This window comes from Megalops cyprinoides, chromosome 1 (assembly GCF_013368585.1).
Source record: "Megalops cyprinoides isolate fMegCyp1 chromosome 1, fMegCyp1.pri, whole genome shotgun sequence".
NCBI lineage: Eukaryota > Metazoa > Chordata > Actinopteri > Elopiformes > Megalopidae > Megalops > Megalops cyprinoides.
In genome coordinates, this window is record NC_050583.1 from 26,925,989 (window position 1) to 26,998,077 (window position 72,089).

General features: G+C 38.2%; 1 protein-coding gene across 1 annotated transcript; it reads left to right on the plus strand.

Moving 5' to 3' along the window:
* Window positions 1-13,606: 13,606 nt before the first annotated feature.
* Window positions 13,607-39,382, plus strand: LOC118785443 (germ cell-specific gene 1-like protein). The gene is made up of 5 exons (XM_036540075.1): window positions 13,607-14,155; window positions 20,386-20,433; window positions 29,824-29,976; window positions 37,225-37,336; window positions 38,775-39,382. Exons 1-5 carry the CDS (start codon window positions 13,867-13,869, stop codon window positions 39,073-39,075), a joined length of 903 nt encoding a protein of 300 aa, XP_036395968.1. The 5' UTR covers window positions 13,607-13,866; the 3' UTR covers window positions 39,076-39,382.
* Window positions 39,383-72,089: the final 32,707 nt, after the last annotated feature.

Genomic DNA, 72,089 nt, shown 5'->3' on the forward strand with positions numbered 1-72,089 from the left:
ATGTATATATATATATATAGTTTTCTGTGTGAATGCTAGCTTGAAAATTGAAAACATTGAAACTGACTGCAACAATGTGATGGGTATTTTGTCTTTATTAATTACTGCTGCCATACTCTAATTCTTGCCAGTTTTACTTACGGTGGCAGCAATGAAATGATATGTAAGGTAACCAGCATATGAGCTCATCTTAACAAATAACAAGTTCATCTGAAATTAGTTTAAATGTACTCATCTGAGGAAATCAAGGGTTTCATTTAGGATATCAACCACAATTAGCTTCATCAGTGGTTTCATAAAAGAGGTTTACCAAAGGTGTGTGAGATACATCACCCTATTCAGTGTTCAACAGCACTGTGTATCTCTAGCTCAGTTTTCATATGCAGACTATAGGGATGCACACCTGTAGAAAAGCTAATTAAAATGATACCTTCACATATTAAAATTAAGCTAGCTATTAAGGACATCTTTTCATTTTATATAAATATACAGTCATTTTTATCACATTTTTTCATGTATATTGATCATTTTCAACACTTAATGCATATCCCCTTTATTATTTCTTTATATTATTGAGACATGGACAGTATGATTTGGGTAAACCTGAGACCATATGAGACCTTTTATGGCTAGTCTTGTAATTATTTGCCTTAAATTACATGTTTGATCATTATTTATGGTTGACCATTATCAGTAATTTATAAAGATGTTATTGGTAGTTCTTTGGATTCCTTTGTTAAAGTTCCCTGCTGGTCAGTCCATCAGAGTGTTGTCACCAGCACTCAGCAAGGTTTTCAGGGGTAGGTGGCGATCTCTCTTTCTGTCTGCGGTAACAGCAATCCTGGCCAGCACCCTCATCAAAGTCTGATTTGACTTGTGCTGGGTGCATGCTCTGACACAGAGAGTTTTGACCCAGTCTGCCACAATCTCGGTCTTCAATGCCCGGTGACCCTGCTGCAGACCTACGTAATTCTCTGCACAAAGACAAACGCCTACCTTCTCATGATTGTCAAGAGTGTTCTCTTCACTGTAACAGCCTGTCAGCTCTGTGAAAGCAAAAGTAACCTGTTGATTGCTGCACACAGAGAAGCAGGTTGTATCTGTTGCGGAAATGCACAACAATGGGGCTGTTGTGGTAGGAGAGAGTCAGACTGTGGTTTCAGCCACTGCTTTACTCCAACATAATGCTGACACTACCCCGCTACAATGTGTTCATGTAAAGAGTTTAAATTTTGTTTGAACATGGCTACAATGTAAGTTTGAAGCCAGAACCTGAAATTGTTTTCTTTATACAAGGGAGAATTTAAAGAGTTACTTTACTTTTGTTCTGCAGAACATGTGAGATCGTTAGCCCCTTCATTCACCTGCAGCTTTTTAGAACTGCTCACTGAGCATTTCCATTTTGTGAGTGCCCCTGCTAGTCCTTGATGCAGATTTTGATTTGCACTCCTTCTTATATCTGGATACTTTCATGCCAGTCTAGATCAAAATATACTCTTTCATTTCATATTTTATGTATCTAGTCTGAGAATATCAATGCTGTGAGAGCTACCACTAATGCAAGCTGTTGTAAAACAGACAAATTGTTGGATGACTCAGATTGTTGTTCATTTTGCTTTAAAACCTTCACTTCCTGAGGGTGGAATTAAAAAAAAAAGTGAGTGGCATAAAAGAGCTTCCTGACCTTTAAGAATCTGTGAATTTTTTACCCGCTTTGGAAGCAGTTTGAACCCCTACATACCAAACAGCGTCTTACATACAATACACAGAGGCAATGCTATGAATTATTGCAGGCAAGCAAAATGAGAATGATGAGAATGTTCAGGTAATGACAATGAGTTCTCTTTTTGTTTTGTATACCCAGTTCTGGAGGGATTGCAGGGCAGAGCAGGGAAGATTTCAGTAGTGAAACTACCAAAGAATGGTTAAATAAAGGTCAGGGTATAAAAGCACAGTTAGTGTATGAAAGCTAGTCCAATTTTACATCAAGAAGTGAGGGATTTATTTTTAGTGTAGATCCTGGAAAACAGCAACAGCCAAATTCCATGCTGATTTCGGAAGGCTCTGTAGTTAAAAGTTTTTGGGAGCATCAGCTAACAAGACTCTTGCCAAAGAAACAGCAAATGTCAATTGTGAGGGGTGAGAATATCATTTAAATTTTGGTGGGCTTGTCCATTGAAAGCTTGGGAAATCGGTAGTAAAACCTTGGATAGGATCTTGAATGCAACAATGAGGGGGGCAAGTGGCATTTATCTGATCTGAATGTATTTTATGCAGTGGCATAATGTATACAATGCCAAATTGCAAACAAAACAATTTCCTGAACATTGATACATATGCAATTTGTGTTTAATGTGAGCTTTTTTCTTTTCTTTCTTGGATCATACCACAAATGGAATTACTCTTTTAATCAATGTTTAAATTTAAAACAAAGAGTGAGGGTGTAGCAGGGCTAGTATTGTTCTCACACTATTACCCATATTGCATATCACTTCAAGAGATATATGCCAATTTAGCAGAGTGTCTGGGGCTGAACCAAAGTTTCTTTTTTACAAATGTTGAACATTACTTGATTGCATTAATGCCAGTAGCTCATTAGTATTTCATCAGTTATACAGCATCACTATGCAGACTGGTTGCTCACCTTGATTGAGTATTTGTGGTTTTCTATGGAAATCAGCCCAAGTTGTACAAGGTCTACCTTTTTACTCATATTGCATCAGTCTGAAGTTGATTGAAATCATACTGCACAATTTCTTTACAATCCTCTCCTCCTTTAATCTAGTGGTGAAGTGATACATCTCATAGAACTGTTGTCTAATAATACCAAGGTTCAGTCTGTCTTCATATTACAAAAATTAATAATTTTACTCGATTTGATTTTGAAAGCAGAGATACACATATCAAATGGGTCCAAATGGGTACATCAATTGGGTCCAATTTATTTTAAGTTTAGTTAATTTATTGAGGACTTGTTACTTTTTGTTATATGAGCAACAAATTTTCTTTTGTTATGTTAAATTGTGATAACTAAGTTTTCAGAATGTCATACTATTAAAAAGCCCATAGCGATAACTATACTAATTACAAATGAAACAGGGTAAGATATTGAATATGGTACTGTTGTATAAATATGGTTGAATGCTGCTAGCGTTTCTGTTTTTTACCACCACGTACAGGAACTGTACGTGGTGTATAGAGCATGGCAGTTAGAGACTAATTGCTAGCTGAATGCTCTTCTGTACCATGTAGCATGCCACAATTACTATTTTATGATTTTCATTTTTAACTAGATGTATTATCAATGCTGTATATGTAGCAATTAATTGTCAATTCAAATGTGATTCCAGTTTACTACATATATCGAGAGTGTTACTGTTATTTTACTGTTTAACAGGTGGATGCAGTGGATATTCGTGAGGGAGTGTGTGTTTCATATTTCCTGTCACTCTGTGCAGGCATGGTCATTTATATGCATATTTATGTTATGGGTTTATTTTTTGTGTCAATGCAGACATGTTACATTGCAGACATTCATATGTAAATTTGTAAACTTCACATATAATGGTGGGTTTTGGCCCCAGTGTAGCTGCCCACATGCTCAGCGTACACCCAGATAGCAACAGGCCAAGCTTTTCCTCCTTGAATCCTACAGAGGAGGTGGATGCAATGGGTATTCATAAGGGCCTGCGTGTGTCATACTTTATGTCATTCTCTATGCAGAAATCCTCTCTCTCTAGACAATAAAGAAGCTGCAAGATCCCAGAAAAATTGTTGAGACAAGTCACTTAATAACACAACACAGCACAGAGACCAACAAAGCAGGGCAGGAAGAATAAACCTTGGGTAGTGCTTTGTTTTTCTGTCAATATATAGTGGTTCTGACCACCGTTTATGAAGAAATGATTCAGGAGGGCTGTAAAGAGTACACTACAGGGGCTGTTGTTTCCACTATTTGGATTGTACTTAACTTTGCCCAATTATATTTATGACAAATGTTTATTATTGTGATTTATTTTAAGCCTCACAACCTGAACTCATGTAGTACATGGATAGGTAAGGAAACCTTCTCATCATTTTTAGTGTATTAATTATGTTTACACATGAGGCAGTACCATTATAATGGCATTAAATGTTGAATTATTTCCATCTTGTGCCTTAAACTAAGTGTCTGCCAGCATGCTTATGGCCATTTTGAATCACGTGCATAACTGCATTAGGGGAGTCGTTCATTCACACATATTGTGTGTAAAGTCAGGTAACAATAACAATGACACAACTCCGTGCTCAAAGTTACAACTATATCCTACGACAGACAGCATTGTTCTGTCCTACCGAAAAAGCCAATCAAATAAGATGAAAATGGCAAACCAGTACAGCCATTTCGAAGCATTTATACTTTTGAATCTCTGTGGTGTGCAGATATTTGAAAACAAGTGTGATGTATGTGATAATAATGACATTTATCTTGAAGATGAACAACAAAGTAAAATTACGACAAAAATGACGTCATAGTACCCAAGACACATTTTATTTAATAATAATTGTACAATTACATATTCATTACTTCATATTTGGGCTGTGGAAAATACTACTTAGGCTAATAAATGAACACACATGGATTTGTTTTGTGTTGAGCCACCACCATTTTAATAAAAACCTAAATGCATATACTGTTGTAGTCATATTATGTCATTGCAGAACTGTATATTATATAAAATCATACATTGTTTAGATTGGCATAGCTAAACTGCCTCACCTAAAGGTGTTCCACTGGGAGAACAGCCATGCAGACACAATGTATTGTATAGACACTGAAAAGCAGTAGTGTGGACATAATGGGTCCTGACCCACTGACCCAACTAACCAGGCTTATGAATTCCTATGAATCTCAGATCAGGTCTTACAGTGGATTCGGATTGCATGGATGGATTACATGTTGTCAAAATCAAGCTGATACTTCATGCCCAATCAAAGCTACATCAAAGGTATTTGGAAACAAAGGAAACAAGTTCCATATCATTCAGCAGATCTCCTGAGGCAAACATTATAATGGACAGCTGTTTAATGTCACCTCTTACAACCTCTTCTGACAGAAATCGAAAGGTACTGACAGTTATGTGCCACAGTTTCTCTTAGTTTTTGATGTGTATGCCCATCCAAAAGTTTTTGAAACATATTATAAAAGTAAAGCCAATGTGCTACAGTGGAAGAGCTTTTGTTTAGTTTTTTTCTGTATGATTACAGCAATGGAGTTTTTTCCTATTCTGATTCGCATTCTCATTTATCATTCAGTGCATTGCTGCTTGAAATACAGAAGAAAAGTCAATTTTGTTGTGCAATGATAGGGAAGTCTGTTGAACTGGATATTAAACAGAAGCTTTCCTTGATTTTTAACCACTTGCGCTCCACACCATATGATAGACACAGTCTGAAAATCACAGCCCCCTGAAACAAGAAGTGCCGCATGGAAAAGCATTGAAAATATCAATTTTTCACTTCAATTTAAGGCTAGGTTTTTAAGTTGGTGGTTTTGGATCTGCACTTTCAAGCTATGCAGTTATGTCAAGGAGCTGCTTTATGACCATCTGTATGATCAACCAACTAATTATCCCTTCTCTAGAAATACAAACAAAAGCATGGAGAGAAGCTGATAATGCAATGGCACATTCAAGCTGAAGTATGTATGCAAGCTACAGTAGCTAGCAAGAAAGCAAGCAGACAAACATGGAAGTAGTCTAATATAGTTGGTTTGCTTGCTAGTTACAGCTGCATGAGTTACTGGTGGATCATGAGCATCTTGGTGAGACCATACAGATCACTTTCGGTGCCATGAATGGCCAACAACATAAACTTTCCTGTCTAAGATATCCATATCCATCTGCCACTCTGTTAAAGTTGAACAAGAGGGCTCATTGTGTAGCCCTGGGTCTGCTGAAAACAATGATATGCAGTATTAGTGTATGAGTTGGACACATGGGGTTGTACAGGCACACAAGTAAAAGTTGCAAGAATGGGGCAAAATACCCCCGGGACCCAAAGGGTTAATCAAGTTCACTTCTCATTCAAAATCACAACCAAAAGTTTGCTTTTCATTTTCAAGAGGTGAACAGTGGAAATAACAGAGCCTTATCAGGAGCACTGTAATTTGTAATCCATTTTGAGGCCCTGCGAAATTCAGAATTGCAAGTGACTTTGTTTTTCTTTCTTACAATGTAAATATAATTGTGTATGGATTTTTTTAAATTCGTTATTAGCTATTCATTATTAAGTATTTGTGCTATTCAACATCCTATATTTTTCTGTACATGTATTCATATGTATTTACAGCAGCTATATGCTGATACATACTCTGGGAAAGGACATACAGCATGCTAAATGACTTCACAATAATCAATGATGTAGAATCTAGCACCTATTTAAGTATACATTTTATGTAAATTATTTGAATACTCTTTCTGTTTAACTTCTGTTTTTGAACAAGACTGTGACAAGGGAATGAAGTCAAGGCAGGGTAGACAGGACTAACACAATTTTATGTATCCTTAAACACTTGGACCACTTACTGCAATGATTATTCTTTGTGGACCTGTTCAGCAAATGCTTAGCCATTACTAGCGCATAAGGAAATATTTTTGAGGTCCATGTCCATATTTTATGATATGCATGGGATTGTATGGACTGTACTTTACATGAAAATCAAATAACACTTTCTTTATTCTAGGATTTGTACATAAGAGATTTGCTTCTGGATTTGTTCACAATTGATGATTTTCATAAGCTTTTCAATTTTGTGCCATATGCTACAGATTATTATAGAAATAATTACAGGTTCAAATGTGTTCTCTATTTTTGAAAATGCTGACAATATGTGCATATAAAGACACATTGTTTTTAAATGCAACAAAAACCAATATACGTTCTTCACAGCCATATCTAGCTGTGCCCTGGTCTGTCTCATTACATTTTATCTCCAGGAGGAATCTCGGTATTTTTCATTAAATAATTTTTTTCTTAGCAATGCTGGAATGTATTGCTACCAAGTTCAGGTCTCTTAACCAATATCATCACATCAGTATTGTTAGCAGTTAGCTCAGATTCAACATGACAATAAAGCAATATATTTACTTGTAGGTCAACAAAAAGATTCATTGTAAATTTCAACTGTGCATGAATATAAAACATACCATGCTATGGATGTTTATTTAGTAATTTCCTGAAATGTTTATATAATGGTTGGAACTCTCAATATGTAATTATATGTACATTATTCTTATTCTATAATATGCATGCAACATACAGTAAAATACTATATCTTTTTTATCATGGATATTATTCAAAAGTGTTTCTTTTACAGGCAGGTGTTATTGTATCTCCTTCATTCTAATAATTTTTGCACTTTATTAACCATGAATTATTCCATTTTAAGAGGTTAATGCAAATTAGTTGAGAGGGGAATAATTATATATGTATGAAAACTGAGAAATGGCCAAGAATCACAGCCTAATATCAATAAAGAGGGTTTGGGAGGAATGTTTTCCTGTTGCAACTTACAACTTAGCTTTCAGCCATCACCATACATATAAAGGTGAACCCCATATACCATACATACCATAACAACCAATGTGGTTTAACAAAGTGAACTTGTGGTTGTCATGTTCATGTGGAGAAACTGAAATATTTCTGTTATATATCATTGTAACGAAGGCAGCGTTATAAAAATATATCAAGAGTATTCTTGTTTTCTGTCTTGCAGATTGCAACATCCACAGCTGAAATACAGAAAAAAGAAACAAAAACAACTGTACACTGCTTTCACTCCTTGTATCGCACTTGTAGTATCTCCACACTTACATTGTCTTAGCTCATTACACATTTAAGCCCCCTCTATCTTTACTGTTTTTTTTTTTTTCTTCACCAATGAGTTCTATGTAGGGCCTCAGCTTTTGTTTGTTTTGTGTACATGAGCCACCAACAGAAGATGGCATATGTTTTCTACAAGGGACTGCCATACACTCCCTGGATTTCCTTACACTGTTCATTTTAAGAGTCACTGTTTTTCCATGCCTTTTCCCGGTAACATTAAAAAGTAAAGGAATCAAAAACCTGTGTATGACATCAACAGTATGCAACAACATGTAAAATGTTCACCATACATAAAACAGTCTACTCAAAGTGCACATTGCACTTCAGGTCTTAATAGTATCAGCGGAGTGAGATTAAGGTAGTGCTGAGGAAAAGTAATTTGCCATATACTGCCAAGGAAACAGATGCTTCAGATGATCCAAATTCCAGGTTATTTGATTGAAGAGTAATTATCTTGATGGCATTAGCCAGTAAGAATAACCACAGTATTCTCACTGGGAAGTCTTCAGTATTTCTGCGAGATGTGCAGGTTAAGGGAGTGTGATCTTACTCAAAGTGACAGCCACAACGGTGACATTGCCCACCTACCTGTGTCAGTAAGTCGAGTCTAATTTGCCATGGATTATAAATAACAATACCCTGTCTTGTTTTCCTGTTGCCAGGGCTAGAGTGGCTGGGAGGCATTGGTATTTTGAGTTGTTTTCCCTTGAAAACAGGATCAAGGTCTTTTCTTCACTCAAGATGACAGATATGTCCAGGATGTTTACAGACGCTGTAAGTGCACAGTCACAGATGCCACAGCTAAAACCTTGCCCTCCACCCTGACACAGGGGAGTCACCACCTGTCTGATTGGATGCTGTGGGGAACAGTCGGGTCCCAGTTACTATGAGATTGACACTGGTTATGAGGCCATTAGCCCTTCCTTAATCTACCCCTAAAGGTGTAAATGATTTCTGGATGATAATTAGGCTCAGTTATACTATTAGGATATGACCCATTAAATAAATACATTTATCTCACAGTATGTACAAGTTAATGAGAGGAACCCTTATCCATAGTTTAAGAGAAATTACTGAATGAATTAATTTCATCTGCAGATGTGTGTTTTCTGTGGTTTCTGGTCAGCTGAATGAGAAATGGGTATGTATTCCCTTGAAGACAGTATTTTTTATGAGTAGGATTCTGGATGTATTGGATATGTATGGAGGGTGATCTGTGCACTGAATGCTGGAGTAGCAGAAGTCATCTGGCATTCAGTTAGTGTTAAGAAGGAAATACTCATTTGTCATTATAATTAGAGTGTCACGATAAGCCATATACCAATAAGATATGGAGAAATGTATATACTGGATGACACAGAATGCATTCATGAACGGTTTGATTTCTGCCTGTCTTTTTTCCCTGAATGTAATAGGCGGCCACAGAAGAATGTGCCAAAGACCTGGAGCTTCAGTTGTCAATAACAGGCCTAGAGAGTGATAATTTTCTTCTTTAATGGTTTATGCAGTGACAAAATCACAGAAACCAGAACCATGGAATTATGTAACACGGCCAGTAACAATGTGTTTGAAAAGGAATATTCTGTACTTCTGTTATATTCATTTATTTCCAAAGGATTATGTTTATGATTGATGTAAGCAGGACCATTGTTCCAGAGGATGAGACCATAGCTATGTGCACATCTTGCAAGGTGAACTGTGGGTATTCATTCAGTGTACAGCTACTTTGCAATCAAGCTGCACAAGGTCACAGCGTACAGTTCATTGCAATGAGACATTGGAGTCTGATAACCAACAAGGTACAAATTAGTATTTCAATGCAACAGGTTTATGACTGCATCAACCCCTGGCAATGTATAAATGTAATAATGTGGTCTACATGCTGAGAGGGGTGGATTGATACAAAACATTCAAAATATGGAAAGGACTCCTCTATGCATGCAGAGACACATTGAAATGAGATTTCTTCATTAATCCTAGTAATCCTAGTATTAATAATAATAATCCTAATTATTATTAAATCTGTAAATATTAATATGAAAAGTATCAATTCCCAAATAAGAATTGTAATTAAGCTTAGTTCACAATGGTAATATTCAGGGGAGTTTGAACATTTGGAAATAAAAATACTTCTCGCTACTACTTTTCTTGTTATAGTGCCTCGTGAAAGTATTCAGACCCTTGACCAATTCTCACATTTTGCTGAATTTCAAATTATACTTTGAAATTTTGTTCTGTGTGGTATTTTATTTAAAAATACAGAAACTCAAAATTAATTATTTTAAGGTGACATTGATTTTATGTTAAAAAATATTTTTAAGAAGAATAAAAAAATGAAATATGCTGTTTGCATAAGCATCAACCCATGTGATTTGGAAGCTCCAAGTTTACACAGATGAAAAATTACCCTAATAAGGACACAATTGCCTTACCATTGGCCTCTAACTATGAACCATTAAAATAATTGTCACATTTTCTGGATAAAAACAGAACTCTATTTAAGAATCATTGGTCAGGCTGTGAATCTAAAGGAATGGTGTGCAAATGAAGACAAAGGAATATTCTGAGATAAAGTCATTCAAATGCATGAATTACGAAAGGGTACAAAATCATATCCACGTGTTTGGATGTCCTAGCAGGCACTGTTGGATCACTAATCAGGAAGTGGAGACTACATCACACCACCCAGGCACTGCTGAGAAAATGACATCCCTCAAAACCCAGCATCCAAGCAAGAATGAGACTTGTGAAAGAAGCCATGGAGAGGCAAACAACCAGTTTGAAGGAGCTACAGAGTTCAGTAGCTGAAAGTGGAGTGAGGACACCCAAGTCAATAATATCAAGAGCTCTACATATGACTGCACCTGAATGGGAGGGTGGCAAGAAAGATACCATTACTCAAAAAGAATCATCACAGAGCAAATCTGCAATTTGCCACAAAGCATGAAAGTGACCTAGCTAAAATGTGGGAAAATGTTTTGTGGTACGATAGGATCAAGTGAAATATTGCAAGAGAACCTGCTTCTCTCTGCTACAAAATGGAAATGGAAACATCTGTTCAGTTGGACAGTGACACCAAGTACAAGGCTCAAGAACAAAAAGGTGAATGTTCCTCAGTGGCCCAGTCAAAGTCCTTATCTCAATCCCATTGAGAATCTGTGGCACTATTTGAAAATTACAGTCCATAGCCATCATCCAAACATCCTGAACAACCTGGAGCAAATCTGCCAAGAAGAATGGGCAAACATCATTCCTAAACAGTGTGCAAAGCTGGTAGATACTAACCCCAAAAGACTTTGCTGTTATTGTTGCAAAAGGTGGCTGTACCAAATATTAATGTGTGGGAGTAGAATACTTATGCAGACAGCATATTTCAGTTTTTTAAATTTTTTTCTTAAAAACATTTTCTAACATAAAACCAACATCACCTTAAAATAATTCATTTTGAGTTTTCGTATTTTTAAATAAAGTATCACACAGAATGAAATTTCAATGTATCATCTGTAATCCAGTAAAATGTGAGAATTGGTCAAGGGTCTGAATAATTTTGCAAGGCTCTGTATGTTGCTAAAATTCTGCAATGAACTCACTTAATGTTTAATTGATTACAGTGGCATCATATATGTATGATTGAATTGTTTTGTTAAAGGATTACATGTTGCAAGTGTTCCATGAAACCAGTCTTAGTTAACATAAAAGAGTTTAGAAATATTTGCTCAAGCTTCCTGTTATATAACTACCACAACATTCCAGGAAAGTTGCACTTAAGGTTTGTGATTCAAAACTGTTATGTATTAGGCGATTCTAAAAGGTCGTATGTGCCGGTCACCGTAGTTAGTTGGGAATCACATTGTTCTAAAAGGTGATATACACCGGCCACTGTAGTCGGGAAGTTAAAGATATATAGGTCATTGTTGCTTGACATGAACTAAGCATGTAAGCTATCTAGTTGTCCTGTAAACGTTTCCTGAGCATTAATTCTGCGGTCGTCTCTTTCATTTAATGGCACCCGACATTACAAAAATGTTCTCAACATATTTAAGAAATCTAAAAACTTTAGATTGTTTTTGGTATTAAAGAACCTTAATATTAGCTGATGATGATCAGGAGCCCACAGCAGCAAAATGAAGCCATCTCATAGTTTATTTTAAAAAGACACCCTGAGGGGGGTCCCACATGGTTCAGCCAGCAAGGCATTCTCCTTGAGCACACATTAAGCCCTACAGCTGGGGTTTGAAATGAGTTGTGTCATTTGCCAACAATGACCTCTCAGACACTTAGCAATTCATCAGTCATCTACAACTTGCTTGGATGAAGTTAGTAGAGTAGCACCTATCCTCCAATGAGCACCCACTGAAGTGTAGTGCATCGTGTCATTTGGAATGTCAGAAAATAGCTATTGGCTGTGTGTGAGTGTATCAGAGGATTACATTTGTCTCGCCTCAGCACTGCTGTGTGATTGCAGAGATTATTGCAGTGATATGAGCCTTGGATACAATTAGTGATTTCAAAAAGAAGGGTTTCATAAAGGGGGAAAAGAACCTTAAACGGGGGGTGGGGGGGTCCTTTTATCTGCTACATAAACAGTATATCATACATCATTCTTATATGTCACAGTATGCACTTCAATGAAACAACTGTCCTTTCATTAAAAGGAAATGTTAAAAAAGACATTAGTTTTTATTATTCTGTTATTGTGGAGATGCTATTTAAGCAGCAGCTATTATGTTCTTATTATAGACGTTTTCTGACCATCATTTCCTTTTCATATTTCACTCATTCTAAAGTTATGTCTAGTTAGCAAATCAACCGTCTCATACTATAAAACTCTTCTTACAACATTCTGTGGTTATGTTTTGTCCACACAGTAAAATTCTGTGTAAGCATAATGGATCAACCATGGTAAGTACATGATTTTGAAGAATCAGGATCGTAACATTAATATGCATGTACTGTAGGCATTCGTGAAGCATTCGTGAAGCTCGTGAAGCTCATTTTATTTATTTATTTTTTTTACACAATTGTATGCTTGGCAATATGCTAATTTCAAAGCATCTGATGAGGCGCTTGAATGAACATTTACGAATTATGAATATGCAGAGAACGACATACTCCTGTCTTATAGATCGAGGTTGTATTGCTCTTTCAAAACCTTACGTATATATTTTAATAGCTAGTCCAAAAAGGGTCTTTTAATTTGTGCTCTAAATCACCTATGTTGGAGGCATCTTAGCTGCCATATATTTAAGAACTTAAATTTTTTTACGCAGCTGAAGTTAACATGTGATTCCTATAGGCATGGCTGTGTAAAACTACTGCCTCCCACTGCTTACTCTTCGCCTGTGCCTGGCCTGATGTCTGGGCAATGCAGAGCGAACTTTTTTACTAATATAATTTATTTAAGAATAGAAAGTCATTTTGTTAATTTTTAGAAGAATATTTGAAAATCCAAAAGATCTGTTTTATTTCAATACGATTTAGATATCATTAAATGTTAATTATTGCTTATAATGAAGCTTTAGCAATGTGTGCAAAACAAGTAAATATACCGATTATACATGGTAAACATTGTGTACGTGTGTGCACGTGTCCCGTGCGAGAGAGAGAGAGAGAGAGAGAGAGAGAGAGAGAGAGAGAGAGTGCGCTTGATAAGGAGAAGCGTCACAGAGAAAATCGGGGCTTCCAATCCTGTCACCTCGACAAGGAGGGGGGAATGCACATTTGGATGGTCGTCTTGACTTTTTCATTTGTTTGTGGAAGGGTGAAGACTGAGTACACGGAAGATGTCAATCCCAAAATTACACTGTTGCATCCCCACGATCGGACTTTCGGTTACAGTGTTAGGGGTGCTTAACTGATGTTGTTTAAGTTACAGCAAGTATTTTGTCGTCGGAGCGATCACGTCGACCCCAAATTCATTATTACTTGCTATTTAACGCCACAGGTTTTAACACGGCATTGATGAATTCATTTTACTCTGTGATTTCGGACTTTTAGACCATGAAGACCACTCGAAAATGCAGAGCGTTGCTCTCCGTTGGTTTAAATCTGGTGGCTCTCTTCTTCTCCACCACGGCATTTATTACGACTTACTGGTGCGAGGGCACACAGAGGGTCCCCAAACCAAACTGCAGCAAAGATCGCTCGCACAACTGCATAGACTATGGGGTGAACGAGACGGATCAGAGCAAAGTGCACTACAGCTGGGAGACCGGGGACGACAGATTCCTCTTCAGACATTTCCACACTGGAATCTGGTACTCGTGCGAGGAAAACATCAATGGAGCAGGTAAGACCAAGTTCCACCTTTCTATGTACTTAATATACGTAGAGCATGTTGTCAATTAACCGGTATAACGCAGAAACGCACAGTGTGAGAGTCATTCGATAGCATCTAGCTGAGCATTTGCACCTTAGTAAATGACAACATGTAAATCCGTTATCTGCGTGCAACCAATTCTGTAAAGGCACGAAATGGATATCTTTTTCTGTTAATTAAAACTGGTTAGGTGCTGTTGTATTATTCAGTTAATACTGTTCAGTTCATACTGTTTAGTTTCATATACCGCTTAAAGTAATCTGTAAAGGAAGTAAAACTCACTGGAATGAGAAATGGAATGCAGAATATAGTAAAATGCTAAAAAGGTTATTTCTAAGTTATAAAGTTTTGATGTTAATGCCAAACTGTAGGCCTGTGTCATTGGCCCACCTATGATTCACTGACCTAGTAGTCACAGCCAGGCTCTGAAAAATGAGTTTGTCATCCGTGGCATGAAAGATTGGACAGCTGGGAGTAAGGTTCGAGTGCAGGGGGAAGCTCAGCAATGCAAGCCAAGGAAGTGAGGAAGGGGCAGTGCACCATGTACAGCACCAAGCTGCCAGTGTCACATGGGTTATTACCTGCTGTGTGATCCGCAAATTCACAGTGACTAGACTGTTGATCTCTCTCCCAGTAGCCTTCTTGGAACTGAGACACAAATGTTTTAATACAGAGGAGTTACATGTACACTGTCTGACCCACATCCTGGCAAATTCAAACAGAACACAGGTTGCAAAACAGAAAATGGTTCTTTCATGAAGGAAGTAAAATAGCGAGGAGTAGTTGGATCATTATCTAAATAGAGAAAGCATCACTATGACTCCTGAGATTTTGTCATTTAATTTGCATATCACAGTGAAATAGGGTTACTTTGAAGGTAACAGAATAATCTCTTACCACTGTAGTGTATGGTGCATACTGTATGAGACTATTTTCAGGAATAAGTAGAGGTAAGCCTGTTTGATACTTAAGGAAGTATATTCCCTTGGCAGCATGAATCCAATTTACCTGAACTGTCATTAACTACAATAACTTCAAAATCGAAGCAAATCAAGTTGTTGTAAAGTTCAGTGATACCAAACAAAATAGACGTGGCATGATAAGACTGAAGAAGGAATTAAGAAGTACAACAATGCATTCCGTAGATCCAGTCAGTGAGGACTGTACCATATTGTTAAGCCAGTGGAGGTCGGGAGAGAGCACAAGTTGATAAGGATTACATAAAAAGACTTGATGAGTTTTCCTTCAAAGCAGATGTTGCCACCCTCTTTCTACCTGATTAATCATTAGATTTACGAGAAATCCAACTGGGCGTGCACTGACAGATGTACAACGTGATAAAATGCACACGGGAGAGTGAAGTATGCCTCTTGAGGAAGAGAATCAGAGGCCAGTGTCAGACATGAGGATGGATATGCTGAGATTCTCCCTTTTCATGTGAAAGTCAATATGCATTACAATAAGTTTTGACAGATAAAATGTCTCAACGAGAGTATGGCAACTGTGCAGTTAGTGCCTTAGCCACCCTTACAGTGCAGTTGATATAATTGTTAATGATAATAATGCATAATTAGTGCTGCAGGAGACCGTTTAATTAAATAGCATGAAAAATATCCATTTTGTTCGAAAGAGAAAGGGGAACGTAGTTTTACAGTGTCTAAAATGTATTATAGAGTGGCACATCTTTCAGCGATAATGTGATAAAGTTATAAATATAAACATCATGAATATCCCAAAGATATTCCTTTCTTTCTCTGCAGTCATTGGATGTACTGTTGAAATGTTCTGCTTTTTTGCTATTACGCTTCAATTTTCTGGATTTATGATTTTTACATTTTACACATTGCTCAGCTTCTGGAGTAATTTTCTTTTATTCTGTTTTAGGATGCCTTCACAGTTGGTCATGCTGACAATCTAATCTTTTTTTCTCCTGTTAGTAAGGCAAACAAATTCTAGAGAGGTCCTAGACTGTGGGTTGGAAAAAATTTCCAGTTTTCTTTTATGTACCTATTTCCATGACAAACACTTAATCATAAACAGAGTGCTGAACAATATCTGAATTTTAAGAGAAGCAAGTTTAGCTTTATAGATGTGCAATATCTGTGCTATGTCTAGGAATAAAAAAGTTGAGTTGGAGGCTGGTGGTGAATTTTTAAGTAAAGAGTGAAGTTGTGGAGACAAGAGGAGCAACTCATTTGCAGTTTTAAACTGTACCACCTTTTTATGATTATCCTAGGGTCCTGTAAATATGAAACACAGAGGTGGTTTTGTTATTGTTCTGATTTTGCAATTATTTTCTCCTTAGTTGTGCTTAAATTATTATTCTATCTTATGGAGAAGTGACATGTGAAGATCCATTGAAGATCCAGAAATTGTTTCCATTCTTAATGAGCTTTACAGTCTCTGCACAAGAAAATGTTTATTTTCCCTTGGACATACTACTACTAAAGCATAACTGATATTAAATAAACTAAAAAAAATAGCACACTTGATGGAATTGGTGACATATTTACTTTTAAGAAGCCGGGAGGTTCTGTCCCTCTGTGTTGCATTGGATTTATGAAAAAGCATTGTGGCGAATGATCCGATTTCATCTTCGACCTACATGAAAATATGTTTATGATCATTTGTCCCCTTCATTGTATGGGCACACGTACAGTATACTGTATCTACAGCATTTAGGCTCTCTGCCCTTGACTTTATCGTCAGTGCTTCAAAGAGCTTTCCTGAAAAACAAAGGCCAGAGAATGCATTGACACTGATATAGAAAAACGAACCCTGCAGGGTTTTTATATAATGGAAAAGGTAGTTACTACCATGACTTGTTTGACCTCAGCTCCTATAATTGCTTACCGTACAATTTTACAGTGTTATTTACTGTAGGGCATACATTTAAAATAGCACACAAAAAAGCTGAATAATATACAAGGACTAAATTTGACAGGTTAATTGTCATTCCATATTCCAGTTTCCTGGGCTTATTGTCTTGATGATCTTTGACACATTTTATCAGAGGGGATAAATTCCAAGATCCCAAGAATCTATATACAGTAATGTGAATGTATACTGTATGATATGGAAACAAATCCAAAATTCAAACTAATTTATAGGTGTAAGCATTTCATAAGGTTTGGTTTATAAATATGGAGAGAGTGAAACAAACTGAATTTAACATCTGTGTTTAATCTTACAAGTCTGGCCCACTGACACCTCACTGTGCGCATTACTAAATGGAAACTCTGGTTAAACTGTCTTCAGTTTCTTTGTTTAAGCTTAACGAGGTAAAAACTGGTGAAATGATGTACGCTGAATCAAAAGTTATCCAATGTAGGTTATAGGGCTGGGTGATTAATCAAATTTTATTTTCAGTTATGATTTTGGATTCCAATGATTACGAAAACAAGATAATCGAGATAAAACGGTAATTGTCTCACATTTATTGAAATGTGTGTGTGTGTGTGTGTGTATCCTTTTATTTATTTATCTTTTTTACATTTATTTTTTATTTGTTTTTCAGTTTAATTATATTTAAAGTTCAAGAAAATCCACTGTTAACCCTTTTGCGCATACAGTCACGCCGATGTGATTTGCCGTTTAGCGCATATGCTAAAACCAGTGCAATTAGAACACTACATTGGAAAAATTCTAGCTAATTTTATCTTTGAGAAAACGGCGAATTAATGTTAAAAAATATAGCAAATGCTAACTGGAATGTATGAGAAGCTTAATAACACTAATGAAAACATAACGTACCATGTAACGTAACATGCGCTACATAGCATAAAAATAAGTTACCTGTGAAAGGGTTAAAAAGACAAGTTTTTTAAAAAGTTCAATAAATGCATGTTTCCAAAGTCAATGAGTAATCATGTTAAATAATCGTGATCTCAGTATTGACCAAAATAATTGTGATTATGATTTTTGCCATAATCGAGCAGCCCTAGTATGTTATAATGGCCATTAAATGTTTTTAACTATTAAAGTGTTATATTTTATACAATACAATACATGGACCACATGAGCTGAATAAAGGGAAAGTGGGATAGAAAGAAAAAAAATATTCATTCTTCTGTAACCTGATTACACAGCCTCCATCATTCTAAAGGGACAACTCATGCAAAGAGCAGGGCAGGCGGAAAATGTTAACAGGTAGTGTGCTGTCTGTGTTCGCAGGTTTTAATATACGTAAGATGCTCTTCTCTGTCATCTGTGGTATACTGTGTTCCAGTGGATTTAAGCCATTCTTTGACTGTCCCTGGAATGGCTCAAAGCTGCAGCAACTGACAAATGGGATGACTTATTAACACATTATGGTCCTCTGGCCTGACCCCTGTATGGTTACTCAGCACTGGAATGGGATTCTACCCATTTATATCAATGTCCATTTTCTGCTGACTAAACTGAAATGTTCACTCTGTGGCCACCACTGAAATTGCTGGGAATTTTTGTACTTTTCGCAGCCCTATACAGAGAGTCACACCACAGTACAGATCACAGATCACTACTTACAGCAGCTTCCCTAGGATCAAACTTCAAAATACTGAAATACAGAATAGTTTTGGCCAAGACAGTAAAATTACAGCTACATTACATGTTCCTAATGAGGTAGATACTCGTATCCAACTTACAATACCATCCAACGACATCAGCATCTTTCAGATGCTCTCAGATGCTGATGTTGCTCACTTCCTTACGTCACATTCACCCAGGACCTGTGCCCTGGATCCCATTCCTTCACCACTCCTGCAGTCCAGTCTTCTTCCATTCATCACTGGTCTGATAAATCTGTCACTCTCCACGGGCAGTGTGCTCACAGCCTTCAAGGAGGCGAGAGTCACTCCCGTGCTGAAGAAAAGGACACTGGATTCATCTGCTGTCCAGAACATTGTCCACCAACTATTGTCTCTCTCCTTCCCTTTCTGTCTAAAACACTTGAACAAGCTGTGGCTAACCAGCAATCCTCCTTTCTCTCTTGGAGCAACCTTCCTGACCCTTTTCAGTCTGGCTTCAGGGCTGATCATTCCACAGAGTCTGCCCGATTCTCCATTACTGAGGATGGATCTTCAATCAGCCAGAGCTTCCTCCCACTCCTCAGTCTTGATTCTTCTAGACCTTTCTACAGCCTTTGACACAGTGGAACACTCTACTTCTATATAACCTTGGCTTCTTTCTTCTTTCAGGGTGTCTTGGAATGGTGGGTTGTCTAGACCCCACAGCCTGTTTACAAGTGTCCCTCAAGGCTCTGTACTCGCCCCCCTCCTCTTCTCTCTTTACATGCAGTCTCTCCGATCTGTCATTTCCTGCCACAGTTTTTCATGTCATTTCTATGCCAACGACACACAACTCTTCCCGTTGTTTCCACCAACTGACGCACAGGTTTCTGCACACATCTCAGCTTGCCTGAAAGACATTTCACAGTGGATAGTGGACCACTGCCTAAAGCTGATCCTGGCTAAAACTGATATGCTTTTCTTCCCATCCAAGTCCTCCCCTTTTCAGGACCTCTCCCTCAGCCTAGGCTCTACAAGCCTTACCACCAATAGCACTACCAAAAGCCTTGGTATAATGCTTGATAGCTAATTGTCCTTCTACTCTCAGGTGGCAGCGGTGAGTCGGGCATGCAGATTCTTCTTGTACAACATCTGAAGGATCCGTCCCTATCTCACTACGAATTCAACACAGCTCCTAGTTCAGGCCCTGATCTTCTCACAGCGGGCCTGCTGTAACTCCCTCTTAGCTTGCCTTCCCATGTGTGCAATCAAATCTCTACAACGAACCCAGAATGCAGCTGCATGCCTTGTATACAATCTCCATAATAAATGGAATAAATGTTCTCATAGACATTTTCATTGAGAATGAAATGAGTAAGATGCACTCAAAATAAACTGTTATTCAATATAATACATGAATTTCCTTTATTGTATGCACATCCCGGAACAAAATGAACTTTTTTACAATGCTATCAGGTACAATATGGAACCCCTGCTGAACTTGGCAACATCCTATATATTGCACCATACCTCTACTTCCTCTGTAGTTCAAAAGAGTTCAAATGATTCAAATGCTTCAGCCATACCATGAGAACTACATCCAAACTAGAGGCCCATAGCTGCAGGCATGTGTGTCAGTGTGCAGTGCCAGTGATCTCATTCTAAACTTTGTATACTTCTATAGATTGTGGTCTCTTTGTGTCTTCACAGGTGAGAAATGCAGGAGCTTTATTGATCTGGCCCCAGCATCAGAGAGGGGTGAGTAATGATTACCATTAAGCCAGCTATCAGGCTTGTCTGACTATGGATGTTGGGCCTTGTGCAAATAAGAGATTTGTTATCTCTGTCAGTGAGCGGTATTGTCGTATATTTATTGTTCACCCGGACCAGGCGGCTTGCTCGGAGCAGGAAACAGCAGCTGTGTTGTGTACACTCAAGGATAATTGTACCTGCCCAACTTCTGAAGCTTGCTGCCTAATTAGTTTTCCTAATTTACTTTTAGGTAACAAAAGATTAATTATAAATGGAACATCATGCTCCATAATGAGTCATCAGTCTGCCTCTAAACATTTATGAAATCCTTTCTGGAGTTATGTTCAGTCGTGCTCAGCTGTAGTGCTACAGTAGGGCCAGTGCATTTGTGTCAGTGTGCACTTTTGGCCATGACACAGTACAAATATGCATACCGAGCTTCTTTTTGAAAATCTGTTAGAAATCTTCAGATGTTTAGAAGAAAGATCATACTGAAAATGTAATACAAACTGTAGATATTTCAAGATTGACTTGAACTTTACATGACTTGAATGTTGTATCTTGGTGCTTTTAGCATCAAGAAAACACTAATGAAATTTGAATTGCAAAGCAGAAGTGCTACATTTGTATGTTACTTGAATAACTTGAAAAAAATAGCTTGAAAAAATCTTTACTTATGCATCAGTGTATCGCCTCCTTTCATATATAGCCATTACATTTGATTTAAGAATGCTTTGTTTATTTTTGGTGAATAGGACTCAAATCTGTTTGCATTCTATATACAGTATGTATGTTGTCCTTGACTCTGCATGGGCTGATATTCTGACCTCATTGAATTTCTGTGCTATTCTGCTGCTAGTGGAATGACCTTGGTTGTTTAAAACGTTTTTATTTATCTGAGTTGCTGTGCTTATCATTTTAATGCATTCCATCCCTGCACTGATATTATTATGATAATGAGGAGCTTCAGCATGTTCGAGGGCTGCAGCGTGTAATTAGCCTTTGAAGCATATCTATTAACTAGAACATAACCGATTAACATTTGTTAATTTTGAATGGGTAGCAATATTTTTAAGTTTAATTTCAAAGTGAAAACTGCAATTGAGATACATAGATAAACCCATGTTTATGGAGGGTGTCTTGTCCTGCTGATTGAATATAATGTTCCAAATGTAATGATTAGCAAAGAACCATTGGTTCTGACCTTGAATCCTGTTGGTTTTTCATACTGTGTGACATTCCTCCGCTGTACACCAGTAAGGTGAGACACCCCTGTAAGGTATTGTTGCTCTGTCATGATGCATTTAAATGGCACTCAGTCTTTCTTCAGTTTCTTCATGTCATATGAAAGACATTTTCCATCCATTCAGATACTAAATGAATGGGATGTGGAGACCAGAGTACTTGTAGGAACCAAATCCACTCAAAAGGACGTTTCAGGATCCTGAAGCAGGTGGAAAATCCTTTACTGGAGCTCTATAGGAACCTTTAGTCTCTATGCCCATGGGTAATACACAGACCAGCCTTTGCACCATAACAGAGAACTAGATACTGCTCCACAATGAAAGACAAACAGAGGAGACTCATGACAGCCTAGGGCTGATTGGAATATGTTCCTCTTCATGGAAGCAAGGCCTGTCACTGGACTTTTGCCGTTGACTCAATCAGACCCTTGTTGTCTGTGCACATAAAAGACGTGACCAGAGAACTACGATGTGACACCACATCTGAGGAATGGGAACGCTGACCTCTAAAGGGCACACAGTGAGAAGCTGTGAAGATAAGTGACGTTACTGTAGCAACCAGTGTCAAACTCACAAGACTGGAGCCAGCTATATAAGGAAAGTCTTCAATGGAAGCTTGAAGGACCCATACCAGACAGGCCCTGTCTGTCCTGGGAAGTCCGCGACAAAACATGTTGGCTCCTTAAAGGAAGTTGTACCTGCAACATTTAACCCATAAATGAGGGAAAAGGTAAAAGTGTGAATAGCATGGAAGCTGCACAAAGATGTGCCCAGAATGCTAAAACTAAGACCGTGGAAGTCACCACACCCCCTAGCAGTATGTGCTGTAGTGAACATCCAGCTGCACATTTGTTCAGCAACTTGATGATAATAGTCCACTGTGTGAGCCTGTATTTCAAAGAATGCTGGTCTTTTAGTCTGTCTGTGCTTAGGTCTCAAGACCAGATCAGTCACGCACCTATCTGTATCAATCATTTGGACTGATATAACCCTACTCACAGCCTCATAAAATACCCTCAATTTTTGTCACATGAAATCAGTCTCAGAGTTTTTGTAGTGAAGCAGAGTTTGCACCGGTAAGACTAAAGACACAACTAGGAGTCGCAGCAGTGTCCTTGAAACTTTTGAGAGAATTGTTTTTGTGTGAACTGCCTGTCACTAGCTGTTGCTGCTGATAAGAGCAGCTTTGGAGGCAGTTTAAGTGATTAAAAATGTTGATCTGCCTTGACTGCAGTCTCCCCAGTGGGGGACCCATATCCACCCTCGTACCCAGTCGAGAACCGCTACTGGCTGAGTCAATCAGTGAGTAGGATGACATATAAACATTTGGGCTTTCTGATTTTTCATCTTTTATTAATTCAGTTTGTTTAATGATAGATACAGTCCAAGGTGTCTACAATGGAACATTGCCCTGGGAGCAGGAGAAGATTTTAAATCTGATGCTGGATATATATAGACAGAGACAGAGAGACAGAGATAAATCTAGATATCAGGTCATATCTAGGTTGCCTGGATTATATGAGATAATAAGGTAAATTAATTGCACTATTAACTGGTATTATAACTGGTATTATTATTAACTGTATATTTGTTTTTGAATACCATGTTTCATACATTTAATGTGTTGCCTTGCAGTTTTGAATGTGATAAGCTGATGTCTGAACAGAATATGTCAACACTGTTTTAGCTATGCAACCTTTTTCAAAATCACTTGCCACCAGTTTGAATAAATCAACATATAGGCTAGTTAAAGCAAATTACTTACCTAAGTATTCCATATTCCTTTCATTGATATAAATGAATTTGAGTCAGAAGCCTTGATCGTGCAGGTAGCAATTCATCTAATGTGGGTAAGTGCATATATAGTGACAGTGGTGGGACAGAGACTCGCGTAACATGCCTCAGTATTTGCAGGAGGGCAAAGGAAAGGTTTAAATGCAGTGGAGATGAACCCAACAGAGGAAAAATTATTCGTCAAACCATCAGCCTATTGAGTAACAATGTTTATGGACTGATAACACCTGAAAACTACTGATCCTCCAGCTGACATTAGAAGAAGGAAATAATGTCTGCAAATCCAGTAATTCAATGTTTGTCACAGGGTTGGTTACTGTATGCACATCTGTCAAAGCAGTGTAAATATCCATCTGTGCTCCAAACTTGGAAGGGTGACCTCCTGTCCATTGAGCCACTAATGTGTTGGTTCAAGAACTGATCCCACCATAGGCTGATCTACCCAGAAGGACTTGGCACACATTTGGACTGTCACCTGACCAACTGTATCAAACCTTGCAAAGCATTTTGTTCCAGAACATGTGCATCTACTTGACAGTCATCAGAAACACTTTTGTTTTCCATACCTGGGCTCTGCACAGCCCTGTCACCAGGAAACTGAACACAGAGGTTATAGTCGAGGACCACGGCCTTCCAACACAACAGCACATCCAGAGGGAAACTCCGCAGAGACACACTGAGCTGGAGGAAAAAAGAACAGGTTGCTGGATAAAAAGACAGGACATGGTGCATCGAGAAATGTAAACATCTTTATTTTGTGACCAGTGACCACGTTTATTCTTATTCTTTCAATTTTACATATACAATTTTACATATACTCGTTTAAATCAGAATGAATCACAGAAGTATAAGAACCAAAATAGGAATGGCTGAATTCAATTGCTGTTTAAAAGTGCTAAAATAGCAGCAGTTGTGTTTGTGTGGTGCAGTTGTGTGGAATTCTTTCATCCCATGTGTGCCTAGCAATTAAATGTCCCTTCAATTCTTGCCCCTCTGGCAATACCCTGTCCTGATAGAAACTCACTTTTCATGAGTATGAGTTTATTTTCAACTGAGTTTATTTTGGTTTAGACAATCTTTCAGATAATAATATGAGTGGCTTTGATATAATATGAGTGGCTTTGACAAGCAAAGTGTTCCAAGGTTGAAAGAGGTTGCAAACATGTATAGTTGCTTGATCAAAACACAGTGAAATATTAACAATGTAAACATATTTTTAAAACACTGAAGTCATTCATTCTCACTGAACCATTCATTCTCTTTTATACATTATTCTGAGGACGATTTGACAGCCAAATCCTCCCAAGGGAGAACAACATATTCTGCTCTTCTAGCTCTTAGAGAATCTTGGTACAGCAGTAAGCAAATCTCAAAGCAGCTGTTCAAAGTTTACAAAACAAAACATTTACATGATGACAGATAAGGGAAATTGTTGTCTTGTTTGTTTGTCCCTATCTTAATAATTTATGTGTATTTTTTTATTGGAGCATTTTTTTAAACCAAGGAATTCTTTTTTTTTTTTTGGAAAAAAAAAAAAACTTATACAGTGGCTCAAACTGGCTAAGAGGAAGCAACAGTGAAAACTGTCAGGACTGAAAATGCGGTCTAATTATAATTGAATATAATTAAATCATAATTCTAATTAAAATAAATTATAACAATTGAATGTACATGGTGGTTGGTGTCTAAATAATAATCACACAGTAGCATTATATTCTTATACTGGTATTATATTCATATATGTATTGTTTATTTTCATGTATATAAGCATTGCTTCATTTTATTTTGTTTTTTAATCAAAGTTTAGATTTTTGGCAATCAGCTAATGGCAAAGTTAAGCCTCAATTCGTAATCTGAACAATAATAATTTTGATTCATAGACAGGCTTCCATGCCTGTATCTTGGTATGACTGTCTTGCTCAATCTGTGATTGGTCTACTCACTCTGCTGTGTGTTTGTTTGTGACAGACAAACCTCTAAAGACCTCAACCTTCCTTGATTCTCCTTATATTGTTGAGGTGGGAGAGAAAGGAGTAATATAGGATAGGATAATATGGTGAATGTGGATTTGATATTAGTATATCCTTGACAGACAAGAACTGTTGTATAGTGCTATGTCATTAGACTGATAACAATTTGAAAGCCAAGGAGACATTTATGATTTATGGTGTATGTTTAAATTAATGAAAGCCAACATTTGAGTGGAAAGACAAGTTAAGGATCAATGTTGATGATCAATAACACGAAACATTACCTTCTAATAGGTGTTCAAAGACTATGCAGTTTTGTTTAGCTCCAGTGCATCAGTTGTTCCTATTTGCTGAGTGTGTGTGTTCGTGAAAGTTGTATAGTAATTATAGTAGTAGTAACTCTATCCTCCTGCCATCAAATACCACATACAATAACACAAATATCAAAGTTATCAGTGCTTAAAATAATGGGCTTCTTTAATGTCACTGTTGAAAGTATAGTCCCTAACTTCTAAACCTTAAAATAAGCAGCAGGCAGGTAGTGGAAAACCATCACACAGACCATCACAACCATCTGTTGTTTTTTTTTTTTTTGGGGGGGGGGGGGGGGGGGGGGGGGTTTAAATAAATAAATAAATTACATAGTATACATTTAAAGGTGTGCTGACCAACAGTTCATTGGCAACACATGTGTGTGTACAGGATAGTTAAAATATTATTTTTTAATCAAAATTATGATGAACTGAAGTTAGATACCATTCACCACTTGTGTTGCAGTCATGGAAAGGAGTGTATTAGTGTGCTGAACTCTATACAGTTAAGTAAAACTTTCAGACAGTATACACAAACCAGATTTTAGAGTCTTTCATGCTTTTTTTCAATGTGCATGTGGAAGGCATTACAAAATACTTAATTGATTTTTTATCTGTTTAATTATGTGTTGTGAACAATATTTCTGTTATCATTATTTTGCACAAAAATATCACAATATGACACAATTTGACAACACGGTGTTGAGATGTTGGTAGCAGACAAAATATTTAATTGCTGTCACAGCAGTACCATGAAAAGTGGAGCTTTCTCACTCTAGCAGTCAAGTTGAACCACAAGGAAGGCATACGGGCATAAACAGAGGTTGCATCCATTGACGTGAATGACTGGAAAGTCTAAATAATATGATAAATTTAATATTTATAATAAATACATATAATACGTTATAGAATAGTAATCAGTATGTTCATTATGGTGCTGGATCCAACCACATCTACCAATTTGCTACATATAGGTAGCTAGATACTGCATATATGTGCTACCGTATGTACCGTTTAGCAAGCTAACGTAGATAAATATTACCTGGAGCTAGTGAATGGATAAGGTACTTTGCAAGCTACCTAATTAACTAGTTATCAAGTTTGGACAATTGTTAGTCTGTCATTCTTTAAGAGAGATTTGTAACAAGGTTTCATTTCCATATTTCATATAATTGAGTGCAATGTGTTCATGACATCAGTGCGTACACGTACAGCTAGAGACCCTTCACACTCCCATATAATTAATTCAAAGGTCATTATGGACATTTACAGATAAGAATTACAGTTACCATAGGGGCCATTAGTAGGTCTGGCTAGGGACCTTCAAAATTCTTTCTAGCAGTTTTCAGTAAACTGTATTCAATTACCCATTCATGAGCCAAATCAAAATTATTTGTAAACACATTTGGCATGCCTGGGTCTGGCTACTTCAATTTGCTGATATGACAAGAACAGCTATGGCAACGTGTGCAGAGACCTAGAGAATATGCGTGTGTCAAATGTGAGATGAATGTGCAAATACTGTCATTATTATTATTTTTATGTCAACATACATAAAAAATGTCTTTGACAGCAATAATGGGGTAGTGGCTGAAGGAAAAAAGAAAAATTAAGAAAAAGAGAAAGGAAACAAAACATTAGCAAAACAAAGGCTGGCCTGAAAGGCTAAATTAGCGCATTCTTTTCATAGCCTTGTTTTGAAATTTGCAATCATCAAAGCACCCACGTGCTTTCTGTATAAGCTCTTTGTGTAGTCATGGCACACTTTCAGTTATTGAAAATTATCAATGATGCAGTGATGATGGTCAGTGGTCAGTATCTATAATCAAGACCAATTATCAAGACTAATGTCATCCACATTCTCATTAATATGGTGGCTTAAATTTGAATAACTGTGTCCAGAACATTGGTGGGCACTAAGAGGTGTCAAGAAGTATCACACAATATAGTGGGACCATATTTTGACCATATTTTATTTTCAATAAACACCACATAACCTTGCATAGCAATGCTCATTAAAGATGGCCTCTATAGGGTTATGGCAATGATTTGATCAGTGATTCAGATTGTAAACAACTTACCTTGGTAAGTAAAATGTATTGAATGTGATTAATGAACATCATGTCCATTCTTCAGTTAACCCCCCAAAAAGTGTTAAGTGTTTTCAGAGGGGGACAAAGGCTTATGAAAGACTATTCATTTTGTCATTTTGCTGCATATTTTGGAAAAATTAGCCAGCAGCAGAGCACCCAATTGTAATTTTGCTTGCTCCAAATTTGCCAATATCTCTCCATCATTAAGTAAACTACGATAGCCTAATGCATTGAGTGTATGCACTGCTGTTGTTTCTGCCCTACTTCTGACATGACGCAGGGGCCAGTGAGTCACACCAGGGGCACAGATAGAGGAAAAAAAAAACAGATTTATTGCTGTGGTGAGAGGATGGTAAGAGGAAGCGGGGAGAGGAAGTGACTCAGTTTCTTCTTCTCCCCCATTAAAGGATCACTGTGATAAATTTACTGGCTACATTTTTCTTAAGGGAAATCAAACTTTCCCCATTTTTATACCAAGTGGTCTGGCACCTGCTTTTTGTTCAATGAGCTGTCTCATAAAGTTCCAAATAAATTTTACGTTTCTGTTTCCACTGAGGCATGCAAACCTGGCATGTGACTGTCGTCACCCTTCTTTTGGTTCTTTCATCATAGACTTAGGTGCATATAACGGCACTCCATAAAATGCAATATTCACGTATTCTAAGCTGAGATATGGGTGTATTGTATACTCTCAATGTTCCTAAGAAACACAACTATGCCTTTACGTCTTTGATCAGGAAGAAAGGAGAAAAAAGAACTATGAATCAAAGTTGTGGCGTCTTCCCACAGTAAATGAACATCTTTGAGAGTTCTCTGTTGAGGGGCTCACATTTAACACCAAGATGAAAATGAGAGCTGAGAGGTACCGTGTGTGAGTCAGTCCAGTGTTCCTGGCATTTTCTCACTCTTCACTGCTGAAAGGAAAGGCCTGAGATGCTTAAGGGGTGTGGGGCTTTGTGCTGGCAGCTGGAAGACTTGAGAGGATTGGATTGTTTGTGCCAAGAGCCCAGTAGGACTGTTTAGTGCAGGTGGACGGTTGTCAGATATGAATCCCCTGTTCACTCAGCACGTTGTTTACCTTTTCACTGACACATCAATGATTTGTTATCCAGAGACAAGATAAACACAGAACATCAATAACAGCCTCTCCTGCTCCATACTGAAGTCTGCATTATAACACTGACGCATGTCTGACATATTACCTGAACACGTTTTTGTTTGATGAGCCGCCCTGAGCCCGATAATCCTGAAGGAGGTCCAGAGTAGCTGCAGCAGAAACAAAGAGAAAGTGTAAAAATTTAATTTGAGGAAAACAGAAAAATTGACAGGTTTCTCATGTGATACGCAATGCCGTTCTTTTCACTCATGAAAAAAGTCCATCAAAACATTTTGGAAAATACATTGTGGTATGATATGGATGAAATACTACATTCACAGAACAAATCATTAAAACAATATTTTCAATTCTGAAAATTCCCATTTCATCATAATGTATACCAGTAGTTCTATACTGCTTTCATTTATTTTCTCCTATGCTGACGTTTTTGATAACTCTTCTTTAACAACAAATATGGACTCTTAACTTAGTCTGAATGTTTCTATATATCTTAATGTTTTACATTTTAAATAGCAATCCGTTTTCTACTCATTAAAGGTCCTGTTTATTGAGCCATTCTCATCTTACAGCTAACTCCTAGTACTACACACTTTCTTTAAAAAAAGTCTTTCACAGGAAGACAGAACATTATGGAGTTCAACAGTTAAGTCCTGCCCCTGTGAGGAAATGGAAAAAAAAAAAACGCTGCGATACTTGTCCTTCCGAATCAGCATCCACATAACATCTTTGCGCTAAGTACGGGAGTCTCTGGCCTGGGAGAGTTATTGCATTTACGCCTCCCTCCATGACCACGCTAATGGCTCTGAAAGGACTGAAATATGGCAGCCGAAAGCAGAAGCTAACCGATGTGCCTGTCTTGTGCTGCAGGTGTCCTTTGGCTGTCAGTGGTTTCTGAGGTGCTATACATCATGCTCCTGGTCGTTGGCTTCAGTCTAATGTGCCTAGAACTCTTTCACTCAAGCAATGTGATCGATGGACTCAAACTGAATGCCTTCGCCGCTGTCTTCACTGTTCTCTCAGGTATGTGTCCACCCATTTTATGCGGATCCATTTCATTTGTTCAAGGTTTTGCTGAAATTATGTGGGGGCTGTAATTGCTGGTGTCTCAGTCATAAAGGGATGTGTGCAGCCTGCTGTGCTGATAAACTGGTGTGGAAAAAAAAATGCCATTTGATAATGTTTTTGAATTGTATTGTGTAAAACACAGGAGTGCATAACACACCTCAGATGATATTTTCAAACAAATGGAAAACAGGGCCACTTTCCCAGAGAATTCTTGCACGGTTGGTATTAATAGCACTGTTAAATTTCCCTCTCCAATAGTTGATGTATTTCTGGTTATCTAGTTGTAATTACGTTGATGAGCTTTGTGTCAAGATTTCCATGTTGCTCAGATTTTTATCTAAGGCCCTATACATACTGGCAGGCGTTCTTAAATAATATCAGTAATTAAATAACTGACTTCATAGGGAAAGAATAAAGGCATATTCTAATAGAACATTTGCTACTTAGTGTAACAGTACAGTCAATTTGTATGTGCCAGTATTGCAGTGGTGCACTTTCAGAGAACTTAAAAACAAAATTCTGTTTTCAGAACTTGTGCTGTGGCTTGAGTTTCTGTCAGCTACAGCTTCTAGTAAACCCCAGCTGTCAACAAGCCAGAACAGCTGCTAGTTTTCAATTGAGATTATTTGATTCATCTCCTATCCCTCAACACTGTTCATTTTGCCTTTAATGCCCTTTAATTCCAGCACAAGCAGTTCCTTGGACTCCCACAACGGCTTTCATTTTAGATGAGGCTCAAGGGGCGTATTTTCAAAACCCATCCAAAAAAAAGGGACATTAAAGATTCTTAGCTGAAGTCTTTGAGCATATGCCTCAACATTATTTAAATATATGTTTCACATTGTGTTGTTTTTTTTTTTTCTTTCTAAACAGATAATGCAGCTGATTTTTTATTCAGACACAAATGTTAGCTAGGGTCACGAATCAGACAGAAATAGAAAATTCTTATTTAGCTTCAAGTTAATCTGGTGTCTTTGGAAACAGACTGCAATTAGTAACAGCCACTCTCTGTCTTGTCATGGATTATACTTCATTTATTAATTGCTGCAAACAGTTTGTCACCTCATGTTCAAATATAATTGTGGAATAAGTGCTGTGTTATTCCACTGGAACATTAGTTTGGGTATCCATTCTTTCTGACATATGAATTTGAAGATTATTTTTCTGGAATAGTTTTCATCTGTGCAGCATTTTATTGTCATTGTCACAGAAACTATTAAGGAAATGATTAAAAAATACTGTATGTTGAAAAGCAGAATGTGTATGATAATACTTCTGACTATAGGAGCTATGCAGAGAATAGGAAAGCTTAAGTCACCCATGTTAAATATGCAGTTCATTACTGTTGACTCGAGATTGATTTGTTGTGAACAGCAGTATTTTCTTGTCCATTTGAAATGTGTTCTTCTAGAGATTTACTCTGTGGTGCAGAATCTCAGCTGCATGAGGCAATAAATCCTATTGCTTTCTTGCACACAGCTGTGTTATTAGTGTCTAATCTAACTTTGTTGTTCCATGTTTAGCTTTGAGATGTAGCATAGTAGCAATACAGGCAATGGGCACTACTTTGACAATCTTAGTGCACATATCCTCCTCAAGTATTTCTTAAACACCTCTTTATAAATGATTATGCGAAGCCAATGTAACAGTATGTAGAATTAAATTCAAGCAAAGGAGTATATTTCATGTAAGAAAAAAGCATTGTTATTATTATCACCATCATAAAAGTAGTACAAATCTGAGCTACTGCAGTGATTATGGTTCTTGTTTTCTTCACCAGTTTAGTAATATTATAATTAAGAGCAACAAGGGAGTTTTAGACATCAAGACTGAAGTCTGTGTCAGGTCTATCATATGTTACCATTGCAATGCAAATAGACGTCCAAGCATATAAGGAAGGACTTCAAAATTCAGTATTTTCCTTCATGCAGAGTGACCTGTTACACTCAGTTTAATTGCATGATGACATTTCAGATGAAAAACACATTTTTACAGAAGCAGCAGCACCAAGCAGAGATATCACTAAACAGGCTATTTCAGCTTTCAGTTTGAGCTTCCCACAGTAGACAAACAGAGAATGACTGTTGTTCTGGCAGCCGAGGGGCCCTCCACATAATTAATGACTATCAGAGCTGTGAACTTCATTCAAGAAGTGTCAAGTGTTTTGATTACAGAAAGCTTTTATAATTGTGTAGAAATTCTCCTGGCTGCAGTAAATGTAGAATCCTGGCCAGGGAAAAGGGCTCATGTGTGAACCATAGAAAATAACAGTGTATAAGAATAGTGTTATGCTCACACTCACTGGTCTGGGAGTGTTGTTAGCCTGGCCTGCCACTGTTGCTCGTTTAAATTGAATGGCTACACTTCTACACCTCCTATGGTCTATTATCCTGGAAGTCACTCTGGATAAGAGCGTCTGCTAAATGCATGTAATGTAATATGATGTAATGTAAATAATAAATAAATAAGAAGTCACTTTAATAAATAATGAATGGAAAAAAAAAAATCAAACACATTTTGTATAGAACTCTACATGTAGGATTACTGCAACATGTTTTGAGTGGAAACTCTTTCTCAAAGAGCATAGGTTCCTGGTATAGACACCTGGCTTTTAAAAGGATAATACATCTGTCTCAGCTACTGTGGTCTCTATTTATGCCTAGTCAATGTGCCACTATTGACTAATGGATCAAATCCCATGTTGTGATTGAATTAAATCAATAAACATCAGTAATTGACCAGTTTCCTTCAGGAATCCCTGCCCTGGCTGAGTTTGCATATTGCCTCACACATTTACATTGTGTTTGTTTCTGTCCCTAAAACGCATGAGGATAAGATCTTGGTAATCTTGTAACCCTGTAAGGGCCATGGATAGTAAGGAGCTGTGAGAGTACTTTTCCATGAAGCATAGTTTCAGTCTGCACACATTCACATTCAAAGCTCATATTTACCATCCAAGCCCATATTCCCAAAATACCCTATTTCTCATCTGCTAACATTAACATTTCTGCTACTGTTACAACCAAAGCAAGTATGACGACCACAATTAGACCTTTTTTTTTCTCTTGACACTACCTCAAAGTGTATTTCGTTGAATTTCTGAACAGTGTATGAGATTTGTGTAAGGTTGTGTGAAGTTGCATTGCAAAGAGGCTCTGTTTGCACATGAAGAGAGAGAGAGTGCTATCACAGCTGTGATCAATAATATATTCAGTATAGTTACATTGACAGAGGCACTGTTTTTTGGCAAAAAATGGGTCAAGAAAAAGCCCATTTTAACGGGTCATTTTTTCAGATAGTATATTCACTGGTTTCGTACAATTGACTAGCATGATAATTTAGTAATAATTGATAGGTAGTCAATTAATCTGTTCTGAGTTACCTATGATTTAAGAGAGAGAAGAGAGAGCTAATGCTGGATTACAAATTCCCTTGTATGAAATTTCTTGTTTAACATCTTAACATTTATGCAAATATAGCATTGATTTACAAAGTAGTGCAATCTGAAATATGAAGTACATCAATCACCATTTAAAATGTCTCTTGTTATATGGTATGCCCATCATTTTGATCAACATGTAATTATCTAGCTGTGTTCATATATCCAATTTCATGTGGCATTAACTGAGCTTTCAATTTGCAGAGCAGGTAGGTAAGAATAATTCTAATTGGAGAACACCATTTGAATACAGAAACCTGAACAATGACAAAAGAACAAATTTTCCATTCGCCGTATAATCTGTTTCTTTCTTTGCATTTATTTTGAAAGACTTTAACATGTGATGGAACTAGATTTAAAATATTGCATTCTGTCATTCCATCATTGCTATCCCTGAGACCGTTTGAATAATAACTCAATCAATCAATCAGCTGTGGTCATGAAATCTTTGAATGCAGTCTTTGAATATATGATGAGCTATTATTATATTCTGTGTCCTGTGTCCTTTCCTTTTTGATATCTATTGGATTTGGGAACAGATTATCCATTGTCATTACAATTCATAAAATCATAGTCAATATATTAAATGATTTTGGTAGTGTTATAAGATGTATTTGCTGTTATGACAGCAAATAAGAATATATCTCTATTATGAATATTCGAATCTTAATGACACTTTGACATAATGTTGTCATAAATAAAACTCACGAAAGGATGGACATTTGTAGAAAAGTTATAAATTTGAATGCCCTCCTGGTCTTTACACACATGGGAAATGCACTTACTGTATGCATGTGTGTGGTGTGCACTCAACTTTATGGCAAAGGAAGATACACTTTGAGTTATGCTTACCAGGTCCTAAACATGGCACTCTGGTTTTATAGTATTTTTATGTGCATTAGAAAATATATGAAGTTTTATGAAAGTTATACTTTTGAGATTCTGTAATTTATTGGAGGAATTTGGGATTTTTGCCAAGCATGAAGAACAGACCTGTGAAATGTTCCTCTCCATGAAGATACTCTAGGAAATGGCTGATTCTCAGGCTATATACACACAACGTGCTCTGCTGATAGTGGAAGGAAGATTTGAACAATAGGATAAATTATTCAATGTTTTAAATTATCCATTGTAGTGTTTATTTATTAAGTAATTGAAGTGGACATGTTACGATGGCATGTAGTATTTCCTTCAACATTAGAAGTGCATAGACTGATATTACCATTCCCTATCTACTAAGCAGCATTGCTGCCTATTCTCAGTTCTGTCAAAATTCAGCCCATGTAGCTTTGTAATAACTTAGCAGTTCCCCTAGCAGTTATTGTTCCTGTTACTGTATTTAATTGCTTGCATATTAATCACAGTATGTTTGAACATGTTTCAGTCCTTGAGATTTAATTTAGCTATGATTTGATTTAGGTATGTATTTGCAATCATCATTGCATATTATGTTCTTAGCATTCTAACATACTCTGGACAAGGCTGCCTGCTAAATCACTGGATACTAATAATTGTAATATTGATATGTTTTGAAATATATAGTTTATTATTCATTAGTTTTGCTCTCAGATATTCACTCTGTGTTATCTACATGACAGGAGATGTAAAATTATTAACGAGGGAACTGCACATATCAAGGTTTTAATGAGCAACACCCTAGAGCTTTCAAATGACTTTGCATACTCATTTAATCACTCAGGCATTTATTTATGCTTCATGTTTCACAAACAGCTCCACCAGATTATTACTGTCCTCTCCCTGGCACATAGCCACTGATTGTGAAACTTCACCAGGTGGTGACTTTATATAGTATAAACCTATAAAGTGGGATCAAATGACTTGGAACAGTGTTGATCATTGTATATGTTTAGAAGTATTTAAATGAAAATGGTCCGGTGAGAAAAGCTGTAAAGTCCTACTGTTCCACTGCAAAGACCTTTAGTCACATTAACTTCAGTTTGATGACTGAGGGATTCACAACACTAACTTCATCTTCACAGCATTCCTGACAAGCACATTGTTGTCACTGCCACTTTACAAAGCTCCTGAGATTGCTGGTGTAAAGTTTACTGATTTGTAAATACAAATAGTTATTTTACTTTGTAAGTCATTGGCATACTTTGAAACATACAGTTCATTGTTGCAATAGTTTTGTCCCTTTCCAAATGAAATGGCAACTTGGATGTAAAGTGGTGATTATATTTTAATAATGAGAAAAATGAATCTGAATCTCCTATGTGTTCACCACAAACTAATAAATTCGATGAAAAATATAAAGCGTATAGTACAATGTGGGATAATTTCAGGAAAAGTACATCTTTTGTCTGTAGAGAATATTCAACCAAAGAATCTGTTTTAACACTTAGTCAATCAAATATTAGTAAAATTGTGTACAGGATAAGTAGGCTTTCTGGGATTCAGCTGCAGTATTCTTCAGCCTACATTTTTGTGCCACATAACGACAAACAACAATAATTTTAAGATACCACAACAAAAGGAAAGCACTTCCTTGTACCTGAATGGGCAGTTTTATTTTAGACTCAGTACAAAAAGGAACTACAGACCATGTACCAGTAAGGAGCACATAATCATTTTAATGGTACTTGTCTGATCATATTATTCATATTATATCATATTGTTATTATCACGTGTTGTAACATTCTTACTAAAGCAAAGAGCATTGAGATCTGCCAGTCTCTTGTGGATGATGTGCATTAATATTTGCTCTGAATGTCAGCTCTACACAGTCTGATGTAGGAGTTGCTGCAGTGCCACAATGAGCATGACATGCAGTAACTAGGCATCAGTCTCCTAATATTATAAAATATATTATCAAAATGTCAACATCCTCCTCAATAGCTTTTCGCATACAAAAGTCAGGGTGTCATAGCAATCATGTACACTCCAGGTTAATGATCCTTAGAAGGTTTTGTGCATCCAGCCAAACACACTCCACTGAATTCAGTGTTTATCGTAGCACCCTAGGTACCCCTTAAATGGGTCTGATTAATTAATATGACCTTGCGCTGGGTTTTTGTAGTAAGGACTCTACCTTTGGCAGTGATTAACATTCATTTAATCAGCAAGTCATGAGCTGTTATTTTTGTCTAATTCTTCTGTGCAAGTGTAATTTCAAATGAATATATCATTGGATGAGAGGCAAATCACATTTAGAATACATGTAAGGTGATGAAATAGATATGCTAAAAAGTTATTTTAATCACATTTGCCATTAAAACACTATTTAGATGAGATATGAGACAACTTAATCTCTTGACAGGAGCATGTTCAAAAATTGAATTAAGACAAGAAAAGCAAATGGATCTTCCTTCATCTGTTTTTTTTTTTTTTTGGTATCCAGTTTGAAACAGTGATGCACAGACCTTGGTTATATGAAGAACAGAGCTGTTTCCCTTTGCCTATTTCACAGTCTTTTACTTGAAATGATATGCTATTATGATCCAAAAAGTAGACACTCCAACAAATTTGCCTTCACAGCAGTAGGAAGATGCATATGGGCCAAATTACCTCGTCTTCAAGTCTACACCTGTTAGTTTCACATGAAGAATACAAATCAATGTGGAAAGAAATAACTCTTTTGAAAGTATTTGGAATTTGAAATATATGCAATAAATTAGAAACATAGAGCATACAGGTAAACACAAAATATGACCATGAGCGCAGCTGTAAGAAGCCAGCCAAAGGTGATTTGAGAAGTTGGTGTTCATGTAGGTATGTCTGTGTGTGTCTGTGTGTTTTGGCAGGACTGCTGGGAATGGTGGCTCACATGATGTATACACAGGTGTTCCAGGTCACTGTGAGTCTTGGACCAGAGGACTGGAGACCTCATACCTGGGACTATGGCTGGTCTTTCTGGTCAGTGTTACTCCTTCTCTCTTTAAGTAACATGCTGAAGTATCTAAAAAATATCTATATATCTATATAAAAGCCATTCTTGTGTGTATTTCTCTACTGATGCAACAGCCAGTTTGAAGTTAGGGGGCATTGACATTGCAATGTGACATGTATGTGGCAAAATTGTTAAAACACTGGACATGAGTTTGAATCCAAGGTGGGACATTGCTGCTTTATGTCAACTGATCCAATGAGAAACTGGTTGCATGAATGGGTTGCAAGATGTAAATTCACAGGCAGTGTAAGTTTCCCATGAATATGGTATCTGCAAAGCAAACAGCTGATACTCATAGTTTGGGTTTGGTGCAACAGATGTCTTTTTCTCTATTTATGGCATGGTTTATACTGCAGCTTCGACTACTTTTACCTTCTGAAACATAATAAAAGCTGGAGAGGTAAATGTAAGTTCATAGTATAAAATTAACAGAACAGTAATGTAGGCAGTAGATTTATAAATGAGACAGTATGTATATCCACCCCCCTGTGATACAGAATGTCACATGTTTCTTTTGCCCTGTAGTTTCTACTATTTCCATGGAAACAAGGTTAATATATACAGAAAATATTTATGAGTTTCAACAACCATTTTAAGGTCAATTACAAAGGATCAGGAGAAGCGTATTCTGAGGGACAAAGCTGTTGAAAGGGTGTCATCAGTAACTTTCTGTTTCTCCATTTTCAAGGTTCAGCTATTTAGAGTAAATGTAATTAGTCTCAAATACAAACAACACAGTATGCCTTATTTTATGTGGTCCTTGATGAACAGACTTGTGAAATATTGATAATGCTGCATTTTGTTACTCTTTTCTATGATTTTGTTTCTGCTCATGGATGTGGTAGCCTAACTGGACTGAAAGGCTGCACAATTGAATGCATTTATTTACCCAGTTTCTTGGGTACATGGGTAAAAGCCTTCAAGAAATACATTCTGTTCTGACAGCCATGAAAGTGATATTTACTCTGGCTGAATTACACCACCTGCTCCGGCGGCATCTACTACAACCAGGCAAATTGCTTAATTTGTCCTCTGCCATCTGGCCAATTTCTTGTGTCCTGCTACAGTACTTTTTTAAAAATATGAAGATACCTTTAAATGAAGTGGATCCATATCCAAGTGATCCGATGTGTTCCACAAGGGGTGACACTTTGTCTGTGACATTATCAGAGTGATTTACAGAAGTGGAGATGTAATTTGCTGACTCAGTTAATAAGTAATAGAAAGCTGCATATTGCGTATCTAAAAGCTGCCGGGTACGTGTTCCAAAGACACATGCATGTTTTACGAAGTTGCACTGTAGTCCAGCCTCTATCTATTTCAAACCTTATATCTGGAGCATTGAGAGCCAGGATAATAAGTGAAAAGTGCTCTTCTCTCCTTCTCTCCTTTTGTCTCCTTTAGTCTGGCCTGGGGTTCGTTCACATGCTGCATGGCTGCTTCTGTCACCACCCTCAACTCCTACACAAAGACTGTCATCGAGTTCAGGCACAAGCGAAAAATGTTTGAGCAGGGCCTCCGTGAGGAGCAGACTTTCCTTGACCAGGAAGCCTTCAACTACTTCCGAGACCGATCTGTGCAGTCCATCTCCAGCTCTGTGGAGGTGTTCCCAGGCCCTGGAGGTAGTGGTGGCAAAGCACTCAGACCTGCATCGTCAGTGGACCTGGGGGAGATCCCTGAGTCTCTGGGAGAAGAACAGTGCTGAGAGGTAGAGGGAAAAATGTTCTCTCATCCACAACCTTCCCATCCCACGGCTACAGTCAAACAAGGGGGAGCATCTCAAAAGTGTCTCTGTAGTACATTTGTGCATCGTACAGCCTGCACCAGGTGGAAGAAATACAATGGAGCTTTTTCTGGAAGGGGCATAAAATTATCATGAAATAATTTGGAATATTTGTGTGATAAGAGTGACAGGTATGAGATACGTATAGTAAGGTGTATTATAGCTGCTGATTTTTCAGTTTCAGTTGCTGTTTAACATTTTTAGAGTATGGGTGATATATATTTTTTTTGGGGAGGGGGTGAATAGTTATAAATATAAATTGAAAAAAATGAATGTATTTACAAACCTGAGAATGTGGATTAGAATCCTCTTTGTCAAGAAAGTATATCACTGCCATACAACAGTATCCAGATTGTAGACTTGAATAAAATCATTCCTGCAAATTACAACTCATTTTGTTAAGCTTGAAATTTATGAACTTGGTTATGGTACTTTCTATGATGTGTGCTTTGAAATATAGTTTATATACATTCTAAGGGCTCATATAAATTATGGAATAAATACTCAACATCATACTGTACCTGGCATTGTATGGCTTGTTTCCATATGCATTATTCTAATTATATTAATTTGCATTGGAGAGCTTAGTTTGAACAAGCAAGGAAATACTGATGAGCCTTCCATGTTAGCATTCCTTTTGTGTAGTTGTACCAGGGTGTAAAAAACACTGATCTCAGAACATTAACAATCCCAGATATTATCAAGATTTCCACCACAAGCTTAGATGCACTTTGTAATCTAATGTTTTATTTGATAATGAAACGTGATTAAAGCTAGCAGCCTAAGGTCAGATGTTTATTTGGTCATTTATAATTCTTGGATCATTCATTGGGGTAAATGTTTATTCTTTTTAACAGGACAGTACATTCTTTTGTGTGCTGAATACAAACACATTATTAACTTCCTTTTTGTTTGAATGTATTACACTTCCCAATTTCCCATATCTTGTTATACCTCTAAAGAGATAAATGATAGTAAGCTGTACATTTGATGGTAGTCACCACAGCTGTAAAGTGGGTCAGCTGTTCTTCAGCTGTTCTTTGCTTAGCAAACACTGCCTTAACAGTGAAAAACCACTTCTCTTTTGTATCACAGTTGTTTCATACACCACCGAATGTCTTCACATGTATTTTTCAAATTATCCTGTAGAGAAGAGTTTTCAACAGAATAAAAGAGAGAGAAGGCCTGCTACACACTGTAGAAAAGAGAGGACCATCCCACAAAGTATCTTAGAAACGGCTCTGAAGTTATCCAGGTACTCCAAAATAACATCCTGAAAGAGTGATGACAGTTAAAATAATGTGAACCTTTGTAGTCTGAAATTTCACTTGTGCCAATATCATAACTGGTATGCTCTCCGAACATATTTGAACTATGGGATTCTTGGGATTTAAGTTGTAATATCCTGTATATCATGTTCTGGAGACCCTAAACATGCTCAAAATATACATTCACAAGTGTGCTTTTATTCTTTTAGTAAATTGCACATGTTAACAATGTATAGTAAGGTTTTAAGCCCATCTGTTAATAATATATGGCACAAAATGTTGTAAGTGGGAAAAAATATGTTGTCCTCTGTATGTAGTGCAATTAGCCCAAGATACATCAAGAATATGCAGGAATCGTGTTTTTGGTTGAACAATATTTGTGGTATACATTCAGCTATAAATGTGTATCCAGCAAGCACACCATTGGTTTTTATCAGACCATCCTTGTTAAATATATTGTAAATAAAAATGCATAACGCAATACAAATGCCTTTGACTAACTCATTACCAATAAACTCTACCTTTTATAACACATTGTGTCAGAAAGTTACACACTGTATGACTTTGACAATGACATGCATCCAGTAGTAAGCTGTATTAATGGAACAGATTCATGGCAAACAGAGACCTATGCTGCCATTCTTGAATATGCTATAAAGGATTGCATTGTAGGTTTTCATGTCCTTCTGGAACCACAGACCCGTGAAGGAAATACACTAGCTGGAACTGACTGAACAGATTTTGCTTAGTGTGTATTTAGAATCAGGCTCTTCTCTTTTGTGAAAGTGGCAAGTTGATTCCTTGTGGTTTATATAAAAAATGCCTAACTTTCTCTAGCTGGAGTTCTGAAAATGATTCAAATGTTCAAATGCATTAGAGGTAAGTGCTTTTCTTCTGTGCTAATATGAAACAGACAATTTTCTGTTCCTCTCAAACAGCACTGTGTATTTAATTTCCTGTATTTACAAGGAGGCAGGCTTTGGGTGAGTCAGGGCTCCTAATATAAAGAGTGTTTACAGGTAGCCACACAGCTGACGCTGTTTGAACTGTTTCGTCATAAACAAAATGTTTCAAACTAGGACTCTCTCAATCCAGTGACACAGAAACACGTAAACAGGTAAAAGATTTTAATTACCTTGAATGTTAATGCCAATGCAGTCTATCTAAATCGTCCCCCATCTGTTGTGAACCCAAATTACATCTGTCAGATAACAGTGCACCTCCTTGCAATAATGGTGCAATTATGGAGCTCAAACCAAGAAATAATGCATCTGTTATCAGGGCACCAAACAAAGCATGAGGTGCCAATCGTCAAAGTGCAACCACAGCAGGAAAATGTGTCATTTGCTGTGTGGAAAAGAATCAACCAATGGGGCTTTTCTTGGACATGTAGGTATTTCATCCATTGTCTTACAAAGGCATAAAGGCATTGACTTTGACAATATGACAATGTTTGACAATATGACAACATATGACGTATGGTGTTGGCCATTTGCTGTTGAAGTGAATACCCGCAGAAACACAGATCCCAGGTACCACTGTGAAATACCACTGTGATTCATACATTGGACACTTTATTTTGGTCTGTTTATATAGGTGCAACTTTCCATTTCTGGACTTCTCACAGGCTCTTGGGTATTTGTTAAAAAAAAAAAAAGAGGCAATTAGTAAAAGAACTAAAGAACGTTCATTTTTCTTTCAGGAGAGTAGCTCAGTTTTGTACAAATGGCCCTGCTAATATATACAATTAGCTTCCAGCTGGGTAGTTGTAAGTGATTGCCCCCGTAACATAATAAAATCAAGCTCTTAAATATTCTTCCCTTTAGAACACTACCATTCCATTACAATAATGTAACTATCTGAAGAGTAACTTAATGCAGCATTCATTCATATACTGAAATCAATTATCTGCCATAACTGCTGACCAGCACCCAGAGAAATAATAATTCTTGAGTAAGATTAGGATTTCACTAACAGTTGCTTAAAGCTGATGTACCTACAGTATTATAATCCGAATAATGGGAAAGTCAGATTTAGGTTGACATTGAAAAAAAGGAATCCCATGCTTTTCCAGAAGAAGAAAAGCAGTCAGACCTGTTTGAGTGTCTGGGGGAGGAACTGTGCTGAGAGACAGAAGGCAAACATACAGTATATAACCCACCCATTTCATCCACAAACCACCCATCCCAACAACCCACAGAAGGACTTGATAAGAACAGTAACATGAGAAAGGTGAGGTCTGTTATTTGAAATATATTATTAATATGATATTAATATGATAAATTGAAATGAATGACAACTGAAGATGCTCCAACATGCGTACATTTAACCTCGACTGGACTACTGCAACGCTCTCCTTGCAGACCTCCCAGCATGCACCACCCACCCTCTCCAGCTCATCCAGAATGCAGCTGCCCGACTGATCTTCAACCTCCCCAAATTCTCCCATGTTACTCCCCTGCTGAAATCCCTCCACTGGCTTCCTGTCGCTGCCAGGATCAGATTCAAGACCCTGACCCTCGCCTTCTCTGCAGTCAACAGGACAGCCCCTGCCTACCTCCAAGAACTCATCCAGCCCTACACACCAGCCCGACCCCTACGCTCAGCAGCAACTGGACGCCTTGCTCCCTGCATGGTCAAGGCAGGAGGTGCTCGTTCTGCCAGACATCGGCGTTTCGCCTACATCGCTCCCCAGTGGTGGAACGAACTCCCGGTCTCGCTACGGACAGCTTCTTCACCCCAGTCCTTCAGACGGGGCCTGAAGACGCACCTCTTCAGACTCTACCTGGACTGACCCAGCACACAATTGCTGCCCCCCCCCCCCCCCCCCCCCCGCCCATCAGTGCTGTCGTAAATTGCTGTGCTTTTTAAATTGTGTTTTTAAATTGTCTCTTGTTGCCGCCTTTACCCTGACGCTCATTGTGCCGTTTGAAGTTGTTGAAGTTTGCCGTTCGAAAGTGTATCGTACTAGTTGCCCTTTAGGCTGTAATTGTAAAAATCTGATAGTACTGCGTCCTCAAACAGACCTTGCTCTCAGCTGAGAACTGTCTCATTGTGGAACTGTACACACCCTGTCCCCGTACTGTCGCTGTACCTACTGTATGCACTTTTGTAAGTCGCTTTGGATAAAAGCGTCTGCTAAATAAATAAATGTAAAATGTAAAATGTAAATTTAACAATCTAAAACACAATATGTTACCAGCAATCATTTCAACAGTTTTTGTTTGTTTTATTTTGGGGGGAGAAGGCTCATGCTTCTCAGTGATGAGCAAGTGCATTACTTTCATTGCATCGCTTATCAGGCAGTATAAATGGAAAAGGTGGTCACAGTTTAATTTATTTGCTGCTACACTGTGATTTAGTGGATCAATTTGGTAATTTCTAGGACATTAACAACAATTTATAAGGTAATGCATTTAGATATGCACACTGTTTCCATCGATCAGTGTATTACTGGCCACAGCTGAGAAATTGTCAGAAATCTACATTGAGACTGAGATGAGTAAAAGTAACATCTTCAGGTAGCTGGCAAATATTTACATGCTCTAAGTAACTCAATCTTACATAGTGTTACGAGTGGGTAGACCGCCATTCACACACAAACACACAGTGTTTTGGGTTTTTTAATGTATTTTCTTTTGGCACCTGCTGCACCTTCCTTGAAAGGTGGGGCTACCTGTCATTTGATTGCTATACGGAGCTCCAGATGATCAAATGGAGGTGGTGGAAAACTGGCGGGAAATGGTGGGTAATGGCGACAGCAACAGCCACCAGGAGTTGAGCGTTTGGTTGCCTCCACAGAGAAAGGATGATGCAGGACTGATCACCTTGTGGGTTCTGGCTGCAGCAAGCGAAGGAAATAGCTAATGATGAAAAGTAATTGAGTTATGCGCATATAGGTTTAGACTAAATTCAGCAGAACCGTTTAGCTAACGCTAACCAGAAAAAGAAGGGTTGGTCGCCAACACCACCCACAAGTCCACGGGAAGAGGGACTTACACGGGTGTCACGCACGGGATAGTTTAAGAAAAATACAAAAAGAAAAAAAAAAAACTGAACGAACAAAATACGGGATGTTCCCCGAGACCGCAGCGCTGGCCGCCGAGGCAGGCGAGGATGGGCTGGCCCAACAAGCACCAAGGAGACCCAGGCAGCAGGTAGGCTCCATCCTTTTCAAGGTCCGTCTGGTGCCATTTTATTTTGTTTGTTTCCTTTTCCTCTACATTTGCACACACCAGGTTACACTCATACTTCTCACAATGCCATATCGACAAAACGAGCCAGGGGAGGTAGCAAGTACGTAACAAGACCAATAGATGCACTACCAGTTTTTGAGGAAAATGTTGTCATCTTAGTCAGGAACTGACAAAAGATTTTTTTTTACCATAATATTTTCCCTATTAGGTATGTGTAGGTTCCTGGTGGCTCAGCGTGGTCCATTTTATTACCCACAATATTTTATACATTTCAGATTTTTTGAATACAGTGAAAATGGAATTATCTTCAGTTTACGACTTGGAATAACACATTAGTGAATTTTTTTTCCTTCCTTGTACTTTTGTTCAAGGAATTTTAGGATGGAAAACAATTGTTTGGAATCAAACAGCCATGCCAAAGACCCCCAGACAATTGGTAAGGACACTAGCCCCAGATAATGGCATTGTTAAGGAGGGATTATTAGACAGTGTGTCATAGACAAGTGCTGATCTGCATCAACAGGTATAGCTCTTCTGTTGTTAGTTGTTCCACTTCAGACAGTTTGAAGGCAGGGCAGTGCTGTATCACTACCATCATTCTGTTAATAACCTATTGTTAATAATAAACTGTTTAGATTATTAATGTTGCTGTAACCAACGAGGCTGCGCTGACATTGTTTATTTTCCTTTGTTTTTGTACTGCACGCAATTGTGTTTTTTAGCATGGTTACCTGATTCTTCCTGATGTTCACCTTGATGAGTGCACTGTAAAAATGTGTAAAAATGTGTGACCCCACTGGTCATGGGCTTCAGCACTGTTCACCTGACATTTTATTTTAACTAGGCCATCCTAACAAAGTATCCTGTAGTTTATTACACTTCTAACACTGGTGTGTCCTGAAGATGGATCTGCAGTGAGTGTTGGTTTGTGGTTGGCACACATCTATTTTAACAGAATAGCAATTTTCTGCTAGAAGGTTTATTGCAGTATGCATGGTTTACTGTTATACAGGAATACAGCTCTCTGAAATTACACATTTTAAATAACACACATTATTTAATTTTATTATTTTTGTCGATTTCCATTATGTTGCTCCAACAGCTGTCCTAAAGCAGTGTTACTCTCACAAATCAAGAACAGATTTTTCTTGGATATGAAAGCAATAATGACCACGGTTAGAAGTGAACTGATTTTTTTTTGGTCTTGGTCAATGTAACATGGTCACATCTTTAAGCAAACATTTACCTTAGCCAGATGTATCTACAGCATATTCTAGACATAGACTGAAACATAAGGCTTTCTTTTTTTATATACAGACAAAAATATCCATTGGTCTAAGCCAGGAGGATGAGGCAATAAAGAAGCAGCTAAGCAGCTATATTGCGTGGGTTTAATTTCACTCCGTGATATGAAACGTAATGGGGTGGCATTTCAAACAGCAGATTAATTGGATGGCTTTGCAGGGAATTTATCATGCAGCATTTGGTGATAAATTGAGGAGAAATCATGACTAATTAAAGTTCATCCATTTCTGTGGTACTGTAGATCGACTCGTAACCAGCAGGCGCAATGTTCACACTCTGCCTAGTGTAACATCAGCCCCAGTTGCCGAGCACAGATTAAATCATATAACCTACAAAGGTCAGATGAAAATGTGTTCCTCGAACACAGTCCCAGTTTCTCTGTTATCAGATTATGGTATTTTCATCATTTCAAATGTCCCCTTTGATCAAATCACCATCTATACTACTTATTCTGTATTGGTTTTCAAGTGCAAAAATAATGAACATTAAAAGCCAAAAAAGGTTCAGCAAAAATAAATGGACATGTTGAAAGTCAAAACAATTTTCATTTCCATATAAAAGTAATGTTGCCCGCTTCTACACACCATGAGAAAAATGTAAAAAAGGGTATTTCTTAAGTCTTAACCTTGTACTTCTGACTCAATCCTTAAAATGAGGCAAACTGTAAACAAACAATATAAAACAATTAATGAAATTAATAAATAAAATTTTGAATTTCAATGGGATCATTTGTACAACAGATTCAGATACTCAAGTAACAACTCAGCTTGAAATGTTCTCATGAACCCTGAAATTAATGAGCAAACTGCAGAGCAGAGAGCAACCAGAGACAGAGGCATGAGAAAGAGAGGCCCACCAGTACAGTATCTCATTCATGAAATTATAGACCTTGCTATAAAAGATGTTGAACATGGAGCAGAAAGAGAAGAGATATAAAAAGAGAGAAAGATGGAAAGAGTGGAGAGCATTGAAGTAGGGTGACCTTGAAAAGGAGAGGAAGCACAAAAAAAATCACAATTTCAAATCCTTTCACTTTGACAAAGGTGGAGGGAAAGCACATGGTGGTCTGTTTTATTTGTTTGTAGCGGGGTGTTCAGTTCCAATGTTAAGAGTGCCGAAGTAATATTTTAACTGAGAGGATTTCTGATGTAGTTTAATTTCTCATCTTTATATAGGAAACACCCACAGAGAGAACACAATGCTCATTACTTCATTATTATTTGTTGCCATGTTACAGAAAATATGGAACACATGTAAACGCCATGAGTCAGATGATGACAGACGTAAGTAGCAGGTAACCACAAACAAGCTACTGTAGCTGCAATGACACAAATACAATGTAATTGTTTTTTACACATTTCAACAGTTTTGGTTGTGTGTGACAATATTAGCTTAATAAAGTATATAAGTGTTGAATACATCAGTGCTGCAAAGATGTGTCATGTTATGTTTTCTAATAATTTACAGCATTTCAAGCAGTTTAACTTAAGTTTTAGTTTAGTTACTAACATAAAAATGATACTGGGAGGGATAAACAGGATTGGAAATTGTGTAGCTATTTGGCTGTGCAATAAACATGCTTTATTTTTCAGAGGATGAAATCGATATAGAATGTATCCCATAGGTAGGTGAAATAGGGGGACTAACAACCAATTCTCACGCACACACACACAAAACTCACACACACACACGTCATAGTGATAGGAATTAGGACGGCTGATGTGGCAGCATGCACATTAAATTGAGATAATGACAGACAACTGGACGCATTGTTAAATATAGCCAGATCATTGATCCCATATCTGAAATAGGGGAGCAAACTTGTGGGGTGTATGAATATATTATTGGTCTTGTGTCCCATGCAATAAATATGTTAACAGCTAATTCAGGTACCTGCTGCTGTGTACAGTCAGGAGCCCCCAGGGAAGAGCCCCTATAACAGGACTAGTTTTTCATTGTAGTGGTTATGACTATCTTTAACCCTGTCCCCTGACCCCTGTCATGCGAGATGACTGTCAGGTGCGAAAACGAGGTAGCTAGCAGCTAGCTGGATAACAGTATCAAAACACGATTAACCTATGAATGGACAACATTTCAATACTAATTAACATCTCACTAACACATGCAGGGTACAGAAACTGTTAGCCAGCTGGTGGACACTTAATTAGCTAATATTTAATCCATGTTTAGCGAGCTAAGAGAGCTAGCTAGGAAACGTCACCCAGATGACTGCGAGATGCGAGATCGAGGTAACGTTAGCTAGCTAGATAACAGTAGCAACACACAATTTAAATATGAATGGGCAACATTTCAACAAGAATGATCATCAGACTAACACATACAGGGTACACAAACTGTTAGCCAGCTGGTGGACACTTAATTAGCTAATATTTAATCCGTGTTTAGCGAGCTAAGAGAGCTAGCTAGGAAACGTCACCCAGATGACTGCGAGATGCGAGATCGAGGTAACGTTAACTAGTGGCAACAGTGGCAACACACGATTTACATATGAATGGGCAACATTTCAACAAGAACGACCATACCCTAACACATACAGGGTACACAGACTGTGGGCAAGGTGTGCCCTTTTGCCTTTGGGCACAAGCAGTAGGTTTTGTGTCCATCCTTCACATGTCATGCCCAGCTAATGTCAAATTACCTCTGTTGACTGTTTACCCAACCAAGCCTCGTTTTCATTTTCAATATGGCCGCGAGGTGAAAAAGGCTAATTGCTTTACAAAAACAAGATGGAATTGTTTATTCAGTTGTTTCTCAGAATATCATTATGTTGCATGCCTTTTCAACAGTATTACGAGCTGATTCTGAATACTAGAGAAATATGAGTATTTCATGAGCAACAGGAACAGAGACGGATCAGCACATAAATTTGCAGCAGATCGTTCAGTGACCTCACCTGTCAACAGGTCAACATACTTCTGCTTTGAACACTTATCTGGTCCTGTGGAGGTGCCCCTGCTGTCACTCCTCAGATATATTCCATTTTGAAATGGGAATTCCTTGGGGAGAGCAGTTGCTTGGAAATTAGAAGGGCATTTAGATTTCTGTTTGGTACTGCATCAGTGACCATTCTAATGGATCCAAGAGATTTATAGACTCACTTACAGGGAGTCATTATTTCCTCAGTGCATGTGGGTGGCCACAGACTCCTCCAGGAATGTAAAACCCTACATGATCTAACTTCATTAATACGATTTTGTAGATATTAATTTTTGTTAATAGCCCCTGGCACACCTATTCCTCCTCACTAACTCTTGAGTTTGCATGTTCTTATGCTGTATACAAATGCAGTATGTAAAATTCTGAACCAATGCAATAAAATCACGATCAATAATAAATGAATTGTATTCATTAATGATTGCTTCTTCCAGGGTTATTCATTTTTGAGGTTTTTTATTACTTGAATAGTTTGCAAATTAGCATGAATTAGTTATGCTCATGTTTTTCATGTTACTGTTAAATTAACTGGGATTTGCCCACAAATGGTTCATATTTTATATTGATGCAGAAATTAACATAAACCTAATATCAACACTTTCATTAGACTGCAGCTAAAACATAACAACCTAAAACTCCAGCATGGTTAAGCTCATTTTATTGTCATAGATTGTGGATTTCAGTTTTGACACTTCCATTTTCTTGCAAATATTCAGTAATTATTCCATCATAGGGCATGCTGGATACAATGTCCTGTGCTTTTTATTATTTGATATTATAAAATTATGGGTGGGGTTGTGATGACAAATTTACACCTAGCTACTATCCACAAAGGTCCCACTTGAGTTCAATAAGTTATCTAGTTGAGGTAATGTATGTGCAAAATCTTTTGAAATAAATGGACCTAATATCTCATATCATAGGTAGCAGCTACGCGCTATAATACTTGAAATTGTTCTTAGGTGGAATTGTTTCATATTTTAATGTTCTAAAATACAGGTAGTAATCCTGTGCCTAGATAAGTCTGTGTAGGTAAAATAAAGTGTAGCTGACGCTGTCTTTTATTTATTCATTTTGATATTCAGACAGTTGACACTGCATGGGTGTATGTGCTGAGATGAGTTCATGGCCATACACCATCTGGCAACTGGAATTTATTTAGACAAATCAATGATTAATGGTAGAATACTATAAAAGCATTGTTTGGAAATCGGTGTAGTCACATAGAAATAATTGCTGCTGCCATATGCTGTGTTTGAAATAATGAAAGAGCACACCAGCTGTAACATGTAGAAGCTACTCTAAAAATGAGTTCTCCTCACTGCAATTGCAGCTTTTCCTTCACAACATTAACTGTAAACAAACCTCTATTTCCCATTTGTGACAAACACTGATAAACAACCATACTTTCAGTACATAACATGAGTACCATTGTCCTGAATAATTAGGTATCCATATACTGTAACTTTCAGAGCCACATCCTGCACAGTAACCCATTAATCAATATAGGCATGTAATACAAAAACAGAAAAGTAGACTAAATGTGATGCAGCAGCAAATTCCAGTTAATTAACTATGTATTATACAGGGTTAGAAAATTTTGCTGTGAGCAAATCAGTGACATGACACCGGTACACTGGTAAAATGTACAATAACATGGAGTGTCAAGACATGGCTTTGTTCTCAGTCATTTGTCTCCAGATGTCAGTCAATTCATCTCTCATGCTAGAGCTGCACCTTTTTTAATGATCATTTTTCTTCAGTGGCTCCCCTTGACATACATCTTGTCATATGGATGTAAAATTCTGAATGACTGCAAGTCACGTAAGCAGGCTCAAACCAGAACTTAAGAAGAGCAAGAAAGTTCAGAATTTGTGCGCAGAAATAAATGTCAAACTACAATGAATGTCAACACAATGTTGCATTAGGGGAAAAGAAGAAAAAAATCAATGATTTGAAAGATTATTTTGATAATGAGACTGCTGTTATGATAACACTATACACCCATAGCTGTTAATTTTCAGAATAATTAAGATAATTCAGAAATCTTTTGTAAGTCGCTTTGGATAAAAGCGTCTGCTAAATAAATAAATGTAAATGTAATAATTACATAATTAAGCCACCATCACTTTTATCAAATTATTTTGGTTGTACATTCATTTTGATTAAAAATGATGTAATTTCCTGAAGCGTGAGTTAAAGGAAATTTATTGTGGCCTTGGGTTGGGTTTCAGTAGACTGTTGTTTATGGCGAAGTCACACTGGCCCCATTGTTATCGATTTTCTCTGGTTGGAAAAGTAAAACCAGGTGAATTAATTTCCATATCAATCCAATCCCTCCCACAAGAACACAAGAAATTGAATTATTCCGTCACTACGCTTTAGATTGTTTCATAGTAAAGAAGAAAAAGGTAAGCACTGACATATTTTCTATGCCCTAGATGAAATTGTCAGCAGCCCTCAGTGCATCAAAATCTGATATTGGGATTGTGTCCACTGAAGTGAGCTGAGGAGAAGCCTGGTGTGAGATTCAATCTCCCAACAAAGCAAACAAACACACATGACATTTCATTTAATGGGTCCAGATTTTCTATACATTTCCTTCTGTGTGAGGAAGAGGCATGGCTGTACGGAGTTCCAGAAAGCTAGTGCTATTCATCAGCATCACCATTGTGACCACACATACATTTCAGTGCACAAAGGCTCAAAGATAAAATACTAAACCACAACGTGCTATTTAAATCAACTGGGTTTGTAATTTTTTTCATTTGGATATAACTACATATTTAGCCACAACATGAAGAATTTCTCTGACATCTGCACAGAACATTCACTTAAAATGTAGTTACAGTACTCTGAAAAGAGACCGATTCACTTTACAAGCTATTAAAACAGATGTGACATATATGGATAAGATATCAAAACAGATCTGACATACATAGATGTTACTGTTTGGTTTGTGTTTTTCTCTTTTTTTCTGTTTTCACAGTTTGTGCCTGCAAGCAGCAAGCCGGATGAGTTGGATGATAAGATATGGATAGACATTATATCCTGGTTATAGAGCTTTCTAATCCAGGCATGAAGCAGTGATGCTGTGTCAGGGGCTTAAACAAATCACCTTGGTCCAAATCATTTGTCTTTTCTAATGGCTACTGCTGTAACTAAGTAGAGTGTAGCCTGCATGGCGTAATCCAATCAAAGAGTCCAATATTGCTGCTGTAAGATATTTCAACTCTGTCCTATTGAGAAGTCACCTCAGATGATTATATATTTGGGATTAGTGGTGTCTGAGATTTGTGCATCATCATTCAATCATAATAACAAGACTTGATGTTTTGTGAAGCTCAAGGAGTCATCTTGTTCTTACAATAAAGATACTTTCTCTCACATATTAATTTAACAGGATTTGATAATATGCTCATCTGCTTGTTTTAAACTGGGCAATTGTTCAGAATTCCATTACAGTGTAAAATACAAATGCACTGTGACCTTGAGTTGTGAACTTTTGCCATTAGATTACACTGTTTTAGTTGGCGATTGGTTGTGTCAGAGAGATGTGTCACACTGAGATGACAGCTGGCGTTAAACTACTGGCAGATGAGATCAGGTTCAGGGACATGACGTAAGGTCCAATTTTCACGTCTCTTTGATTTGTGCACGTTGACAAATAAACTGTCTTGCATTAAAAAGAGACTCTCATCAGTTCTACCCATGCATTGTCATAACAATCCAGACCATGCTTAAGTTTTTATATGCAGAAAAGTGGCTTTTTGTCTTTCAGGGCAGCATAAGAAGGGCTGCATTCTGAGGAAGGCCCTGTGCCAGGAGCTTGTTCACTTCTCTTCCAGACATGATGACACATGCACCTGTGAATTAGAGAGGCAAAGCTGGGGAAACTGAAGAATTCAGAGAATGTGAGGCTGGTTCTCTGGAAATGGCTGAGAGGTTGAGTTACGCGCGTTGCGCATTGTGTGCTAGGGTGTTAATGGAGAGGGGGAAGGGAATCCTGTAGATATGAAAATATAGAGGGAAACTACAGGGGGACTGCAAGCTAAAATGCATACTCACTATAAAAAATGCAAGGAACCGAAATGTCTCCAGTGCACAAATTTGATTGATATTGAGGGAAATGCAAAATCTCCTCGCCTCATTCTGCTGAAATCAATGAAGCCTGTCTGCTCCCTCCTGCCCAAACCAATAACCTGAACAGCTGTCCAAAAAGGTGAGCTGTTATGCTGTTACAGCCAGATTATCTGAGATTTCAAGTGGGTTCAATTAGTTGTGATGGGACTCATTTCCAGAAAGAGGGATGATAGGTATTCTCTCCCTCATCCAATGACACCACTTCTGCATCCATGGAAAGGACGTCTCTCACTTTAGCCTGCAAGCCAAAGCAGATTACCGAGAAAATTCCTGGGTGAAGCTCTTACAGCCAAAGATCAATATTATGAGAGCTGCTTGAGGTATGGTGATGTGATCTTGTGTGGCTGACCCCTTGATATAGTATGACTTCACTAGCTACTTCAGCCACTACAATAAAAACTATATTCCCTAGAGTCAATTTCCAGGCAAATGAAATACATTCTGATTTCATCAGTATGAACTTGATTGTACCATAAAATCAAATTTCATGACAGCTCCTCAACAGGTGTACCCATGCGTCTAGTGATAATATTAAACTATCACACATGGTATTTTGTCCGTCTGGGCTGCTGATACCAAAACTACAGTCTGGATAAAGATGATCGCTCTGAGAAAAATTCTCTCCATGAACATGCAGGTGATCTGTGATGCCAAAATGCACCTAATGGATGTAACATCCTGCTGGCCAGGGGGGCCCACAACTCTTTCATGTGACAGAACAACAAAGTGGATATTCATCTTCAGGAATGAGATTTGTGAGATAGCTCATTATAGTTGAATGCTCGCAACAATCCAATCCCTAACCCCTGGGCACAACCGGAGATCACATGCATGCACCAGGTCAACTACTGAGCGCTTCTTTGGACTGCTAGACAGTTGTTAATTCCACAACTGATCATGCTTTTTTGTTTTATTATGGGATTATGTGTGTCATTCATTACCAGAGATGTCATTTTCTGTGGTGTTTCTGCATTGAAACAACTAAAATCAGTGGTAATCTGTGGAGGTTTATGGGTCGCTAGCTAATTAGCAAGTTGGAAGTTCATTTTGCTAACTAGATATGAAGTGTTGCTGACTGGGAATGGACCGAGTAAAGACTTCCCTTTACTAGTTCCTGCTAAACTAACAAAGAAAAGAAAAGAAAATATCATAGGGCCTATGTGGATTTTGGATTTACCCCCAATGTGGTGAGAGGAGTAGTGACACCCATACATTCTTAATATGAATTTAATTTACCCTTAGTTTTCATTCCTCATAAAGAGGGCTGACTTGTAGTGTGTTGTAATTATTGCTGTTGTAGTTTGAACCCATGTGTGTGTGTGGGGGGGGGGGGGGGGGTCAGTAACTAATTGCAGTGTTAGAATGCCATTGCCATAGGCTATTTATTTTTTACATGTGAGCACAACTTCAAAATTACATTCATAGACAATAAAGTCCTTTAGACTGGTGGCTGCTGCATCTTGCTCAGTACATCTGTGAGCACTAGTCTGCTTCAGCTCTCCACTGACTTGCAGACCTAGTATGGTTCATTCCAGATTTATTCCTGATTCATCCCAGCCCTGGATATAGAGGACCACAAAAATGTCATGTTGTCTTCTTCAGCTCTGCTTCAGAGCTGACTGATTGATTTTGCTCCAGTGAGCACTCTTGAATTACCAATCTGGCTCTCTACAGCCTTATTAAACCTGTATTAATTGGCTATTTGCCACCACAATTGCAGTTCAATCTACAAACATTTAGCTGTATAAATATTAATGTGGAACATATGCTTACAACTCATGTGAAGAAACATAACTCTTTTTATTATGCATAGGGTTTGTTTCCTTCAAGCTCAGTATTGTGTTTGTCAGAAACTGCCTCTAATCTGATTGATGGGCACATTATCCTTATTAATGTTTGTTTATTGTACAGATTTCAAAGGCTGAAGGTGTGGATAATACAACAATTGTTTTAGGGATTTCAAAGTAACATGGCTTTTTGATGCATAGACAAAATTGATATGCTTACTTTATCTCTCAAATTTTAGCTCCCAGGTGTGTGTGCAACAAATGAGAAAATAGTGAACTTTAGTACAGTGTATCATGTTGGGTGGGCAGGTTCATCCACAAAGTTACAGGTTGGTGGGGCATACCCCATGTTTATACAAAGATCTGTAAGGGGTGCATACATATTTACAGAGAACGTTTCATTATTTTGTGCTTTGATCCTCACAGCATTGTCATAAACACAATAAATGAATGAATTTGTCATTCCAGCCAAGAGTATTTCTAACCAGGTCTGACCAAGTTCCCACGTATTTCCTCTGTGAAGTGGAGATTTCTGGTTGCCATTATTTTCAGTATCAAAATATTATATTCCTTTTTTATGCTGAAAATGAAAATCATGGAACCCTAATTGCAAGTTTAAGCAACAGTAACCTAAAATGTAGCTGTAGCTTTATGAAGACCGTCAGGTCTAATTCTTGTAACTGTAAAGCCTCTGGAAGCAGTAGAGACCTTTTCATGACCCTTTATTTTTTCAATTGTTAATTAGTACATTGTAGACAGCATGTCTGCACCGGGTAAAACTTTGAGTTCATTGGTTGATTTAGGTTCTGCTCAATTAGGTTCGCAATATTTTTGAGGGGTCTTTCAGTGAAATCCACATGCTGCCGTTCCACCCAGTAACCCAGAAATAAAATGAAGATGTGGGGCTTTGGAGACGATCTTTGAGGAGAGACTGAGCGAGAAACGCAGACTCAGAGAGGAAGAAGGATAGTGGGCAGAGACAGTAACTGGACTGTCTGCATGACCCTGTATTATCATTCTGCACGTTCAGATTTCCCACCAGGAAGTGATAGCGGACCCTGATATGAATCCTTAAGGACTCCGTTTAGGAACCAGACACCTCTCACTCATATCCCAGCAACTGGTAGAGGATAGGGTGAGTGCAGTTACAATTGTTATCTTCTTATTAAAGAAAATAATCATTTTGAGTAGAGTTTGTTCAGAAAACGTAAGGTAGAAAGCCATATAAAGCGAACACACAGGTTGTCAAATTATGACAACTCATTTTTCCATGTTGAACTATGTCATATGTACAACTACTAATTTAGCTCATGCAAACAGACGTCTGACATGCTTTTCTGACACTCTTCTGAATGGGAAAGTAAGAAAAGGCCTTAATCCTGAGTGTTAGTTAATAGCAGTGGCTTCTTGTCTTTACTTCTGGAAAAGACCTTGCGTCATTTCCCCCAGGACTTACTGAGGGTGTGTTATTTACAGTGGGGGCTTGTTTATGAATTTTGGTGTTTTCCACATAGGTTCACATCACCTTGAGAGACACAGAGAACTAGAGCTAGACTTTAGACCTTGTCACCCTAGCAAGTTAAATACATGCTTTTGAGTGTACATCTCTTTTTTTTCTATTGAGGCTCAGCTTCTTAGCATGATAGCTGCTGTTAAACTGCACTGTCCTGACAGACTAAACTAAGTGAGGTTAAATAATAAAAATAAATCCTTAGGTAACAGTTGCACGATTAAATCAGCATAGACCCAGCCCCCTTGGCATGATTACAATGTAACATGAGTCCCAGTCATCTTCACCTAAGACCCCAAAATTAGATGTGCATTTGAAGATTGAATAATGAAATCTCAAATTATGTCATATGAGATTAAACTATGCTATACAACTAATTAACAGCATTATTTGTACACAGGATTCTACTCGTTTGGTTTCTTGACCACCAAAACAGCACTTTTGGAAAAAGCTGTTTTCTTGGAAGATGCCACACATCATTCTCATATTTGAAACAACAATACTTGTTGGATCAAGATTGTTGATGAATTCTAACAAATTAGATGGCTGTCAGTTTATAAATAATGCATGGAGCTCCCCAGAAAAAAATCAATTCAAACCAGTCAGATCTCATTAGACTCTGTAATTCTGAACAGTAGTAGTGGTGGTGGGGGGCTATCTTATAAATTCCTTCTTTGAATTGTAAGGTATCTTTTTGCAGCCTCTAAACAGAGCATTATCATTGATATCTGTCAACAGCAATGACAGTAAAGAGAGCTAAGATTAATTCAGTATTTCAGCAAGTAAAACCATTTACTGGTAATCATGAGAAGCTAGCAAGATGGTATTCCTGCTGTGGGATTCCTCTCAGTGGTGCATGCAGAGAGTAGCAAGGCTACATTCATTGTGATACTGCATCGAAGGTAAGAAGTTAAGAATAATAGTTTATGCACATTTAAGATTTTGTGGGTCTTCAATGAAGCATGAATCCAACCAGAAATGTTGATTTTACACAATACTGGAAAACAGATACACCAACCTAGAGTAATGTTGGTGAGAGTTGCACCATCTCTGTAAAGACATGATTCCTGTTGGGACAAGCATTAGGTGTTTGGGGAAAATAATTTGTGTAAAATAGCATGTCAGTGTCACAGTGAGCCTTACTGGGATGCAGAAAGTGTTTGACTATTGTGGGGTTTTTTTTTCCCCAAATATTTCAGCTCTCAGATGAAACAGCTGTCTTGCCATATTGTCCTCTCTAATGGTCAAGTCTGCCAGGTGGGGACAAGCCCTCTGTATGACCATCCACTTTCATTATTGTTCAGTTACCAGGATTAGACATTGCTGAATGAAAACAGCATTAAAGTAACCTGCTGTCTGAGTGAAAGAATCTGAACACATTCTAAGCCATTTAACTGAGGGCCTGAATTTACATAATAGAAACAAATGGTCTTGTTAGCGTCATTACCGGTTTAATTTGAGACCCCCCCTGTTCAAATTTATATATAACACTATGTAGTATGTGTATGGTACACATTCCAAAGTTTACTGCCATAGTTGAATTTTGTAAAGTTGTACATACAATATGAAGATATAAAGAGTACATGCTGATAGCAAACAGTTCTGCAGTGAACAGACCAGTCAAGGGGCAGGACCTAAGAGCTGAAAGAGACCGCCTTTAAGGTGGTCTATAGCATGTATCTCACAAGGAAGGGATGTCCACGGCCACACACTGATACACACAGATGCATGTACACACATGCACACACACACACACACACACACACACACACACACACACAGGCATGCACATATGCATATGGTCTATAGCATGTATCTCACAAGGAAGGGATGTCCACGGCCACACACTGATACACACAGATGCATGTACACACATGCACACACACACACACACACACACACACACTCACAGGCATGCACATATGCGTATATGATGTGAGACTGAGGTGATTGTTTTCCATGATTCTCGGCAAGGGAGAGAGCCTGATTACATTTCATGCCAATGGATTAATTGCTTTACCTTACACCAGGAGACAGTCCACTCTCAAGAGACTTGGTCAAATAACTATTTACTCTCTTCAAAGTAAACCATCACTCAAGTGTGCTCTGACAGCCTAATAATATTCCCATTGAGAGAGCTAATCTCATTATGCTCATTTAGGCAGAAACTGCAACAGCTGGGAGATGTAATGATTATTACAACAAACCAGATTAATTTCTAGTCCTAAATTTTCTTGAGCGTGGAAAACTTACTGATGGAGGAATCAGTATTTAAGAAAGAGTGAGCCACCAAATCCAAATCCAGTACGACACTGAATAAAATAAAACGATCATGTTTGTTCTTTGCAAAAAAAAAAAAAAAGGACAAGAACAGACCTGCTGCAGATCTCCGTTAGGGGAAACAAACACAGAACAAAGAAGATGATGTCACAGAACAGCCACACAATAATGAACTGGTTGAGATCGAACATTATTGTTTCATAGCTTTGTCGAAAACAGTTAGGGATGGTGCAGCTGGAGAGTTCCATTGCCAAAAAGTGTTCTGTCCCGTTGGAGACATATTTCCATTTCATATCCCTATAATGGCATCATTTAAGAATAAGCATTGAGCTTCCAGAACATCTGCATCTGAAAATACCTCCAAGTTAACAGTATGTGAAAATAAGATTGTCAAGTTATTTGCATGAAAAAGAAGGTCTTCGTTTTCTTTATGCTCTTTTAAAGACAAAATTGATCTCATTTCTTCATGAAGGGGACATGTTTAACTGTTACTCCCCCCATGGCTAAATCTCTCTTCCTTTCCACAGTCATGCTGTTGTTTCCTTTTGAGATGTATCCTCTTGCTTTAGGTTCATGCTGAAGTGTTTTTCTTAGTCTAGAGGTGGAGAGAGAGGGTGTGTAATGTGCCTGACAGCATAACTATCATCTGCTGGATCTGTTCTGTACAAGGCCCAGTCTGACTGCAAAGAGAAAAAGAGGTTACAGTAAAACAATACAAGTTACATTTATTTTCTTCACAGAGTAGTTATGTATTGCACGATTGCATGCAACGGATTCTTCAGTGGACTGAATATTGTGAGGAATGCTTACGCCCCAGCTGTTTTTGGGGAGTACAGACACCTTCTGTATATTCTCTTCTAAAAAAGAATGACAAAAAAGGTAATTATCATGACTGTATACACCAGACGCAGTGTTGTACAGAATAACACAACTGCAAATGTATCATTCGATACTACTGCAAGAAATACAGAAAGTGATTCACTGCAGGTATAGCGTGGCTTGCTCATATATCTGTCATCCGGGAAACCTGTATTACAGACCCTCTCCATGTCAAGGCTGCTGTCAGCTTCACCTCAGAGTCTTTGATAGAGTGCTCCTATATGCAGTTAAAGCCACAAGCCAAAGGCAAGAGTGTTAACATCCTGAGAGATAACAAAGGTGAGCCCATGGGAAAGGAAGAATTTAATACCTTTAGGAAAGTAACCTTTGTAATGGTCCTGTTGTCAGTTAAGCATTTCTGATCAAATCACCACAGGAAATTAATACATCAGTATTTAAGAGTTTTTAGTCTATCTGTAAGCAATTTCATTTTCTGGCTGATTGGTGATAAATACACAAACAATGCATGAAAAAGTTAAACATTTGCATCAACAGTTTTTACACCATATGGAATGTGATCTTCTGTTCATTGAGAGAATGCAAATCCTGGGTCCCTAGTATCTTAGCTGGCTAAGGCACTTGATCCAAGCTCAGGCCTCAGTCATACAGATCAGACCCTGGCCAGAGTCTGAGCTGTGTCATTCATTGACAATGGCTGACAGTCCATAGTGCTGGACCACTGTGGGCTTTCAGCCTGGCTTCAGGCACCTTTGAGTTCTTGAAATTACATCAAGAAGATGCACCAATACTCTATTTGGTGTTCACTCTCCTGGTGCACTGTGGATTTCTCAGACTTGTCATGACTGGTGTGTGTGTGTTGTGTGTGTGCGGGTGTGTTGTGTGTGTGTGTGTGTGTGTGTGTGTGTGTTGGAGGACTCCATTGGCACCTCTGAGTTTAAGTGGGCCAAATTTGTCATTAATGTCACCATATAGTATACTTTTGCACATGTGCATAAAGAGTTCGCACAAATTCTGCCTTTGTGTTGTTTTCCATTATGATCATTGTTACACACCAAGAGAATGTTCTGCTTAACAATACAGGATGTCTTTGCATTTGCTGCCACCTAGTGTTAATCATAGTACATTGCTCTCAGTACAAAACTGCTCTTGTCTCCCTCATAATGCAGACAAAATCACATTGTCTCATCTCATTTTCTCACAGCTGCATGGTACATAGTATTTGCAACAGTACAATGTCTTATGTATTATTACACTTTCATGAAATGATTACATGAAAAGTTAACAAGCTGTGCTTTTTCAAAAAGGGGAATTAATAGGATTAAAAGAGGAATATAACACTCACAGCTGTGTTGCTTTCTGTAAGTATCACACCACGTTTAGGTCACGTACAGTAATTTTGTAATAACACTAATAAAAGACACCCTTTAGAGCTATGATGGATACATTTGGCTTTGTCCTAATTGATGGCTTACACAGAAATCCAGCCTGAAGTTTAAGGGGCTGTAGTAATACCACTGTGACCACAAGGGAGAGACAAACTGCCATGAGTGTTGCTGAAGTTTCATGAATCTGCTTTGAAATATCAACAAATATCAAAATTATTTTAATGAGAGCATGACTCAGAACCTAAAGCTCAGCTGAAATACTAACAAAAACAACAATAGCAACAACAACAACAACAACAACAACAATAATAATAATAATAATAATAATAACAATAATAGATAACCTGTTATTATGATAAGTGCCTGAAAAGCCTTGGGGTAATGCTGGACAATCAACTGTCCTTTTCTTCATAGGTTGTAATGGTGAGTTGGGCATGCAGATTCTTCTTGCACAACATTCAAAGGATTCGCCCCTACCTCACTGTGTATACTATGCAGCTCCTAGTTCTGGCCCTTGTCCTCTAATGCCTGGACTATTGTAACTCCCTCCTTGCTTATCTTCCTGCCTGGCTCCCTGTGCTGGCGTACAGGACAGTGAATGGGACAGCCGCCTCATACCTCCAGGCAGTCTTCAAACCGTATGCACCAGCCAGATCACTACGGTCTGCAGTGCTAGAGCAACTGACTATCCCTTCTTGATGGGGTTGCTCCTCTCAGCCAATGCCTGTCTGTACTGGTCCCCCAGTGGTGGAATGAGCTTCCCACAGGGGTCAGGACAGTACAATCACTGGCCATCTTCTGATGCAGACTGAAGACCTACTTCTTCAGACTGCATCTCAGTTCCATCTCAGTCCCCACCCCCTAACATCTGTTACTTGTGTTATGTGCTGCTTATTTTTCTCATAGTTTCACAATGTGTTATGGATGCTGTGATTTAGTGACTGTGATATATGGTAGTATATATACCTAACCTACCTTTGCTTTCTAGGCTGTCTAGTTTCAGAGTTTCAGTGTTGTTATCATGGTCTGACGGTGTTACTCATTTAACTTGAATGCATACACTTCTGTTGTCTTGTTTTGAAAGTCACTCTGGACAAGATTGTCTGCTAAACGGATGTAATGTAATATAAATATAATACACTGAGAACAACAGAAATTAGGAATAAATATAAAATAAAGAGCATTCTTTTCAAAATAGCATTCTCTATGATACTAAAATATTGCTGCAAATTCACAGAAGACATCCCAATAAAGCGTTGAATTCAAATTAGGTGTAAAATATAAGCCTGTTTCTTCCCCCTGAGGGACTGCCTGATTATTAAGCAGTGATGAAACCAATGAAATAGCTGCAGCAAAATGCCATTCATATCATGAGTCAACCATGAAAGAATCTGTGTGGGCATGCATATAATAATGCTGACATTTAGCAATCCCACAGAGCAAAACTCACTTTTTTTAAACTCGCATACCACATGAATTGTCTCCAGCTAACTGAGCGCATACTTGGCTTGGCAGATTTAAACATGAAAATGTTGTGCTATTATAATCAGTTGGTATTGATATTTTTTAATACCTGATTGCTGGAAATGGAGTATCATTAAAACATGACATTTACCACCCTTGTTTTTCTGCATCCCATTCTAGCAGTGTAATTGAGTGAGTGATTTCACTCGCTAATCACACCAATCAACAAATACTTCCTGGAGCGATGGTAATTTCGCTCTGGTTTCAAAACCACAGGATCACAAAAACAGTCTTCTGCTTACAATATCTAATAAATAAAAAAGGCAGTATCACAGATCACAGTTACAGCTAAAAGTTTCCCAATTAGAATGACAACAAAGAATCTTTCTGACTGCTGGTTACAAAATCGTATTCAAGTATTTAATGGGATGTTGTAATTAACTGTAAAAATGATGTTAAAGTAAACACTTGGACTGAGATCTTGTCGTCTGCAGCTGACATCATCATAGAGGCCACTGGAAGCACTTCCTGTAGGCGTTCAGTGCACAAATCCTTATTGTTAACAAAATGAAAGGATATACAATGACAGGATAAATTCAATCCACTTTTATTTTGATCATCTCCCTCACATGTACAACTCATAGATTAAAACTTCCTTATGTGAGTTTAAGAAGGTCAAACTGAAGTCATTTGATGAAATATACTGTACACCCTGTTGTAAATGTACCAATGTGTAGGAGTTACCAAGAAGGTAAAAAAAAAAAAAGTACATGGTTTAAGGGTATATTTATAAAATGTATTTGATTTGCTGGAAAAAGAAGGGCATTCCCTTTCTGTATGAACCCTCATATATTTCCCTTTATGTTTCTCAGCTCCTCTGTGTGCAACTGGCTGAAAAAGAAATGGCAAACAAATGATGGAATGTAAGAAAAGCTGCCTTTGGGAAACAGTTGCATCTGGAGTGATTGTAACAACACGCATCCATGGAGGGAATGAGGACTGCATGTGAACCAGAGAAAGTAAAAGGAAATTTAGTGAGCTGACATTTACCATGCACGCACTGATGTGGATCCAGCTTGCCGGCTTAAGCGATAAGACGTTTTGAGGAACAGAGGGAAAGAGAGAGAGAGAGGGGGAGAGAGAGGCCCTGCCTCGAACAATGGCCCATATGCTGAGTGAAGCAGCAGACAGAAACTGGCCGCCCTCCCCCCACTCCCTTCCCTCCCCGTTCTCTGCCAGCTAAAAATACTTCCTCTTTAGCTCTGCGCGTGGCTGTCTTTGATCTGCAGTCCACTCTGGGCCCCGTGCGTCAGCACTGACGTCAATCCAGCCAGAGAAGCGGGCCTGCCGTAGGTGGACGGGCTAGTGGGTGGGCTGTAGTGGTCGGCATGAATGAAAAACCGACCCAAAAAATCAACGCAGCCCGTCAACTGGGGGCCTCTTCCTTCATTCCTTGCCATTGGTTTGCTTATTCGTTTGAGGACCTTTGTGCCACCTCTTTGACTGAGCACCCTGCACAGACCTACTTCTAAAGAGGCCCTCCTCATCAGCAAATTTAGGGCAGGGGAGATGGCTTGGCCTGTTTGTACAGAGGGCTCTTTGAGAATGTGTGGAGATTAAGAGCAGGGCACTGTTCTCATGCAAGCACAGGAGATGAGAGATTCTGGTATGAGGCGTGCATATTATCTATGCTTACAGAGCTGAAATTTGCAAGCTCCACTTTTAACACATCACTGGTAATATAATTCAACTGTTGGACAGCAGCCTTGTGCAAGAGGTCCTCATACCTCAGAACCTTGTTGCAGTGTCTGCTGAATGGGCTGCCTTTGTGCTGTTTTGAACACTCAGCTTTTATTGCTGTAATCCAGAGGGATCCCCACTGAGATAAATAAGAATCACTAAACGTCACTACACAACAAATCAAAATATGAAAGACCTGAGACGGTTTTATTCAAGAAAAAGAAGAAAGCCTTTGTTTGCCAGATCATAAACTTCGCAGTTAAACAAATACCATCTATCTGTACTGCAAAAGAATTATGCAGTTGCCTGTTGAGCCTTTGCAGAGCTCTGTTTTGTATTTATATGTTTGTGTATTGAGAGGTCCATGTAATGTGTTTACATATCACATATTCAAGTATCAAGTTTGCCTCAGTAATTATGCAAGGATAAAACTAATCACATCCTAGATAAAATATGACTACAACTATTTAGTGTTAGGGAGAACATATCTGGCAGAAGCAACTTTCTATGAGTTTTGTTAAAGAGTTTCTGTTGTGGACTGAAATTTGTACTCATATTGGTAATATATAATAACAGCACAAAGTCAATAAAAGGTAATAACATGTTTTCTATCCAAAACTTAAAACACAGACATACACAGACACACATGCACAGTTGCTTAGCAACAAGAATTACTTGGAGACAGCGGTTGCAAAGGAAGCTGGTCTCCATGGCAACAGCTGTGGCTGAGTCATCCGCAGTGCAGCGTGTCTTTGGTGCAACTGCTGGTCGGCTTTCAGATCACAGTCAAGGTATTTTGTACAATTCATCAATGGATCAAAACACTATCATGTCCAACAGAGTGCTGTGCCACTGTTGTACCATAACACCTTGAGGAATCTTGAGAAAAGCCATACAGCTGTATGTTGGAGAAGTGAAAATGAAATGGTTAAATTGAGAGAGCAGGTACTGTGGCACAGACAATTTGCATTTATTATGTCCAAAAGTTTAGGGTTCCACTTTACCAGTGTGATAGCAAATGTATATTTTACTGATACTCATTGAATACCTGCCTTATTTCTGGAAGCCCATCTCTTGGCATTTTGATTGTTGTTAAGAATGGCACCAACATATGGCTGCCTGTGAAGACACATTGTATATACAGTGGATCTAGAAAGTCTATACACCTTTTCAAAATTTCTCATTTTTGGTGTCTTAAAGGCTGAAATCAGTGTAGTCATACTTTTTTTATTTGTATTTACTCATTGTAAGTAACAATATCTAAGTGAAAATAAAATGCTCGGTTTTTCAAAAAAGTATTAAAAATGAAAAAACTTGCGCTCCTTTAAATTAATACTTGGCAGAGACAAATTTTGCTTTGATAACTGCAGTCTGTTTATGTCTACTAACTTCTTGCATCTACATTTTGCAATTTTCTCCCATTCTTCTCTGCAGTAGAGTTCGAGTTCACTTAATCTGCAAAGGGACTACTTATGAACAGCTCTCTTCAGGTCAGTCCAAAGATTTTCAGTGAGGTTTAGGTCAGGGCTCTGACTGTGCCATTCCAGGACATTGATCTTCCTTTTTTTCCAGCCATTCCACTGTGGATTTGGTTCTATGCTTTGGGACATTGTCATGCTGAAAGGTGAAACTCTTCCCCATCTTCAGCTTTTTTGCAAAGGGTAGCAGGTTTTTCTCTAAAATCTTTTGGCATTCAGCACTATTCATTTTGTCCTGTATCCTCACCAGAGCTCCTGTCCCTGCTGAACAGACACAGCCCCATAGGATGATGCTGCCAATACCATGCTTGACAGTAGGGACTGTGTTCTCAGGCTGAAGGGCTGTGTTGGCTTTGGGCCAAGGATATTGTTTGGAATTAAGGCCAGAAAGTTCACCTTAGCCTTAGCCTTAGTCAGACCACAAGACCTTTTCCCACATGGCAACAGAAGATTTGGAGTATCTTTTTGCATTATTCAGAGGAGACTGGATGCTCTTTGTAAGAAGTGGCTTCCATTTTGTCACCCTACTCCACAGCTCAAAACTGTAGAGAATACATGAAATTGTTGCTATGTGCATATGGTGGCCAGTCCTTGCTACCATAGTCCTACAGCTATTTTAATGTTGCTGTTGACCTCTTGGTGGCCTCCCTAATTCAATTCAATTCAATTCAATTCATTTTTATTTGTATAGCGCTTTTTACAACACAAGTTGTCACAAAGCAGCTTTACATTGTTCCCAGGCCTGAGACCCCCTGAGAGCAAGCCAACAAGGCAACAGTGGCAAGGAAAAACTCCCTATCAGGAAGAAACCTTGAGCAGAACCGGGCTCATGGGGGGGGCCCATCTGCTTCTGGCCGGCACTGGGCAGATAGAGTTAGACACAAAATTATGCAATGTACATTTGTAATTGACAAACAATAGCAGTTAACAGTAGAGTGATTATAAGAATGTCTCCTAGGATGTCCGGGTCTTGGAATGCAGTTGGCTTTGATGGGCAGGGCAGCGAGGTAGCAGGACTGGAAAACGAGATGAGACGCTTGGGCTACAGCTCCAGACAGGAGCCTGGAGCAGGGAATAGGAAGCAAACAGAAAACAGTGGTTAGTGGATGATAAGAATGGCAGGGATGTAGAACAGAGAGGCAGGAGAGGAGGGGCAGAGAAAAAGGTGTGCAACAAGGAAAGACCCCGGCAGGCTAACATTATGGCAGCATACCTAGGGGACGGGAGGCAAGGGACCGGCATAGTCATGAGGGCGACCCTAAGACAGTCAACACCAGATCACGGCACAGGGTCCATGAAAGCAATGACCACTTAGTCCACCAGAGACTCTATGATCCACGCCAGCACCAGGCCATGTCCCTCAGCTGAAGGATTTACTAAATAGATATGTTTTGAGCCTAGACTTAAAGGTGGAGAGAGAGTCTGTTCCCCGAATCTCAGAGGGTAAACTGTTCCACAGGAGAGGGGCTTGATAGGAAAAGGTTCTACCGCCTACAGTAGTTTTGCCCACTCTTGGAATGGTGAGAAGCCCGGCATTTTGGGAGCGAAGGGCTCTCTGCGGAAGATATGGATGAAGAAGGTCCTTAAGATAGGGGGGGGCAAGCCCATTTAAAGCCTTAAATGTGAGTAAGAGTATTTTAAAAATGATCCGGTATATAATAGGTAGCCAATGGAGAGAGGCCAGAACTGGGGTGATGTGCTCAAAGCGTTCAGTTTTAGTTAAGATTCGAGCAGCTGCATTTTGCACCAGCTGAAGGGGTTTTAATGAGACGTTTGCACATCCTGACAAGAGGGCATTACAGTAGTCTAATCTGGATGTTACAAAGGCATGGATTAGTTTTTCAGCGTCGTTAATTGATACGATTTTCCTGATTTTAGCAATATTTCTCAGATGGAAGAAGGCAGTCCTAGAGGTGTTAGTTATGTGAGTTTCAAAGGAGAGCTCGGGATCAATAACAACACCAAGGTCATTGATGGCTGCACTCGGGGCAAGGGAGACACCATCAAGATCCAATGTAAAATGAGTGAGTTTGCTCCTGATTGAATTTTGGCCTATGACCAATATTTCGGTTTTGTCCGGGTTGAGGAGGAGAAAGTTTCGGGCCATCCAATTCTTTACATCTGTTAGGCAGGCCTCCATGTTTGAAATATTCAGAGGGACATCGGGTTTGACTGATATGTATAACTGAGTGTCATCTGCGTAACAGTGGAAATTAATGTCATGTTTACGGATGATATCGCCAAGAGGCAACATATATAACGAGAAGAGCAGAGGTCCAAGCACAGATCCTTGAGGTATACCATATTTTACTCTGGAACGAGCGGAGGATTCGTTGTTGATGGAGACAAACTGATATCGTTCTGATAGATAAGATCTAAACCAAGATAGGGCATGTCCACTTATGCCAACCAGGTTTTCGAGGCGGTCAAGGAGGATACAATGATCGATGGTATCAAAGGCTGCACTTAGGTCTAGTAGCACAAGAAGAGAGATACAGCCATTGTCAGAGGAGAGTAGAAGGTCGTTGAGCACTTTCAGGAGAGCAGTTTCCGTACTGTGGTGAGGTCTAAATCCGGACTGGAAAACTTCCAAAATGTTGTTAGAGTGTAAAAAGGCACAGAGTTGCTTTGATACCGCTTTTTCCAGAATTTTTGAGAGGAATGGAAGGTTCGAGATGGGCCTATAGTTTGACAGGTCATTGGGATCAAGATTAGGCTTTTTCAGAATAGGCTTGATAACTGCTACTTTGAAGGGCTGAGGTACGTGTCCAGACATAAGAGAGGCATTGATAAGATTTAATAGTGGTGTGCCAATTGCAGGCAATAGCTGTTTTAGGAAGCCAGTTGGTATGGGGTCAAGTTGGCTGGTAGAGTTATTAGATGAATTGAGAAGAGAAGAAAAGTCGCCAAATTCAATGGGTATAAGAGAGTCAAAGCGCGAGGCGGGCCTAATAGACATGTCTACATAATCTGGAACGGGACTGGCCAGGCAGGAACCAGAAGTTGATGAGAATTTTTGTATTGTGTCTCTTATCTTTAAGATTTTACTGTCAAAGAAGTTCATGAAGTCACTGCTACTATAAATTGCTGGTATGGTAGGGTTAACTGATGCAGGACTCTTGGTTAATCTGGCGATAGTGCTAAACAGGTACCTAGGATTGTCCTTGTTTCTCTCAATAAGAGTAGAGAAATATTTGGATCTGGTAGCTGTGAGGGCATGCTTGTAATTTAGGAGACTTTCCTTCCACGCCAGGAGAAGAACCTGTAGTTTGGTGGAGCGCCATTTTCTTTCGAGTTTTCGTGTGGCTTGTTTGAGAGCACGAGTATGGTCGTTATACCAAGGTGCTAGCTTCTTGTCTGTGATTTTCTTCCTTTTGAGGGGAGCAACGGCATCTAGAGTTTTACGCAAAACTCTAGAAAAGTTTCGTCATTACATCTTAGAGGGATGGCCTGATCTAGGTAAGGGCCTGGTGGTGCCGTATTTAATCCATTTCTTGATTATGGTTTTTACTATGCTCCATGATAAATTTAAAGCCTTTGATATCCATTTATAAACTTCCCCTGATCTGTAACAATTTTAACAATTCAATCCCAGAGATGTTTTGGTAGCTCCTTGTTGCCCATAGTTGTGTCTTTACACTGACATGCATAAAGAAACAAGGAAACTTACTGCGAAAAGCTATAGCAGCAGCTGATTTTACCCTGAACTAATCAGGATCACTTCAATTACTCACAGATGAAATCTATTAGCTTTGTGCATGATTTAGATGGTGAACAGTTAGACCTGAACAAAATTACAACTCCCATTATAAAAGGTGTATAAATCTCTGTAACCACGGTTTTTCTATTTTAAATTAATATTAAGAAATATGGTACTTTTATTTTTATGTTGTAGGTCACCATGTCTAAATGAAAGTGCAAAAAATCGAATTTAATAGGTTTCCTTTCAGCCCTTAAGGTAATAAAAACAAGACATTTTGAAAGGATGTGTAGATCTTCTAGATCCATTGTATATGTGTTTTCTCCTTATGTCTGGAAGTGTTTTCAATGTACAAAACACCAAGTTAAATGTAACGTACAAAACACCAAGTTAAATGTAAGGATGTGTAAGTTAGTGCAAAGTATTCTATGTGTGTGAAAGACCACTGTCTCACGATAAGATGAAAAAGCATGATGGCCAAGTTACAAGAAAAATAATTGGGAAACATTTTGTGTTCTGTTATATAAAGAATGTAAGCATTGCACATGTATATGATTAGTCATATGAAGACTTTATAGTCTGTGTAAATGTTATGTATCAGTATTTTCTAGAAGAAAATTCAGACACTCAAATGCCTTTTTGTTTTATGTGTTTAATGTTAGATAGTAAGATTGCATGTGAAGTAGTTTGTGTAGCAAAATGTATAGACTTAACAATAATTGCTTTTTTAGATGACTATGGCTGCTTACAAAGTTAATTTCTGCTCTGTGCTTCATGTTTTGCTTCCACAGAATGAAAGAAAAGATTGGCCCATATTATTAGAGTATGTGTGCTCCAGACTTGAGCACCCTTGTCTCTGTCTTGGTGTATCAGCATATAAAATGAATATGAGGAGATATTTTGCTAAAAAACCAACAGTAGCCTGTCTCTAGTTTTTGGTCTGTATGAATCTATTTAACAGTACTTTTAATTACAGTACTCCCTTAACAATGCAGGTCTTAATTTTCTACTAGTTAGGTGTAAACTTTATCAAGGTTCACCAACACTACTGACAAGACAGATGCATGGCTGTATTTAATATTGATATGTATATCACATAATATTAATATACAAATTAAGTGTAACTCACACATCGATATTAAATTTTGCCCATCAATGATCACCCCAGCAACCTCAAAATTAAAAAGGTGCACATTGGTTGAATTCTGGAAAATATCAAGTTCTTTGTACAATAGAAGTATGGCAGATGCCGCTGCCTACCCTCCTGATGGAGTGAACCATCATGCTTTTTTGCATACTTTCTGAACCAGACTAACATACTAACTCACCAAAGATAGTGGACTACACTCTTTTAAAAAAAACAAAAAAACAAAACAAGAATGACCAAACGCCCTGTCCTCAACTTACTCCAGCTCTCTCCTGGTCACGGTGCCACCTGATACAATCTGCCACCAAAAATACAGGCACTACTGCCAAAACACGCAGAGAGTACAGCAAGGTCCTGCCCTTTTTTCTGCCACACACACCTCTCTCACAGGATTTCCACATGTTCCCACTGGCTATTTCAACCACCTGATGAAATAAGCAAGAGATTTGGGAAGTCCACTGGTGTTGTGTGACTCATTAGATTCGCATCGGTGCACCGGCATAAAAATTCAGGATGTGATTGCCCCGATTAAAAAAGTGGGCTCCAGATACAATTTGGAATGAACTCGGGATGCATCGTTTCTAACATCTTTGCATCCGTAACATCCGATTTATTTATATACAATTATGAGTAGAGGCCCTATGCCTTTATTTTTTAGAAATGTTATATTTAGATTGATTCCTCCTCTCTAAACTGTTTCTCAAGCGCACTCTCTCATCTCCACTACTGTCAGTGGCCACTTCTCGTCAAGTCTCTCCACCAAGTCTCACACGAGTTGGAGGTGTGTCCGGGCGAGTCACAGATTACCGTGGAGGAGGAAGAGCTACACGTTCCACCGAATTGCTACAAATCAAATGTTTGGCGACACTTCAGATTTTTCAAGAGAGACGGACAATAAATGAGATGCTTACTGAGTTGCAATACTAGAGAAACAAATATGTGAAGTAAAAATGGTATTTTTTTAGTTAATTTATGATTTGCTGTCTGCTTAAGAAGAACCAAAGAAATAAAATCAAACTATGTACCATATTGAATTGCATAGCATCTATAGCATCATATTCTTTTGCATCGCATCGTATCGCGTTGTGTTGAATCAAATCGTATCGAATCACACTGCATCGCAATAGGGGTGAATCATGTCGTATCGTTGCTTCATATGTATTTTTAATGCATCGAGATGTGAAGTGCATCGGCCTCAGTGATGGTGATGCACATCCCTGTCACACACTGTCTTCTTGTGGGTGGATCATGAAGTCTATAGTATTGTCAAGCCATGTAAAGGGTTCAAAATTGGTGTTAATTAGCTCTTCAGACAAACCAAAACTCAAGTTATATTCCGTGTAAACACATTTAAATGCAAGTTTGTCCATTCTGCTCTGACATTAAGCACAAGCACACTCTTAGAAAAAGGAGTCTTGAAGGTGTAAAGCTCTGCCTAGCTCCATGAAGGGTTCTCCTGCAGGGACGAGCCAAACAACACTATATGGTTTCAATCACAACACTTTTTCAGCAGTATTCATATACATGTTCAGCAGCTCTAGCATAAGAATTGTCTATAGGGAGTCTAGTTGTGAGGAAATTCTTTGCAAGAAATGAAATAAATATGTTTACAAAAACATACTATGAAGAAAAAACATGTTGAATGCCTCATGGCTCTTGAACAATACAGTATTGGTTCAATACAGAAAAAAGCTCATGTACCAGTATAGCATTGACTAAATGACTAAGCACCAACATC

Coding starts and splice junctions, on each gene's coding strand:
- LOC118785443 (XM_036540075.1), top strand. CDS start 13,867: ATGAAGACCACTCGAAAATGCAGAGCGTTGCTCTCCGTTGGTTTAAAT. Junction 14,156..20,385: donor GGAAAACATCAATGGAGCAG/GTAAGACCAAGT, acceptor GTGTCTTCACAG/GTGAGAAATGCAGGAGCTTT. Junction 37,337..38,774: donor GACTATGGCTGGTCTTTCTG/GTCAGTGTTACT, acceptor TGTCTCCTTTAG/TCTGGCCTGGGGTTCGTTCA.